General features: G+C 39.2%; 1 protein-coding gene across 5 annotated transcripts; it reads right to left on the bottom strand.

The window, feature by feature from the left end:
- Positions 1 to 30,340: 30,340 nt before the first annotated feature.
- Positions 30,341 to 67,387, bottom strand: SP3 (Sp3 transcription factor). 5 transcript variants are annotated; one of them, XM_055813132.1, is made up of 7 exons: positions 66,489 to 67,384; positions 66,040 to 66,164; positions 65,745 to 65,861; positions 54,026 to 55,388; positions 41,418 to 41,610; positions 34,387 to 34,583; positions 30,341 to 32,100 (listed from the first exon to the last, which is right to left on the bottom strand). In XM_055813132.1, exons 1-7 carry the CDS (start codon positions 66,493 to 66,495, stop codon positions 31,784 to 31,786), a joined length of 2,319 nt encoding a protein of 772 aa, XP_055669107.1. In that variant the 5' UTR covers positions 66,496 to 67,384; the 3' UTR covers positions 30,341 to 31,783. The 5 variants fall into 5 exon arrangements, with proteins under 5 accessions (XP_055669107.1, XP_055669106.1, XP_055669105.1 ...); XM_055813131.1 differs by lacking the exon at positions 66,489 to 67,384 and having other exon boundaries at positions 54,026 to 55,192; positions 55,298 to 55,388; positions 66,040 to 66,249; XM_055813130.1 differs by having other exon boundaries at positions 66,040 to 67,387.
- Positions 67,388 to 72,089: the final 4,702 nt, after the last annotated feature.

The raw sequence follows: 72,089 nt of genomic DNA, 5'->3' as shown, positions 1-72,089 counted from the left end.
TTGTAAAACTAAAAGGAATGTAGGTGGTAATGGCCCTCACTTTCTTCTGAAACTTCCTACCCAGGTTTGAAATTTTATATATCAGAAGTGAATTAGAACTTGGATCTACAACACTTACATCCTGTGTTTTGCTGTACTACTTCCTATGGGACTAGTGAGTTATTTTGCTGAACATATCTGCTGGATAAAAAAATATGTGCTGTAAAGAGTTAGCTTCTCCCTGTGCCGATTGCTTTCATCAGAATCATCTTTCTTCAACAGAGTACACGCTTCCCGTGTTCCTCAGTCAGCCATATCCTATCAATCATCTGCTTTCTTCCTCAACTACAGCACAATGTCCACTTCCTCCCATGTTTTCCTTTCCCTCCCCTTGTTCTGCCTTCTCCATTACAAGCGATATGTTTGTATGCTTATACAAACTCCTTCTCCTACCTCTTGATTATATGATGCATCTACTTTTATGGTTGTTGTACTTGTTGGGATGCATTTGTACAGCACTGATGGCAAACCTCTTCTGTCTCAGCAGGAAGCTGTTCCTCACAGCAATTATACCTGATGGCTTTCTTTCCATTTTCCTCCAGCTTCCCAAGAAATCATTATTTTCTGAAAACCTATGAATTCTCCCTTAGAGTCTTATATAACTCAATGTATTCAACCATCTCTTTTCCATCCATCTTCTGTTTTCCATCATGTTTTTCATTTTGTTAGATATTTGGCTCGTTTACTCATATATTATCTACTCTGATACTTTATATTTTTCCACACTATTTTGATTGTTATTTTCTTTAAAATTTCTGGAGTTTACATGAGAACAAGATACACAACTCCCACTGATTTTAGTAACTCACGTTGACTTTAATGTGAGTTTTGTCACCAGCTCCCTGGCAACTCTGAAAATACAGGGTCTGGTGGGTATCACTTATTTTTTTGCACCTCCTTCCAATAGGAGTTTAGAATCACTTATTTAAAAAAATAATCTTTTAAAAGCTTTTTCTGTTTTTGTGATCTCACATTATTATGACTTTTAATAGCTGTGAAACCAAAGAAGACATTTTCATGTAAGTTATAGTATTTGAGCTCTGCACATCCAGATTCAGAACAAATTAAGAAAGGTTAGTCATTTTCCCTTAAATCACAGCCGTATTTTGCCCTTGCTTTTATTGTTGCAGTCTATGGTGGTCTTCTCTTGTCTGTTGCAGATGAGCACACATCTTGAATAATGAATGAGTCTGCCATCAAAAATATGCAAATCTTGTTCTGCATTTCAGTATTTGGACATATCAATTTCCTAAATCTTCTCTTCTAACTTGAGCTATTAATGATGATAAGACAATTCTCTAACTCTACCAGACTACCTATTCTTCATCCAACAGCAACTCCTATTTTTACTAGGATGTCAATTTCTGTATTTTTTCATATATCATTTCCTTATTCTTCCACAGCGTTTGTGTATCTTAAGTAGTAGCCAGAGCGTCTACAGGTATAAGAAAAAGGTAAAAGGTAAAAGTAATGTATTCTTATAGACCATCTGAAATAACTAAGAACAGGTGAACTTTTAGGCTCATAGTCCCTTCATCTATATCTTAATCTTGTGTTCTTTCCAACAAGACTAAAACCCATTGTTACAGTTTAGTCATCTAAAAAAAATATTTTTTTCTTTTTATAAAAAAAATATTTTTTTCTTTTTATAAAAAATATTTTCTTATATACATATATATATATAAAATAATTTCTTTTATAGAAAGAAAATATTCTTTTTATCCACCTTTTTCATGAATCTCCAAAGGCAGTTTCTCCAGACCTGGGTATTTTTGTACCCATTTTTCAATCAAGCCAATTGTCTCATAGCTACAATTTCTAGTGAAATTGAAGACAGTAGGTTTTAGCTACTTGTCATATTTGCTTTTAAAGTCAATCCAGCAGTTTAAAAAAAAATTAAACTGGACATTAGGAATACCTACTGTAAATGAGAACATGAAGTCTTTATTCAAGGCCAGACTGTGATTATCCTTTATGTAATCTCAAGGGAAAAAAATAATGGAAGGGTTTTATATCATAATATACTGGCAGCCAACAGTTGCTGTGGTCCTGAACACTTCCTATGAAGACCAAGGTATGGGCAGAGCCCTGAGCCACTTTCCCAGACCATTAAGGAAGCTGGCCATGGAGAACTGAGATTCCAAAAAGGCCTGGATATCTTAATGCACAAAAGTTTTTGCATCAACTTTGTCAGAGAGGTAATACATACAGTATCACTTACTGTGAACAAAACGGGATTACATTCACAGTCTACCATTGCTTCTTAGTCAAATAAATTGTGATTGGAGTCAGGGTAACCATATGTCCCTGCATATAAAGTGACTTCCAACCACAATGACTGATAGATAGATATATATATATAGATATATATATATATATTGTCTTCAAACTAATGTAAGTTTGTGTTGTAAACAGATTTTCAGTTATTACCATTTATTTTAGTTGAGGTTGAGGAGATATACCTCATTTGTCCATATTTTTCAGATTTTCTTTCCCCATTTCTTTACTGAGAGACATTTACTGCATGTGAAAGAAAGCTTTATAAAAGTTGATAACATTTATCCAGCAACAAAAGTCTCAGGCATTGAAAAAAGAATATTTGCCAAAAATATTTATTTCCCAACGTTTTCTATTTAATTACATGAAGGCTAAATCTGCACGTGAACCAAATATAAATAAATGAAAAAAATTAAGCTATGCAAGTACAAAAATTAAAAAAGAAAAAAAATTTTTAAAAAAAGAGAGAGAAAACCCCAAACCTGTAGGTGTGCAAAACAGTCTAGCTGCAGCATGATTTATTTTCGTTCTGTCACCCTTATTCACACCATGTCAAATTTTAGCTCCAAGTCCTGAAAAATATTCAAGGCAGCTAAGTTTTCATTGGAGGTCTGCCTGGAGCATTTTTCAGGATCAGGGCCTGCTTCACCAGGTGATCATACCAACATAAATTACACTACTTAACGTACAATTCTAATATATATTAATCACAGCACATACTCAAGTATTTATCAAAATGTTTCTCAACATAGTTATTTCAGACTATAGAATTTTGAGATATGAAATAGATTAAATACTTTACCTTAGCAGCAGATTCTAATCCTTTTGACTCGTGAAACGCAGGATTTAATATTGTTCCTAAGTGGTGACCATTCATTTGCCAAGTGAATCTGACATAATGAGAGAGCTTCCTGCATTACAAATGTATGGAAAGTTCTGTCTCAGAATTCAATTACAAGTATTAATACTTGCTATTCAGAGCAACAGCTCCAAAATAAAGCTCTTTAATTTCAGATTATAATTGAAAGTGTAACCAAATTATTGTATATTCTATCGCTTTTGGCACCACTGACAAATACAGGAACTAATCCTGTACCTGCTACTCACATTAACACTAATGCAAGTAATCGCATTCAAATTAAGAATGTGTAAATAAAGATTATTCATGTAAGTAACAATTACAAGATAGGGTGGATAAATCCACTGGAATTGAATGATACAATCCATTTATTTAGTTTCTTTCTCTAAGGTATGTGTTCTCACATGCCTGGTTGAAGCTAAAAGTACAACTGAGAATACAAGACCCTAAATAACAGATACTGCACAGGGTGCAGTCAACAGCCCTGATACCAGTTGCTGAGTTTACAAAAAAAGCAGCTCCCAAGACCTCGCTGCATCCCTCAGTTCATGTTCTCCTACACGTTCATACAATCTAGGAGGCTTCTGACTCAAGCATGGGGCTCTACCTTATGAAATATTATTTAAGCAGGTATAGCCTGCTGCCATGACAGTCCCATTAGAGGGAATGAGACAGAAAAAAATGTTGGCAAGATTACACTTTAAATTTTCTACTTTAATTTTTCTGCCTCTGTTTTAGATACTCACCCCATCACTACTCAGTTACAGTACCAATGATTTACCATGAAATAGCATTATAACTCAGATAATAACATCAAAGGAGCATTTGAGTAAGAAAAAAATTTTTAAATCATATCACCGTTCTTCTTAAAAAGAACTGAATAAAAATGCTATGGATAAAAATCAGATTTAGACTACAGTTTTCCAAGGTGCCTGGTACTTCCAAACATTTGCATGCTTATAATCTTCTTATACACAGCTCCACAACCAGGACTGGACCATTCTAACCACACTTCTGCTGTATAGCTGGAAATGTAATAAGTACAGCTGAACTGGTGACGAAAGGAATTCACTTGTGTAGACCCAGAGCTTCCCAGTCAGCTTCCCATGATTTCCACTCACCATGAGCCATCAGTCATGCCTCAATCTGCCTCTGTGGCAGCTGGGCTTCTTGCTAGCCCTTACTAACAGTCCAGAGCTATGTGAAATCTTCAGTCCTTCCAACGGCCAGGTAAAGGCAAATAGTTTGTAAGTTAAAAGTAAAGTTTTGTGGATTAACTTCCTAATCTGTGTCACTCCTAGAAGGATAAGTATTTTTATACAATTTGTTTTAAAAATAAGAAAGCTGTATCTAGATTAAGCATGTGTCTTCTGTGCAAGAGTAATAATCACATTTCACCAAAAATTGAATAAGTCTATCGTGTAAATGAAGGACTCCCTAAGCACACATTATCAAGAGAGACCATAGCAATCTATCATTTCAATGATCCCTGAACAACAGGATCTGTAAGTAATTTTGATAGAACAGATTGTGACAGCTTCATAGGAATTATTACAAGTTGCATTGGCAAATATCTATAGAATAAAAGGTATCAAAAGAGGATGTAGGCCATTGTGTCAATTCACAGATGCTCAAACATTGAAAGCAGCCTTGCGAAAATCAGTAAAGGGTTCACTAGAATAAAAAGACACAGTGATGGTACAGGAGTGGCTGAAGTATCACGGATGAGATAACCATACTAAGGAAATCAAATGAAGACTTTGTTGTTAAATGAAAACATAAATAAACTAAAAAGATTTCTTTTCATCCTTCAGAAAAAACAAAACTAAGCACCATACTCATATATAAAAGCAGTATGCACATATGTATATTAACTTGACTGGCCTCCCAGTCAACCTACCAGTCCTGAGAGTTAAACGTGTAAGAACAGAAAAGTCTGGATGTTTTTTTTACAAGAAGCCCAAGTTATTAATGCATGGCATAGTCTGGTATAGGTGGAAGTAGGTGTGCTAGCATTATTTGGGTTATAAATCTTTTACCCTCAGCTCCTTCATTTGTCCTTGTATGTCATCTTACGCAGAGATAGTCACAAGAAATTCACCAAGGACAATGCGAGAAAACTGCACTAACCTTCTCCTTGAGGAACAATTGTGGGTTTAAGAAAATATTTTTCCATTTTACAGAACTCTCAAACAAGACACAATGAAATACTTCAAAGATGGTGACAGCAGATAGAAAAACATGACTCTCTCTTCTCAACTTCTCTGCGAAAGATCTAAGAAGATGCTGTTTGTGAAAGTGAATGAGTGGGATTTATCTGCCAGTCCATACCTGTGAGTAGTCAGAAAGGGAATAATTTAGAACAGTTCAGAAATGCTTGTCCACAGTAGTTTAGTCTTTCATGTCAACCCTTCCTTTACCACTGGCATTAGTGTATCTTGTCAATAGAAAGGTGTTTACATTTTGACAATTTTGCATTTGTAAAAAGAAACAATGGAACATTAGAAGGACAAGCTGAAATGAGGAGAAGTTAGCATGTCAATGCCCTAGCAAAAGGCCAGTTATGTGCTTACAATGTGCTACCTAATTTTCAGCATCTTGACGTTAAATAACTATTCCATTTATGTTCTCTCTCCTCAGGGATCACTCCATGCGTAATGAACAAAAGCAATTCAGACTGACACAGAACATTTCATCAGTACCTCATTGTGCCTGACAAAAGCTAGTAATTGAGCCTTCCTCTCCTTCCTACTACTTTCAGTGGGAGCTTTGCCACAAAGTGCATGGGAGTTAGAGGTGTCTCAGTTCCCAGCGCTATTGCGAGGTGCAAGTATGGTTCACAACTTTAATGCATTACAGGAGACACAGACCACAAGATGGTGTTCTAAATGCACATTAGAAGCCAAAAACACCAGATCCCAACACACCCTGATAATGACTTATTTACCTAAATTGTAACACCTCTTTTCCACATTTTTTTGAAACTTTGATGTTTCTCAATGTTGCTATTCACCAACTTCAAACAACTTTTGAAATTAAAGCAAACTAAAAAGGAAGACATATAACTGCCTCTACAGAAAGAGCTCTATGGAAATGTTACAACATTTATATTTACTAACCTGTTGTAATCCAGTGGGCTGTGTTTACTTTTCCACATTAGTCTTCCAATGCCCACGAAACTCTTCCTTCATGCACTGAAATTCTTCACTGAACACCTTTCCTTTCTGACTCCAATCCCTATTTTCTCCATCTGAGAGGGTCAGTAGCTGGTGTGAAAAGTGTTAGGGAGCAGCAGAAGAGTTTGAAACATCAAAGCTTCTTCTAACCTCCTCTTTCACCAATAAAATGTTTACTTTTGGTGACTTCAGCAAAACTTACTTTAGTCACTGTCAGTGGCTTCATTCACGTGCCACTAGCATTGGAAGGTATCTTTGCTTTTTATACACAAGAAATAGATTTGTTTGCTAAAAAATGCATATTGAGACAACCCAAAAATAACTGCCCACTTAGTAAACAGTTTGAGCTAGCTACAAAACTTTTACTTCAGTGCCATTTGTAAAATAGGATTAGTGTTGGCAACCTACTCCTTGTACCTTCTATCATATAAAGACTTGAGCAGTCAGCTAGGAATTTGAAGGCATTTGAAGTCACATATTTATCCCATATTTGCCCCCTTTAGAGAGTGTCCTCTCTGAGAATCTTTCTCCCACTCTTCTCCTGGGATTTCAGGTGAGCAATTTCAAGATATCAGTTGTCCTTCAATAACTTTTCTTTCATTAAGCTATCAAAATTCATTTTGCTAATTTAGGCAGTCCCCAACACATGTACAAAATTTAAATCTAATTGTAATAAATAAAAAAAGCAAAAAAGGTGAGCGCTACAGAATGCAAACCTGATAATGTAGTAACCTTATGCTGCCAAAGAAAGGATTACTTGGCACCAGGTCACAAGCTCCATGCAGACACAAAAGTGAGACTGCAACAGGGTCAGACTCAAGAATTTCAGTCCTCACTGAAACACTTTCACTAAAAATCCAACTGTTTGCTTTCCAGATACAAGTTCTTCTGCTCTCTGCTTCAGGACAGTCAGTGCAATTCAGCTTTGGTTCAAAACCCCCATATTATCACAGTGTATATTAGCTCAGGAAAAAAAGAAACACTAAAACAGCTGTGGAGCCTTTAGACTGAAGCTGACTTCTGTCCACTGCTCAGAAGACCTTGTGTCTGTTAAAATCAGTCTACACAGGCAGAGATACCTTGATTCATTTGCTTATAGTTAAATGTTCTTCTTTCCTGATAACTTTGAAATTAATTTCACTGTACTAAAGCTATTTTTTTAAAAACACACTATAGCAACAATATGATTATGGGACAATGTTGATTAATCAGAGTTTAACTGCTGCAAACAAACCATTTTCAAAAGTAGATTCCTTCTCCACAGTAATTGCTAATTACAGCCAAAACATCCTAGCTTTCCTTGTCTCAACTGAATATGCACATGGTTTTTCTGACAGTTCATGCAACATAGACTGCACTATGTTCCTAGTCCACTGCTTTTTATTAAAATATAAGACATAAAATTGTATTTAATTTTGTATTAAGTTTAAATATTAAAGTGATTACACTACCCCACTATACAGCAACATTTCAAAAACTTCATTAAACTGAGAAAATACCAGTGCAGGAGCGAAGTCCCACTGTTTAACAGCTTCGCCCTTTTCCAGAGCTCTAAGGAATTGTCATCTTTTAAGTACAAAAAATTTTATTGAAACTTCTGAATGCATACACCTTGTTGGATATTTTCAATTTTTCTTCTAGGTCTATTTTGAAAGATCTCAGCATAAGTATATTTTACTTTCTAAAAATACATATAATTATTCCCATAAGCTTGAAATCTTGCAGTTCTATGTTTCAAAATATAGAATTCTGGTTAATCATATAGCTGTGCAATATCAACCTGTGATAGTGATGACATCCCTGTAAAATAAATGAGTAAAAATTGTTTTGCTCTTCAGAGCTTAATGTATAAAAATTAATGCCCATTTTGTTCTAGAAGTGCATGAAGTACAGAGAGACATATAAACCTTGACTGAGAAACTGACCTGAAGTGTACATGCATTACTATGACAGTCTGGGTACATATTTAGTGGTATCAAGGAGATCTGTGGTAGAGTAAGTTGAATAAATGAAACAAATTTCTAGAGCAGGAAGGGAGGCAGAAGCAGCAGCATTTGGGGCTTTGAGAAGGATCTCTTGTAGAAAAACCCCATGGATTAGCATCAACCTGAAATTATTTTCTTTCATTCTGAAGATTTTTATCCTTCTCCTTTTTCCAAATAAATGAAAAATGCCATGCCAAAAAAAGAAGGAAAAACAGAAACCTTTTTGGTTTTAATTTCTCAAAACAGAGCAATTGAGCAATTCAACTTAAAAAAAAACCAAATAAAATCCACCAAAACCCCTATGATCAAATACTCAATATCAGATGTTCTGATTTTTTTTTTAAATTTACTTTCATTTTTTTCCCAGTAAAAATGTTTTCCAATGTTGAGCAAAAGTTAGGAATCATTTGAATTTTTCAAAGATCATTTTTATGATGAGTACACTATGAACAGTGAAAACATTTTCCTACCCTTAGAGCTATCTTTTCCTCAACATCGTGCAAGATTGATGACAAAACGGCATGGAGTAACTGTTCAGAGACGAATTTTGTCTTTAAGCAGCAAAGGTATTGATTTCATGCAACACTGGGGAGCTAGCCGGTTTGCACCAGACAAACTAGCTCTGAAGTTTTCAGTGAAAAGTCAGGTAATTTATACAGTTTATCTTTCCTAATTATTCAGAGTACATTTATTTCTCAACACAAACAGAGCATCACCCAAAGCATTGTACCAAACTCATCCTGATTAATCTTTTTAAGACCTTGCTCTGTGTCAAGATGTAGTAAATATTTACATCCTCATGCTTCACTCTAGTCCCCTGTATAATGATATGCTGCCATATACTGCTGCCTATACCGTCTTTACTTAAAGTCTGATTCATTAATGATTGCAAGGCACACTGAGATGCTCACTTAAAAGCATCATGTCAGGCACAGCTGAAAAAGCATCATAAATGAAGTGTCATTATAATAAAATTCAACTTTTCTATAAGAAAAAGCACAATTACATTCATATGTATTTCTGAAACACTAGAAAGAATGATATCAAAAGTTTTTAATCAACAAAAATGCACTGCTATCCACATTTAAGTACAGAAGAGATTATTCAGTAACGATTCTATTTTTAACATCTCATATTTGTGATCTGGAAGCCAAGTAAAAGAATAGGCTTAAGATGATCCTTACCAGACACAATACAACTGAGAATTAAAATCTGCATCTCTGCTTTTTTCCTGCTCTCCTATGCCAAGGTGCAACAAAGAGGCCTAGCTCCAGGTGATTTGATGTGCCATATGTGCTGCATTTCCTGCACATGCTAGGAGTTGAGAACAGCATTTCCAGGTTTACAGCTCGTCTGATTTTCTTGCTTTTTGTCAGTTTAAGCCTGCCCCCTCCTGTTGTTTATATATTTTATTTGTGTCCTTTTTGTTGTTGCTGTTGTTTTTGTGGGGTTTTTTTTAATACCAAGGACAATTTAAAACATACAACAAAAAGGCACAGGAAGGGAAAATGGAAGTGTTCCCTGAAAGACTTACAGCCAAATTCAGCCCTTCGGAGAATCTGCTCACGGAAGCATGAAATTTTCACAGATGTCCATGTACTACAAGGGTAGCATGACTGACATGTTCTGCTGCCCTTGCTATTCAGAGTATTTTTGTGGGTGGCTCTGGGTGTGGGAGAGGCTTCTCTTTCACAACGTTTCAAAACACAAATCAGCATAGCCATTTTCAAAAGGGGAAGACATATACTAAAAATGCTGACCCATATGCTGAGCTTTAGCCCCTCTGAGCGGTCCTGCTGACTTTGAAGGGGCTATTCATATGCGAAAGGTACAGCATGTGGCATGGGCTCAGTTGTATAGTGAGATTTTAGGAGGTACGCCAGCTTTGCTGATGCACCTCAGATTGATTAACTGGTTCTGAGCTCTGCCATGGAAGGGCAACAACGAACACAGGAGGCAGAGTCACTGTGGGTCATGCTGCAGCTGTGCTCTGCAGAGCTTCAACAGCAGTGATGCTGGCATGGGAAAGAAAAGAACAGGGAAACAAGACCATTCAGGACTACAGCTTAGAGGGTATTATTATAGCCACCATACATCATATCTTCTACTAGAAGAACACCCTACCTCCAAAGGGTAGTTCCTCACACACAGACTCTTCATGGAGCAAGTATATTCACCCAGGTCTGCAGAGGCAGTAAAATGGGAATCACTGGCAGTAATTGCCCTCCAGCCACAGCTTCCCGTTGGGATTTGGCATGATGGTCTAAGCACTGCCAGAAGCAACAGAACAATGAGATAAATCCAATGCTACAGACTAGTCACTTCTCAGATTAATTTAGAAACTAAGTCTACAAAAGCAGCTAGTATTGATAAACATTTCGCATTTAAGTACTGTGAACCAGATTTCCCACTCCCCAAATATCTCTATCCAAATCTCCTAAAAAAAAAGACCAAAACATTTTAAAATAAATTCCATGCATAAGCCTATTTCTAGCAACCAAATGTCTACAAGAACAGGGTTCAGGGTCAACAGTGCTAATCCAAAAAAGACCGCTCGCAACAAAACAATATAGTTAACTTCACAATCCTATTTTATTTCCACATTCTGGTCTGTAAGACTGTTTTCTGACCACATTGGTGTAATTAAATAACAATGAATCTCTTATTAAATACAAGGCCTGATTCTCGTCGCACAGGAATTGATGGCAAAGTTGCTAGCTGAAGTTTGGAACTGATCACACTCTATTTATACCTAACATATATAACATGCTATGGTTTTGCTTTGGGTTTTTTTTTTTTGGTTTGTTGGTTTTTTTCCACAGGAAAAAGATCTGGCAGCGTACATCTGTTTCACAGTAAAAACAAGATATTAATATTACCCAGTAATTCAGCTGCTTCCCAGCCTTTGGGCAAACTTTGGTGAAGTAAGCAGACCCTCTGTTTTCATACTTGTTAATTCTGCCAGCTTCCTCTTCAGGAATTTACATGAGAATATGTTCATTTTCATGCAAGTTAGAGTCTGGGTTGTTGTTGGTTTTTTTTTTCAAATAGCTTTCCAAAATAATAAATATCATCTGGTTGTAAAGTTACACCCTGCACTATGAGTTAGGTGCCGAGTGTCTGTTTAGTAAAGAAAATACAGTAAACCAGTATCATAATGCACAAAATGGATTCCAGCAGGTTACACTGAATGCAAATCACTGGGGGGGAGGTGGGGGGGGAGCAGAGCTAAAAACTTTCAGATAGTGTATTAATAACTCCCAGCAATGTTGAAAAAAATAATAAACTGTAAAATGCTTTTTCTACTGAACACATTCATCACCAAAAGAGGAGGAGGAACTTTCTTGTTATAGAAACTTACACTAGTGCAGGAAATATATCTTCTGGAATTCCAGCTGAAAAACAGAAAAAGAATTATATTTTCTATTTCTCCCGGGAGACCTCTTTAAATTATCAAGGTAGAGACTCAGTAGGAAGCTATTTAACATACAAGTTTTATTGATCATATCTGTCTTTGGAGTGAAATTGTTGTCCTCAGCTGCCTTGATTTCAGCCACTCCTGGTTCTCCTACCACTTTACCAACCATTCTTTCAGTGTATCAGCAGAGGTCAAAAGATGAACACAGGTTTACATGCACTACTCCCACAATTCCAGTCCAGAACAGGCTAAGCAAATGCAACATTTGTACTGCCAGGGCACTGGAAGAGGGCTTTTGTGTAAACAACATGCGATTCTTCAAATTAAGGCCTAGGGAAGACTTAAATAGTACTAACACCTTTGAGTTACCCTCCTGCATATCCTTAAACCATTGACTGAACTCCCAATGTCTTGTCCCAGCACACACAGGATTCAAGAGTTAACCCTGGAGCTGGCTGCCTGAGAAGACAGTTGTTTCAATCTCCTAGTCAAGTTTGGAGGTGATTGTGACACAGCAATAAATCCTGAGAGCCAAAGGTTCATTCTTTAAGTTGGAAGTCCTGTAACAGGACTACAGATAACCTAAAACATTCACCTCTTAAAGAAAAAAAAGAGTGGTGTCTCCCTTAAATGTGAGAGTGCATACAATAGGGGGGGGGGGGGGTGGAGAAAAAGAAAAAAAGTAAAGGAATGTGTGAGACAGATTCTGGGATAGACAGAGTTAATTGTTTGGTAAGAAATTCTATCACTGTTCAGAGATGATCTACATAGTTCAGCATATAATGTAATATGCTCCTCTTAAAGGAAGTTGTCAGTGTCTGATGGGTTTTTATTACAATTGCTCACTATAAAACGCACTATTTAATTACTAGCATGAAAGTGGTTCTAGCATAAAGAAGGGGAAATGAGACCTCTCCACCTTTTCAACAGTTAATGCACTTGTGCATGTAAAAATACAATGCTTTTTCATATGTATTTTTAATGATGCATTGCATTTTCTTAGATCTATGCGATGTAATTTCCCTGTTGATGCCCTTAGATATGATGCAATACCTAAATCAATATATGACCACAATATATAATTTAAATAAAACCAAAATTCTGAAGATATTGGTCAAGAAGAGATTAGTGATTTTGTCCCCAACTTCACAGTCCATTAAATGGCACATGTCTAAGTGTTCAGCTTCTAAAATATGCTGTCTTTCCCAAGACATTCAATGCTGATCTTCTAAGATAAGACAACTATTTCCAAAATGTTGAATTACCACTTCTGCAAAGCTGTGCATAATCTGGAACTTGACACTGTTTTTAACAAACCAACCAGATTTCAAAACATCCATTCTTGAAGATTATACAGTTACTGTAATAAAGTAATTGTCAAAATAAACAAACTAACACAGAACATAATGACAGAGAACACAAATATTTTTAAGTGAGTGTCAGGTTTTCAATGAAGCAGAGCACAAGTCAGAGTGTCTGACAGACTTTTTTGGTGTGCATCTTAGAATCCACAAACCATAAGTGTACATGGCCATTCAATATTTATATGCATTATCAACGAAACAACTAAACATCATGTGAATTTTCTTTACCCTGACTAAAATCTCTTGTACCAGGACAACCACATCCATTGGGAAAGCAGTATTATTTGGAAAGAGGCCAGATCAGACAGATGGCAGAGAAAAGGGGATCAGTGAAATGTTCAGAGTTGGAAAGTTTCAGTAGTAATGTAACATTTTAAAGGACAAAGAAATTGGTTGGTCTTTTTGGCTTCTGATACTCGTAAAAACAAAGAAAGGCATGTCATCAACAAAACAAAATTTTCTAAATTAAACCAAATAAATATAATCACCTGTGGTTTTGAAAAGATCTGAACTATTTAAGGAAGCAAGGTATCAAAATGCATACATTCTCTTCATATATATTCCAAAATATTTTCCTGTTTTCCAAATGAGTACACATTGTATAAAAAAAACCCATGCCTCTTAGCTTCCTTAATTTTTAAGATAAGTTTTTGAAACTAGGGTAATTTAATTCTTCTTATGTTCTGCATGAACGTCTGTAACTTTCAACTTTTCAACTGTGATAAAAATGTACCAGATTCAGTTCAGGTGTGTGATCAACAGGCTACACACTTCAAGTCACTGCTCTTTATTTGATGTAGGGCAGCTCACAAAAACCTGAAGTAAACAGACACTGTCTGTTTTCATGTTTCATGCACTGCATTTATGGATGCCCAGTGAAACCCTGAAGTAAAGATTTAACCAGATCTAATCAAGCTATCAAACAATGATTCAAGCAGACCTGTTTCTGTTGCCAACAATACATAAAACATTGATGTGGCTCCATCATCCAGCCACGTTGACTCCTCATCCAGGAGACTCTGGGAGATTGATAAAGTTGGGAATGAAGCTCTGACTCATACAACTGCATCCATAGGGCTAAGGGAGATAGGTGGCTCGTTGCATTATTAATAATGCAATGAGCATCGGCTGAAAGATTGGCAGAAATCCTGGCAAACTAAAGTTATCTTTTGCAGACCCTCTGAACAGTTCAGGGGAAATATTTTAGATAGCCACCCTATGAGGGCTCCTGCAAACATTTTCATGTTAAACCCAAGTCATGTATATGTACATATTCTTTGTATTGGCTCCTGTCCAGCTCAAACACACAGGCAATATGGATCCCACTGTGCCAGTCATCATGTTACACAATTATTTTTATTTATGCTGCCACAAATAAAGAATTAAAGATAAAAGTGGTACCTCTGGAATGAAATCTAGCTTTTGTTGTTAAGATTATTTCCTTGCCCAGTGACATAAAAGTGAGCAGTATGCCATTATGTGGATAAAACAATTAAAAAGTTTTTCAGAACTAACTCTGTCATCATGGACAGCAAAATTACTGCTGCAAGGAGCCACCAGCACATTTGTTTTCATTATAACCAAATGCACCATTCCCATCCAAATGATAATTTGACGGGGGTGGTGGGGTGGTGTTCAACTCATGACAATTTATCCACGTCAGTGTTTATTATCTTACTGTCACGAAAGCTCCTATGCAGACTGCCAGTTTGCTATCTATACATGAGTTTAAAGCAGTATTTTGCCTGATAAGAAATGTCAAGCAAGTTATTATTTTGCATTTGCCAAAATTATTTTGTAATAGGTCACAGGTTTTTTTTCTTAAAAAGCAATCTGTACGGAATTTCTTAAAATATTAGATAGCCAATCCAATGCATCTATTGGATTAGTATAGTTTCATTGGAGTACAGTGCCATAGTTTCAATGGAATGTATGTTGGAACAAAAATTTTGGCTAGTTGTAATGAAAATAAGTATAAATTCTTAACCATATTTTCTGTTAACCACTTTTATTAATTCTCAGATGACAGTTCTTTTGTCCACTTACAAGAATATAAAGCTGGAAAAAAAGCTGGTTTATTATTAGCAAAACACCAAGATTCGTAAATGCTGAGTCTCAGCACAAATCTGAACATTTTACATACTACTCTGGGAAAATAACAAAGACACAGCAAAATATAACAACAAGGATATAGCCATGTAAAGAAATACAGAAGACTTCATTAGTGATCAGTGTTTCAGTTATGAGGGAACTGGATTTCTGGCTGCAGCTTGTTCCTTCAGATTTTAAGATTTCCTGTCTTTAAAAAACCCTCTCATAATCTCTGTTGAACATTTTCCCAACTACCACCAACCCTCATCACGTTTACCTTTACATAATGTTGGTATGTGCTCTCTAAAGTTGTTTCCATCTTTTCTGCCTGAAATTTTTCTGAGGTACACCAGTCCCTGACTCACTCAGTTGGCACCAGCAGTCGGCAACGCTCTTCTTGATAACCTTGACTTTCTTGACTTGAGGTTTAACATTTTCTATTACTTCTAAAATCTGCTTGCCTTTGCATGGGATGTATGGAGAAATCCCTGTGACAGTGCCCTTCAGCTTGCCAGCTTTCTATCAGGTATTTTGTTTCTTTGCTCTCCCATGTCTGCATCTGAAGTCTCTAACCTTACACCTACACTGCAACTTCTTTGGGCCTCTGTGCTTAGTTAGTCTTCCCACCACCCACCCACCCACCCCCAACATTACCTCTTTTTACTTCAAACACAATTCCCTTTAGTGCACACATGCCAACACAAACTACTTCAGTGCCCCAACCCCTGCATCTTTCTGTACATACATTCTCATCCACTCTCTGGCAGCTCCCTCTGATCACTAGCTGATGATCAGTGTGGCTGAAATAGAGATGTTACTCTCCCCACTCCTCTCTCTCCAAGTTAACCTTGCATAAAGTCTCCTGTCACAGCCACAGTGGATAATACTGCCCATTGCTCAAACACATGATCCAGACGTCATCTTCAACTTAGACATCTCTATAGGACCTCTCCTAATAGCTGTGTATTACTATTACAGACCCTTGCTATTTAGTGCATGAGGTAAAGTTTTCCCACCCATCCATATAGATAAGTCTTCTCCAAGCTCTCATCATCTCACATGTTGGATACTCCAGTACTGTTTCTTCCAATTCTGCCAAATGCCACCTTGTTAGATTGTCAAATAAGAACACCCACATACACTCTACCCTACACTGCCCTTCACACTTGGGAGGAGCTTTTCAGAAATACCTGTGCAGGATCCTGTTATCTAAATCCTTCCTTCAAACTCTCTTTTACCACGGTGCCAATAAAATGCTGAGAAAACTGCTGTGCTATGCTCCCAGACCCACACTGTCACTGGCTCCTTCTGCTTCCCTGTCTCCATGTCCACCTGCTGTCATCTCTTATTTTACACCTACACTGCAAGGACTTTAGGCCAGGGACAGACTCTTGTGCTTTTATAGTGCCACCCAGAGCAATGGCCACTTTGTGAACAGGACCTTCTGGAGAACATAAACCAGTACTGCAAACCACAGCAAAGCATCACTGTGGTAAGAGCAACTGTCTCTGTCAGCATAGCTTTCCTTACTACAGAAGGGAGAGATACCCCAGCAGACCTTTCTTCCCACACTTGTCTGCTTGCAGCTTCTTTTGACAAAACAGTGCCTGCTTGACTTGGAAGCAGTCTGTCCAAGGGACACATCAGTGGCTCACACTTTGAAGCCTGTCTAGCAGTCAACCAGCCCTCTTTCCCTCATCAGAGAAGGAATAAGGTAAACCTTCAAGAGATACTGAAAAAAAACCCCAAACAGAACCAGTATCAAAGCAAGCAGGGGCCAGATCCAGAACCTATTATATTTAAAGGAAATGCTAAATTTACTTTAATGGGCTTTGACAAAGGTCCACTGTTACAAAGAAAAACAGGCTTTTGCTGAAATTGGTCGAGTCATCACAGTAAGAGGCAGAGCTCTCTTCCAGTCCCACCACTGAGTTATTCAGCCATTCCCAGCCACCTGCTGGCAGTTCGCACTCCCTCTACGGGCTGCCTTCCCCTAAAACTAACACGTTCCAGCTGTTCTGTGGTCCCAGACCTTAACCCTTGCCTCCCCTGACTAAGTACTTGCTGTCTTCCTCTGCATCTTCTCTTTTCCCAAGCAACTTCGTGTCACATTCTTTGTGCAACTCTGTGATGAGGCCTAAGAGAAAGGTGAACCGTTTATACTGCAGAGTAAGACAAACAAGACCCAAACTGGAATCTTCTTCCTTTGAATTCAAGCATGGGAATTCTGGAGGGGTGAAGAAGGTAAAAATAATTATCTGTTTTGGATCTGAACATTTTGCAACCACTTACCACTTGGTATTTTAATTCTAATGAGATCATAAAAATAAATGGTCTAAAAACAGCTCTTTAGCATTGCCCTTTTAAATTTATATCTTATTAAACAAAATTAGTCTTTGCCACTCAAGTTCTTTATATATACTCTCTATATACTTTTCATATATATATATCTGGATATGCACTTCCTTATTCTAGTTCTATAGGAAAATTTCTGCCTTTTCATATTTATAATACAATATTATAGCAGACACACCCTTAGTACAGTTGCCATGTATTACTGGTCATCATGAGAACAAAGTAAAGGAAAAAACTCTTACAGTTTCCTTATATTTTGATTTCACTAAACTAAACAAAAAAGTATTATGAGAATTTCATATGTGTCTTCTTGTCATCCATTTCTTTCCCCAGACACTGATAATCAGATACAGCACACAGAATGAGTACTTATTCTTCAGCTCCATCCATGGTTCCCAACTATTAGGTGAAGGGTAAGTAAGTTCTTGCTGTCATTAATTCTTCAAGATTACTTTACTTTGCTGCTTTTGAAAATACATTTTCACATCCTCAGGCACTGTGTGTGGCCAGCCATCGTAACTGTTTCAGCTGGAAGAAACATCAAGTAGAATCTGTCAATAAGTCAAACACACAGAAACAACTGAGGTTCTAAAATGTGAATCTGAGAGATGGGGGGGGGGGGGGGGCGGAGAATACTTAGACTTCTGAAAGAAACCTTTCAGCGATGAGAGGTCTACAACAACTGTACAGAGACAAAGATAACACTCCCCTTCACATTCCAGCTGTTCACATATGAAGAGTCAATTAATATTCTGTATATTCTGTCTGTTTTGTGACAGGACATACAAAGTTCATATTATTTAGTCATTAGCTGATATACCTTATTGCAGGACGAATCTACCCTGTCAAATTCCTACAGACAGAAGCATTTGGGGCTGAAAGTAAAATATCCACCAGTGATAATATTGACTTGCAGCTTATTGGAGGTATTTACATATGGAAAGCCAGCTGTTAAAAGGAGAAAGCTGATTCAGTGTTCTCTATAAGGATTTAAGACAGTTTGAGAAACAGCTTCAGTTATTAGGAACAAAGTTTTGCTGATCATCAAACATACTAACAGGAGCCTAAAGCGCACCTGGGCCTCCCCCTGAACTTTCACATACTTGAGAGTTCTTACCAGAAAAGGAAAAAAGGATTGGAATAGCATTTTTTTGCTGTAGAGAAATAGAGAAACAAATAAAATTCATTCCAATTTTGAATTTTTTACTTGTATACAGTGATACATATATATCTATATATCTACATTCTCAATCTTTAAAAACAGTTTTGAAATTACATATTACTTCTACGGGCATCAGGAACTGTACAGCATGGAAATAATTAGCACACTGTATATCCACAGGAAGTATTTCAACAGATAGATATAGAAAAACAGGGATAAAATGGATTACTCCAAAGCATTCAGGAATTGGTGCAGAGATATTTCAAAATCCTGCAGTTGAATTCTGAAAAAACCAATAAGCAAATATGGGAAATCCTCTGCAAACCACAAAAAAAAAAATCCTGTGAATGAGGACTCATCTTCTCTACTAAGCCCATATCCAGAGGCTTTTCCCTACCCCTAAGGAAGGTAAGCAATGAGATATGGAATCTAGTTTGGATATTTCTTTTTAGATCAAGTTTGAATTATTACTTGGTTCCTTTTACCTTTTGTAATTTGGAGGTTTTAGATCCCGCACTTAAGCTTTCTAAATGCAGAGCCTATTTGAAACTTTTCACCACAATATGAGTACTTTGTGAAAGAAGAGAGCCGGTAGTGTCTACCAACCAAGACTACAACTGACTTTCAAGACAGCCCAGATGGCAGTCACGTGGGTTTTGGTATATGCTTCATTTGAAGATGCTAAAATTATATGTCTGAAAACTGGGGATTTGAGAAGTGTTGATTTTAATCCTAAGTTACAAATCTCTCAAATGTATTTTTCTATTTTACTCTTGCAGGAGATTTATAGAGAAACTGAAAACACAGATTGCCTACTCAAACTTCTTTTAATGGAAATTGGTATACTAGTAAAATAGCCTTCAATTGTCACACTTACAATGGCTGCAGGAAGGCCAAGGTATGGGGACAAAGGGCAAGAGGCATAACTTTGTCTCTCTTCTCTTTACCATTTCAAGTAACTGGCACCCTTACTATCAACTAGATTAAATATGATTATTATATCCTTCTAATATACTGTACAACAGTGAAGTTTAATAGAGATGCTTTAGCAAGCTCTTGCAAAGCAATGCATCCACTCCCAAAAGCAAAAGCTGACCTGTGTTTAAAAGCATAGTGATTGCTATTACAAGTTGCTAAATAATGTGTTTAGAAGTATTTAAAAGACCTGATCTTTGAGCTAGCTGGCATTTTTCTGGAGATATTTTCTATTATTTTTTTTTCTTACTCAGATGGCTTCAAATGGTGATTTGGGCAGCTGGAACCTAGGGGCATATTTGCTTCATTACATACATTATTTTGTCAGCTGGAGCTGATTTTTTGTTAATATACAGATGGACACAGAAAACCTTCAAAGACTTTACAAATATATTTTGTTTAAAATGTAAATACACCCTGGTATCATTAATAGCCAAGCTAGCTTGTTTCTTTTAGCATTCTACGCCTTATATGCCAATAATCTCAGGGCTTTATTTTGCCTGATATAAATTTTCATTAAGCCTGAGGAGGGCTCTTTCTGTCTTTCCTGACTGATTCAGGTTTAATTGGCCTCTAAGGATAGTAAGCTGCTTGAGAGTTCTTTCAGAATCTGTGTTCCTCTGCTTCTTTGCCAAATATTTTTTTATTTAATCTAGCAATTTATTCTATCAGCTTCTTTTCCCCATTTTCCCTGCCAGAGACAAAGCTGATACATTTTTTCTCTCATCAGATTTTGTAAACATTCCCTCCCATCAGTGCTGTCAAAAGAAACACTGTCTTCCCTGTAGCTCCACCTTTTCTTTCAAAGACCATTCTGATACGTTCTAAAAAGGTTTCGTCAGAAGATTTTTGCTATTTGCCTCTACTCCAGTCTAAGTGAATCCTCATAACAGATGTGTGGGCTGACCATGCCATTTAACCTCTTTCCAGCAAGGCCAAACCAAGTGTAAGGAAGTCAGAACATAACTGAATCTAAGATATAGCGTGAAAGAAAAAAAAAAACAAAGAAAAAAAAAACCACCAAAAGAACCCACTTACATAAGGAATTCAAAATTATACAGAAGAGTACTTTCCTTTCAATTTACTTTCTCTTTCTTAATAATCATATAGAAACCTTAGAGCTTTTTTTCCTTCTTTCTATCAGGGAAGACTAGGATTCTTACATGATTTCCTTTAAAACGAATTAAAGAGTTTTGCTATCATTGTGCAGTTTCCTGTTTTTTCATTCTCTTCTGTATGGCTACAGAAGCCTCCATTTCAGCAATATATTATTTCCATAAACAGTACTGAATCTATTATTTGCTTGCCATACCTCCAATCGTGCTTTCACGGTTTCAGAAATAGCCCCATTCTGCAACAGTAATTAGCAGATTTCTAAGCTGGTAGCTTACAGTTTGCTTTTTTGGGCTGCCTTTGTAGCCAGTACTCCTCTGTGCAGCTTTATTTATTTAACAAATTTCCAACTATAAAGTCTATGGCAGTCAAAGCCATCTCTCTTCTCGTAGATGACCACAACATTCAAATTAATGGCCATTTCATACAGCTGAGTAATTGGAAAGCCAAGCTTAGCCTGAGATGGATTTTGATCTCTCACAGATAATACCTGGATTTTCAGTAGTGTGCACTGTAAGCTAGAAATTTTGAACCATGTCATTCTCAAATATGCTCTCATGTTCATGTCACATTCTAACGTACAAGAGACTTTGAAAATGGAAAAGACAATTATTCCAGAATTTGGTGAAGTTCCAGATAGTAGCAGCAGAAATTGCATCAAGAGGAGTCTAGCAAAAGGCAATAATCTACTGTACAACAGTTTTTATTTCTAGGAGCTAAAAATTGCACAGAAAGGCTAAAAATTTATATTTTGTACTTTCTATAACAGGGAGAGAGGACAGAGGAAGGACTCCAGAGAGATAAAGAGAATGTGTGATAAAGAATAGAGAGGGGATAGAGAAATAAAATGTTAAGACAGAGAAATGATTGAAAGAAGCAGTCTGCTTCTGACCCAAATGTGGCAGACGTTTCCCATTAAAGCAGCTATCTCAAATTAACACCTTGAACGAAATTTTGTGTCCACTGAACATCAAGGGGGACAAGATTCCACCCAATCTTTGAGGTAAAACCAAATAACTGGATAGATGTTTAAGACTGCCATTAAAATGCTTTCTGTAGTCTGTCTTGAAATGAAATAAAATGAGAGACGAGCACGGAAATAGTTTAAGAGTTCCATGCAAGTATTTATGCTTACCTGGCTGAAGAGAAGCAGGAAAGCATGTTCTCCTAGCTCAGATGCTTGCTTCTGACTAGTCTTGGACCCTTTCACTACCTTTGTCTTCCTCAGAACATGCAAAATTTTTATGCTCCAAAAAGTAGGAATCTTAAGATAACAATCAATAATATTTCTTTGCCTCACTAAGTTTACATATACAAAGGATTTATACAGTGAAGGATACAAAATTTCTTTCTTTTAAGAGTGAAGCCCCACATTACCCCATAAGCATCAAATACTATACCTGTATTTCAGATGTTTTTTAAGTCTTGGGATTTCAGGACCATGTTTCGCTTGTCTGCTATGCAAAAATCTTCTGCACACATTAAACTGACAGATCATAAAGTGTGCTGCCAAACATAGAAACTAAACAAGAAAAGAGCAGAAAACTTTCCATCTCTGTGATCTTTTCCAGTTATTGCTACTTCAAGTGTTCCTTCAATTAAGCACAGGTTAAAATATACTCAAATAGAGGTTGCAGACTGTTTATATTTGACATGTCAAATGCATGGGGGTTTTGGTGATATTTCTTTTTAACTTACATAACTTGATTACTTTTTTATAAAATTGTTGCAAACTTTTACAGCTGTTTATATGCTCTGGTCCTGAAATCTGCAACCTTCTTATAAGTATCTGGTAATGAATTTCAAAACCAGCCTGTTTCTAAAGTATGAAAAAAGTCATGAACATCAGGTGAAAATTTACAGCCCTTACTCAATATAAGTGTTTCACTTGACTCATTTTTTGTAGTGTAACACTGAACCAAGCTTTCCTGTGGCAATCCCTTGCTTTTGTCACAAAAGGAGATGTGAGGCTTACCAAAACAAAAGCATAAAACTTGTTTGTGAGCAATAAATTGTTTATGAATATGAATATTTGACTACATTTTTTTATAAAAGTGAGAATGAGGGGTTTTTTTCTAATTATATAGGCTTCATTGTATGGAATTATATAGATGGGATAATATGATCTTGCATAGATTTTAAACCCTATGTGATGACAGGACAAGGACATTCACAAATAGCTTTTACCTTTATATTTGCAGATATAAAGGTTCCTTGCAGTGACATCAGGCCACAGTTAACTCTCTGCTCCCTTTTTACATGTTCAATATTCAAGAACAGGGTCTTCTGTTTTTCCACACTGTCTCTCTCATAAGCAGGACGGAACAAAGTTTTGACCATTTGTACACCAAAGCTGTCTGCCTCCCACAAATAAACACACAGGAAACATCTGCTGCTCTCGCTCAAAGAGGCAGGAAGAGCAGAGGGGCTTCTAAGAAATCTGCAGAGCTGCAGAAGAGGTGTGCGTTATGTGAGGCTGAAAACTAAGGCAGTGAGAGGATTAACACTGGGAAGTGACAGTTCACCTCCATTACTCTGCTGCTGAAGTTGGAGCTCATCCATGATTGCTCTGTATTCCCATCCACTAGTGTTTGGCATTGTACATGTACTGAGAGGGAAAACTGTAAAATATGCCAGATCCTACAATCCTGCATTTGAAATATTTCTTATTTCTATTCCTTCCTCTGAGGACTGTTAAGACTTCCAGGGAAGCTAGAAAATGCCTCCCGCTCCAAATCTCAGATGAGCAAATACATAATTGGGCATATAAAAAAGCTAATTAGCACTATGGAAAATAGTGCTATTCTAATTCTTCAGGTAAATACTAATTGGGGGGGTCATTGTTTTAAGCAAATGTAAAAGAAGTTCCCAAATGACATTAAGTATTGGTATAATTTTAAAAGATGTGTTATTTACAGGAAAGACTTGAATAGTTCCTTTGGAAGTATTTCAAGCTGTTAAATAATTACGTATTTAGGATACATTACATTTAGTAAAAACATCTACAAATGTACATGGAAAAATTATGACTAAATCCCTTATCTCAGATGGCAGCTTTGGCACAAATAACCCCAAATGGAACTACGGATTTAAGCCAAGAACGTAAAACACTGACCAGTGTATGACACCCCCTCACAGCCGCAGTGACCCTCCTCACTTCTCACGGGCATGGCAGCACACTGACCAAATGTCACTTAAAAACAAAGCCCAACACTGACCAAAGGTTGCTTAAAAACAAAGCCCAAGGCCACACGCTCACACCCTTGGCCCACACCCCCACCAGACGCATGCCACCTCCAGCACCTGCTCGCCCTTTCCCTCAGCCCCACATGCCGCTTGTGCCGCCTCATAACAGCGTGGGGCCGTAGCGCCTGCCCTACCGCTAGGCCGTGGATTACCCGCTGCAAGCGGGACCTGCGCCAGCCCTTTGGACTGGTCTCCAAAATAAATAATGTTACTGAAATCGTGCTCTGTGTGTGTGTGCACACCTGCAGGGCCAGGCACAGCGGAGCAGCTGGCTGGGGAGCCACAGGGCTCTGGAGGTGTGTGGGGGTCTGTGGGTCCTCCACCAGGCAGGAGGGTCCCTGTGGGACCTGGGCCTACAGCACCCACACAGGCCGGCTGCAGCCTTCCCGCCTGGCAAGCGAGCTGTGGAGAGCGGCTCTAACCACAGCAGGCAAACACAGCTTAGTGGCTGGGGAACTGAGAAATAACCTCTTCCTCACATAGCAAATAAAGCCAACATGCCAAAGAACCGTGAAAGCAAAGAGGCAAACAAGCCTCATTTTGCCACAGGACCAAGCTCCTCTCTCATTTTCTCTTAGTTTCCAATCCAGTTCCCAAACCCTCGTGTCCCTGCATTTAAAATGAAAGGATGGGATTCAGCCAAGACACTGCCCAAACAGCAGTCCACTCTTCAATCTTCAGTGTACATCTCTTTCTCTGCACCATGAATCAGTCTCAGTAGCGCATACTGCCAGATAGATACAAGCTTTATTAGTCCTCAGGCAATAATGCATCTCCATGGCAAACCTGTCTAGCATGTGCTCTCTTGTTGGGTTTATAGTATCTGGTGACCTGGGGAGAATTATGACAGGAAAGAGGCGTACAAAGCAGTAAAGAACCAAAAGACAGTGAGGACTGCTATGAAAACACCATGAATGCCTGAAAGCTTTATGCAGCACTCAAACTTAGCCTTCTGCCCCCCTTTTCCCACTTTACCACATCTCGTCTGATCCATCTACAGCCCCCCTGAACAGCTGCATTCACTCTTGTGAACCTGGACCCAAAAAGGTTTCAGTGGGGAGACCAGCGACTAGGACCCCATACGTTATATCAACTCTTACCGTTACATGTCTCCACAGACTTCTGCAGCCCTGCCCCAGGTCAGCTGTCCAACCCATCTGTTCCTACCTTTTTCCCACCACCCTCACTTCATTCTCATGTTCACAAGTCTTCTTACCAGCCCATAAGCTGTGCCACAAGAGCACACTTTTTGTTAACTGCTTGTTTAGTGTCCGGTACTAATAAGCTGCTTGTTACCAGCTCACTTAGCTCTTCTTACCCACTCCCCAGTGCTGCTCTTAAAAAATACGGCAAAGTGCTGCTATACAGCCCTGTTATTGGCTCCAACCACACTTGAACATTAATTGTTTCTTTATGTAAGGCTGTAGCAGAGGTCCCAACAGGGATCCAAGGCTTGCACAGTAAGGGATACAGCCATGCCAGATCAGCTTGTGCTCAACACATCCGAAATGGGCAGAGCATGACCAGAAACAGCAGGAGCTCACAGAAGTAGAAGGGCTGGTGGAAGGTCCCAGAACAGGTTGCAGTCAAGCTAACAATTAAGACATAGCTTCTTCCCTTTCAGAAGCCATTGTTTTCACCACTAAACCTTCCAGCACTATGATTTGTAGTACTAGAACCAGACTCTAGTACCAGGGAAAACAATGGTCCCACAGAATACAAAAAAAAAAGGTCTCCAAAACCCACAGTGAGCAGAAGCAATAGGGTTTTTTTGTATTCATCTACCTTCCCTAGTACTGATGATGACTCATGCATTGGCCTGGACACAGAGGATAGCAATCAATTTAACCAGTAAATGTAGATCAGACCCATCAGAAACACCATCATGACCTCTCCACCATGGGGTGAACCCATGCAGAGTATCTCAGTGATTTTCCATGCAAATATCTACTATGGTGCCATTTCTTAACACAGCAGCAATGGTTGCTTACAATATAACAGAGTAGACTGTTACTCTCCTCTAAGTGTTTGTCTGTCAAATCAAAACACAACTTGATGGAGGAAAAAAATCCCAGTTAGGAAACATCTGTGATGAAGCAGCCATTTGTGGCTTTTGTGCATGAATTATTAATAAAATTCTGTGAATACCTTGCACAGGGAAGTAAGTGCTATAGAAACAGAAGGGAGAACTTAAGAATGTGGGTAGGTGGGAAGCTCAACATATGTGAAAGTCAGGAACTCCTTCGGATAACGTAAGATTTCAGTGATATTTCATCCATGCCTGGATCAACCATCTCTCTGATAATTCTCTTGTCAGGGGCCAAGAGGTCCTTACTTGAAAGACCTTTCTCGAGAAAGGTCTGTCGGACTGTATGATGCCACTTACCAACTAATCATTGGTGCTTGAAAACTACTTGCTACAGTGATCCAGCAGCATATAAACCTTACAAAGGTATTGTTCTTCAAACAGTTTTGTGAAAATGCAAATACGCTTTAAGACATATAAAGAAGTAAATCTTGCTCTATTTGTAGGCAGGCCACCAGCATGCCCAAGATTTGAGCTTTCAGAGGCAACAGGAAAGCTGTGCACAAACAACAAATAGTTCCCAGTCTTGCTTTGGAACCTTTTCCTGGTGGTGTTCATCTCATGTTGATTTCAAAATCTGTGTAATCAGACTTTTCATCTAAAGAGAAAGCATAGCAGAGGAGGGAAGGTTATTTCCTTACAGGTAATTTTCAGAGCATACTTCTGCCTACTCAGCAATGATAGGGCTTGAGAATGTGTACCAACTTGTCTGGCCAGGGGCTTGGTCAGTGTCAAGATGCAAAAGTGAGCTCTGGAGTTAGGCAGAGACTCTGGTTTGAGTCAGAAATTACTCTTCTTTCCTTACTTTCAAGGTTAAAGAAGGAAACATACGTACAAGCCCTTGTACAAAATGTTTCCTTTCAAAACTATCTTTCAGAAACTAGAGCACAGAATAACTGATGCAAACCACCACTGTGGAAAACAGATATAATTCTTGTCTAGTAGAAACACTAAGGGTAGCACAGGGTCTTTCTCTGCTGGGTGCTCAAAGCAGAGCTGTGTATTATAACTTACTACCTTTATGTTTTCCTTAATTTCAAAATATGCAAACATTAAACTTTGGGCAATTTGAGACCCCAATGACCACCAAACTATGGGATACTATACATACTTTGCAGCTAGCTATGACTGTTGGAGATAGCGGAGACTTACCACTGATGTGAAGGGTAGGTTTTCACTGGCAAGAACATTTCTGGATTCTAGGTGAAAATGAAGAATCTTCAAATAACATATTATCTCCCCATACAACAGATACAGTTTAATGTATGTAAATACTATATACATCACAGAACATCACGTATTGTGTATCTAAAAATTAAATTATGTACAAATTTTATAGTTATTTTCCAAGCACAAAGGCACACTGCAAAAAAAGGCATGCAGCACAATTCTAAGCAAAGGGACAACCTGAAACTTTGGACTGCTGCAATACCCCAAAATCACACTCAAGAATATTTTTTTTGGGGGGTGGTGGGGGGGTTTCTTTTGGGTTTTTTTGAGGGTGTTGTTGCTGCTGTTGTTGTTTTATGTCTGTGGCCTACTGGACATCTCAGGAATTGTGAAGGACCAACATACCTGGACAAGAGGGGTGGAAGGCTCCCACAGACCACTGTTTCCCTGCCAGGAAGAGGTGTGGTTGCAGGTTCTTGTGATAAATTACATTTGGAGCAATACTTGAGACTGCATAAAGCACCTACACATCTGACTAAAATTCTAGCAGACGTCCAACAGACACGGACTATAGGAACAATGTACCAGAATACACTGAAGTAGTAAGGAACAGCAATTCTGGAGCATCAAAGGGAGGTGGTCTTTTTATAGAAAATATCACCTGCCAGATAAGATCTGAGTCAGCCGCGTCAGCTTCTTCTTCCCTGTTCTACAGTGCCTGCTCCACACTTCTGGTGGTAATGGCGGTAGTAAAAAGCTAGAGGAAAGACAGCCACCTGCTCATTAGTTATTTAACTTAAAAGAACTAAGAACCACTTGACAGGCAACTATTAGCTCCATTCCCTCATTCCCCAACGCCCAGAACAACTTGTTAGAGAACATATCAGAGCTTTCCTAAAGCCTTCGGGAAGGCTTATCTTACCGATTCCAGCATCTCAAAATGCCTCAAACCAAAGCCTGATATTTCTTGTTCAGACAAGCTGAAAGAGGAGCTCTATGGAGTCTCTTCCCAGAGGAAAATCTGTATCTTCAAACCAGAAATCCTGCTCCTCACAAGTGTTTCAGTGATTGTATCATTCTCCTTAGTCATATTGCCCCTCGGCCTCCTAAGCAGCGATGATTAAAACCTCTTGTTCTCTGCAAGAATGGGTAGTAAGTAGCTTTTAACTTGCAGAGATCAAACCATTAGTTCATTCACAAATCATCCCAAGAACACTTAGATTATAGCAAGTATACATACAGGCCTTGTACTTACTGAAAATAAGTACCCTGGCTGTTAAAACTGGTAACATGGGCTGCATTGAAGCTCATGCTCTCTTGCAGAACCAGTTTTAAGGTCTTCTTAATTAGTGATTACATCAGACTGCAAGAGATGCCAACCACCCAAGGATCTAATGGCTACCACAGCACGAAACCATACAAGCAAGGAAGCCCAATGTCAAAATAAATGTGTAAAATGCTACAGATTATAACAAGCAAGAGGCACATCAAGCAACCCTTGAAGAACTGATTCCCACATAAAACTCAGAAAGCCTTCTACAGAATGCACAGTTTTGTCTTTGTATCGTATGAGCTGCTGCAGTGACCACAAAAGTAAGCCATGAAGTAGCAACAGTCCTAGATATACCAAAGATCTAATACCTGGGCTTGTGAACCTTTGCCCTGGAGGTGAACAGAGATCTTTCAAAAATCACTGTCACGCAACGTGAACACATGCAGCAGCGTTCCCAAATAACAGAAATGCTATGGCTGTGAGCCTTTAGGCAGACAGCCCTTAGACTGCAGGCTTTCCATCAGACTTTTTCCTATACATTTCCAAAGTTACTTTCTTCCAAAACTTCTACCTTCTGAAGCTTCTTAACAAAAATATCCTTTAAAAAAAAAGCCTAAACATTAATTAAAGTAACCAGTACTGAACATTAAAGTTCAAAATAATCTCATCTTCAGCAACGAGGCATCAAAACCTTTGGCACCAAAACACCTTAATCTACAGATGCACGTATTGTTCCTTTGAAAACTTTGAAAAGCAGTTTCATTAAGAAAGTAGCCCTCTTCCCTCCCTCTTAAAATAATGCGCTAATAAATATAATAAATAAATATAAATAAAAACAAATAGCTAGAGATGAGAAACAGAACCCAAGTATTAGAAATCAAAGTAATTTACACTAACACACTCTGTGAACTACCTGTCTAAAGGAAACTGATTCAAGAGTATGTTAAAATACTGACAATATCCATGGAACAGTGCAAGTCTAAGCAGTACTGTCTTCTCTCCAAGCGGCTGCTCTTGTGACTTCCCAACCAATTTCACTCTCTTATTTTAAGTAGAAGATTAATCTGATGGTGACTTAACTCCCTTTTTTCTTACCTGTCAATTCCTGGTGCTCTGGATCTCAAAAGATTTGCATTAATGTTTTTTCCATTAAACTGCAAACATGGAAAATCTTCCCTTGACTTTTTCCAGTTTTCTCTTTTCTAAGCTAAAATCTACCTGGCTTATCGTAAATTATCCTGGTCTGTCCTCTGGCCATTTGACACTCCAAGACTTTAAACTTCACAAATAAAAGCTTTTCACTTTCATTAGAATATCGTATACAACCGTCACTCTTTAATCTCAACAATTCTCACTGGTCTTTCTTACTCCATCTAAAACATCCCTTTTATCCAGTTTCCTATCAAGACCGTCTGTATTGTGGCATGCAAGTATCACAGGACTTAAATGCAACTTTATTTTCATATTCTATATGATAGGGCCTATGTTTCCTCCGTGCCCTGCTCAGCATAAGGCCAAAAAAATTACCACTACACCAACACAGTATATAGCACATGCATGCCTGTGCACATATAAATGGGGTTTTTTGAGAGCAAGGTGGGATATTACCACATATATATCTTGCCCACAGGGAAAAGAAACACAATTTCTACTTCCCACCATCCAGTGCAAAATAACAAAACATCTCAGGCAATCAAGATGTATTATGAAATTACACCTTGTTAGTTAACAAGAAGTACAGTAAACTCAAGTCAAAAGAAAAAAAAATAGTGTTTTATTAACTACCACACTGTTATAATACACTTTAAACGTACAATAAGGTAGCCTTTAAATTTGAGGTGGTTTTAAGAATAACAAATGAACAGATTTCCAAATGTTTGTAAATAGGTGAACTGCAGTAATTATTGTTGTACATTTTTTGAAAATGGTATAGCACTTACAGACTGGCTATATAACTTCATTTTGTACATTTTTCTATAATTGAAAATATAAACAGTAATTAAAAAATAAAAAGAAAATTCAGCATAATAAAAAACATATATGTTTATCAGTTAAATGTACTGGATACATACAATTTTTAAGGGAAGAAGCAAAAAAGGAAAGATGGCTGATATTTAAATGCAGATTGACTAACCAAAAACTAAACAACAAACAAATAAAAGCCTCATAAAACCCCTAGTTCACTATGACTATATCCATATGTTTGGGAGTACTGTCAATATGGAAGTGATTTTTCTGTTGTATTTGCATATGTTATATTTTACTGGTAATTTACACGATGGCTTTTAAGGCCCTGGCAGACAGATGTTTTTGGAAAAAGATCTGATAAAAATCACTGCTGAGACGCAATACACCTTATTTTTGGTCCTCCAATGTTCAAAAGAAGGGATATACTTCACTATAACATTTGCCTTACCACCCAAATGCCTCAACCTATACATACTTATTTTTTTTAACATTTTAAGCTTTTTAAACATTGGTTATATTGCCCACCTTGGTTATTGAAAGAATATTAACAAGACATCGTTTTGGCAAATTAAATCTTAAACATGGCTTTTCAATAGGATTTAAAAGGTGACTATCCCTAGAGTTCCATGTTAAAATGTAGTTTTCAAAATCTTACAAGAGTAATGCTTAAAATATTGTACATAGTTAACCTAATTAAAATAATTAGCTTCAAAATGACAAGTTGATGAGCTAAGTAAAGCCTACACTATGTAACATTTGCTTGGAAACTTGATTTGTCAGTTATGCATAATAAAAATTCCAGTCATCAAGAAAATTACAAAATTTCTTTTATCATAACATGATTTCTTTTCACCCATCAACTTCTTTTATCTTACAATAGATAAATACCAACATGTTCTCATTTTTTTACACTAAACCACACAGGATTGATGCATTTGGTTAGACTACCATTTCCATCATTAAATTCTTTTTTTTTTTAATATAACTTGGTAAAATTTCATCTCTTCTAGATTCCAAAAGTACCTACAAAACCCATGCAATTTTACCATTTTAATATACTATGGAATATCATACAAAGTAAGGCATTTCAGTGTCATGTATAACCAAGTTACTGTCAATCCAAAAATTTTTGCACATCAATAAAAAGATATCTAAGAACTTAGGAACAATATTCTTCTCACTACTGTATAAAAATAACCACAATTAATAGGTATCTTGTGTAATATTTACTCCATTGTCTCGTTTCCCGAAACTGTGACAAGCTGTAAAGGTATTTCAGTGTTGGTAAGAATATCCTGATTGCTGGTGCCAGATGTATTAACAGTTCCTATTCCTGAAACAGAACCTTGTTGAATATTTGCAAGGATAAGTGTTGTTCCTCCTGCAGTAATCAAAGTATCATCAGGTGTTGCTTCTACTGATGCCAGCACTGTACTGCTAGAGTGAATACCTTTTTTATTCTGATGTGTTTTAATGTGTTTGGCAAGGTGGTCACTTCTCATAAAGCGTTTTGAACATTCTGGACAGACAAATTTCTTCTCACCTGTCACAGAAGATAAGAAAAAAAAGTTTTCAAGAAGGTTAAAAATACCACATGCACACAAAAAACTGGGATAACTTACTGCCTTTAAGAGGCAGAATTCTAACATCTATACTGAAGAAAAAAGCAATCCAACACGATAAACATGTGTGTTACATTTCTACACACTCCTATAAATCTATAAACTATACACTATATATAAATTTCTATACACTCCTATAAATCCTTTAAGAGAACTGATTTATTTTTCTGTGTCCCACAATGTTTGGGGAGATCTTTCAGGCAAGCTAAAGAATATTGCCATCTCATATCCTCAGGCTGCTAATTTTCACTGCAATTATTACCAATAAATAACTCTTAAGAGGAAAACAAAAGTTGCAAATGCTGGACAGGGAAGACTACATGAGCTCCTGCAGGACCACACTTGAGACTGACGGGCAAGATCATAGGGTAATTCACGTCTGAAGTCCCCCTGGAGGACTCTAGTCTGATGTCTCTCTAAGCAGGGTCAGCTATGAGGTCAGACCTAGTTCCTCAGGAATTTATCCAGTTTGGTCTTGAAAAACTTCAAGTATGGAGACTGCAGAAACTCTCTGGGAATCCTGTTCCAGTGTCTGGCTGTCCTCACAATGAAAAAAGTTTTTATTTGGATCTGTCTGAACCTCTCGTCTGTTGTCTCTCATCATCCCACCAATGCACCACCATGGAAAGTCTGGTTTTGTCTTCTCAATGGTGGTCTTGCAGGTACTAGAGGGTTGCTGTTAAGCTCCCTCCTGCCCTTAACTGTTCTCTTCGTGCAGCTTTTGAATAAGCTCAGTTCCTACAGCTTGTCCTCATACAGCTCCAGCTTCCTGATCATCTTGGTCACCCTTCAGTGAACTTATCCCTGTTGATCAATGTCTTTGTTATACTGGGGGCTGAAAAGTAGATGCAATATTCTAGATGCAGTCTAACCAGTGCTGAGAAGAAGGGGATAATCATTTCCCTCGAAACAGCGTCTCTGCTTCTGTTGATACCACCCTGGCCATATTTGCCTGCTGGCTTCTGCTCATGGTTCTGGACGTCTATCAAGACTCCCAGGTACTTTTCAGTAGAGCTGCTTCCTGACTCTCAGTGCTTAGTCTGTGTTGCTGCAAGGGTTCATACTCCATGCCAGGTGCAGTACTTAAGTGTTTATCCTTGCTGAATTTCATAAGGTTCCTGTCAGCCCGTTCCTTCAGCCTCAGTCCCTCTGAATAGCAGCCTTGCCCTCAAATGCACTGACTGGTTACCCCAGTTTGGTGCCATCTGCAAACCCAAGAAGAGTGCACTCTGTTGCCTCCTCCAGGTCAGTGATAAACATGTTAAAACAGGTCAAACAGTAGATGCCTGCAATTCTCTACTTTTTATTACTACACAGGCAGACTAGGAGTCACTAGTAATACCCTCTGAGCTGGATCATTCAACTGGCCTCTTTTTTTTTTTTTAACCCATCTGGCTGTCCATCCAGACAGACTGTAACATCCCAGCCTGGGTTCAAGTATCCAACACATCTAACAAAGACACACCATTAGGTACAAAACAAGATATTTTTCACAGGCGTTGCAAAGACATTTTTCTAAGTAATGTAAATACTGATAAGCATATAAATTAATCTATTGTCACTGGGTTTTTCAAATAGTCTAATTTTAAAAGTTAAGCATCCTGTAGAATGTAATTAAGGGTTTAGTTTGTAAGAAGATAGGTAATATAGACAACAGATTTGAAACAAAACGCTCCTTGGAAAGGTGGAAGGTCTAGACTACTTTCTTTTCTTTGTATTACACAAAAGGAGAGACGTGAACCTGGACTCCCAAACAGGTGGTCTAACCATGAAACTAGAAGATGCAGAACAATGCACCATCACATGCTCTTCCTTGATTTTGTGAATGACTTCTGATCTCTTGGCTATTTAGCCCCCTATTTTTCTTTTTTAAAATGAGAGAAAACTATTGAAGTTTTAAGCTGGAACAACAGTTCTAATCTGGTTCAAACAAATTAAATGCATTCCTGAATCGAAGTATTCTACTTAAGCTATATTAATTATTAGCTTAAATGTCAGTTCTGAATCAAAAAAGGTGGCTATTTTTCCTCCACTGACCTGCCAAAGAAACCAAAGTGTATTACACAGCTCTAAGTATCAGCCAATTTTAGAAAAGTCACACAATATTGAAATCAATCCAAGACCTGTTGTCCTCTTAAAAGTTATTTATTGAAGCCCTCTCTGTGACATGTCTTTAGTTAAATGCACCAGAATCAAAGACTGAAAACCTGTGTGTGTTCTTCGGTGTCGCTGAAGCTCATCACTGCGAGTGAACCTTTTGCCACAGAACATCCAAGTACAAACAAATGGACGCTCTCCAGAGTGCCAGCGGAGATGAGCTCTCAAATGTGAAGTTTTCCCATATACTTTGCCACATCCTGGTATGTGACAAATGTGTTGCTTCTTTTTTCCCAAGTTGGAGCCTCTGTTAAAAAAAAAAAAAAAAAAAAGAGAGAGAGAGAGAAAGTTTTTCCTTTTAATATATTCCTCCTAAATACGGGTCATACATATAAGTGGGGTTACATATACCAACAGATCTGCAAACAAACCTCAGCAGCTTCCCATTTTTGTTTCAAATACAATCAGAATCCAGTACACTCCATAAGAAGCTGGAACTAAATTGTATAATGCTATCCTGATTCTGCAACAACCTATAAATTCAACAGCATATGAAATTTAAAAGACAGAAGTGTACTCTTTAGCAAGCATACACATATATGAAGCTGGAAATAACAGTCATTACAGCAGCTTGTATTACTTTGATGCTGAAGTGCCCATATTTTAAACTTCTCTCAGTTCCAGTTTCCACCATACCAAAGACAGTTTTGGCAAAGAAAACCACAAATGACTACAACTGCCAAAACGGAAACTGGGGGTTTTGGCAACTAGGAAGAGAACAGATGGGAATTCTGGCATCTTGGGGAAACCTAAGAAAACATTTGGGGTTGGAGGACAAGAATACTAACCTGATATTTCCCCTAAAAGAGTGGCAATGAAACAACCGATTTTGCTGACATTTAAATTAATTCCTTGGTATTTCAGGGAATAAAAAAATCCATCAAAATGAACACATAGATCACAGACAGTATAATCCAGACTACTGAGCCTGATGCCTGTTTTAAGATGCTGCCTCACCAAAATGGCAGGTGCTGATTCAGGGGAAGCATCCAACAAAAAAAGCCTAACCTTTTTTTTTTTTCTTTTTCTTTTTTTTTTTTCTTTAAATAAAATCACCAGAGGTAAGAGCCTCTGAAGACCCAGAGAAAGAGATCAGTCTGGCCAGCACAGGGCATCATGATTGATTTTAGCCAATTTAAGTGTTTGCTGCTGCTGAAAGGGGCACCCCAGGGAACAGATCCGGCTGACAACGCAGCTGTATGAGTGGCAAATGCTGGTACAAGGGAGGAGATGGGAAAATGCAGCCAAGCATCAGGCCACCTTATTCATCAGCAATGTTAACTTAGAACAGCTTAAGTGGATTCTGAAATCACAGTCTTGGGCACTCCATCCTCCATGACTGATTATACAATTTCCAGTTGCCTCCCCAGGGCAATTATTTTCCTTAAATTGGGTGCTCAACTTCTGCTTAATTGTCCAGTTGCTGAAGGATTTGCCAAGCAGCTATTAAACCTAGATTCTCATTCCTGTGTTCAGAACAATTCTGGTTTACCTCTAACGAGTGTTCAGGGGAAAATGCACGTATACTTTAAGGAGCTAGCCCTTGGAGCAAGCATTTCTAAACAGGCACAGAAATTAACTCGCTCTAAAAACTCAGAGCACCTAAAGGGAATTCCAACCTAAGTACATATGCACCTAAAACATTCTGGACAGTCCAGAAAAGGAAGGAGATAAAATTCAGTTAAGTCCTAAAAAATGTTTCTGAAAAGTCTCAATATAGAGTGATCTTCTTAGTGCTTCATTAGTCATTTTGTCTTGGAAGAAAAAACTATCACACACTCTAATTGGTTTGTCCTGACAATGGGGTTTTTACTTCAGAACAAATTCAACAGCAGTAGTAGAGTCCAGAAGTTTTTTGACCCTGCTGTGGCAGCAGTAGACTCATATGAGCCTATGGATATAGTGACAGAAGAGATCTTCTGTCTGATCCATCTAATTTTTTTGGTTTTATTGCCACCACTCAGTCCTTAGCCTCACAGAAAGTTCACCTGTTTTACCCAACTTGTTTATAAATTACATGCAAAAAATTCTCTGACATCTGACCTGACATCTAGAGCTCTCTCATCACAATTAATCTTGGCAAGAGTACTTCTGACTTAATTTTCCTTTTTCAAATGTCCCAAAAGAGTATTACTACTTTGGACCAAGACAAACATTGCCTTTTTTACATCTCCTACCTCAGCCAAAACATCCATTTTTGGTAACCTTTACTACACACATAAATTATCTAAACTGTCAGGTTCACACTCTTCCATGGCCTTCCCTCAAGCCAAGATTAAAAGCAAAATTAACTGTAATGTCAGGCATTTAACATCATACTATACCACCTACACAAAAGCCCAATACTCTGCAAGTTTTTGAACATTCAGCCAATCTCAACAGCATTTAGCAAAATGCGTTTAGCTTGCCCCCTTCCTTCTCTAGTTTCTCAGCCTCTGCAGATGTCTTGGCCACCACAGAAAACTCACTGTACCTGTAACAGTTCCAGTAGCATTCATCTATCAGCACAAAACACACAGCTCCCCAGATTCCAAGGAAGAAATTTTCTGTGTTCCTCCTTTTCCCTTACTGCAACCAGTTCCACAGTTCTCAGGCTCTGCTTTCACCTTCATCTAATGACTCAGTTGTAGACAGCTCTTCCTCAGGTCCTCTTGTTTGGTAGCTCAAGGCATCCAGCAATTGCAGTGCAAGGTAAAGGAACACCCATGGCTCTTCTCCGTTACACAGTCTTGGGAACTGAAAGAATTCTCCACAGGATCCCACTACCCTATGTCTTTAATTGCCTGTCCAACTCCATGTAACCCTAAGATGTGCTCAGCCTGTGCTTATTATAACAAAATGTATTTCTGTATTTGAGAATACATTTCTGTATATAGAGTATTTTTATGTATTTGGTATTTCATCCTCACATCTTCTCCAAACATATTATAGCCTTCCCCTCCACAATAACCAGCACAAATATTTTGTAACTTTGCATGATACAGTACATAGTTGTGACACAAGTGACATGAAATCACATAAAAATTCCCTTAGAATAATTTTAAGATTCTGAAGTCTATCACTTGAAGTTGCTTAATTGCACCTTTAGTCTAGACTGAAAGAAACCAAGGTTCAACTCTTGGTCAGCTTACTGTGCATAGGTGGTGTAGCACATAATTCTAAGCACCTCATCTAACTGGTGACAAAATTTCTTAACAGACTCCGAAGTTCAAAGTGAGATGAAAGTGAAGAGATTCACCGAATGAAATCCGCAAGACTTCTGTGAATGAGTAACTATGTGTATTTATTCTACACAGCTTCATATAGGCATCTGCATGTTTGCTTCATGTGTGCTCTAAACAGACTGGATGCGAGCCAAATTCTGTCTGGATGCTTTGCATCTGTGACACGCTGGCACCATGCCCTAACACATCATGCTGAGAGGCCTTTCTTGCTGCACTGGCCAATAACCATCATCACTGAGTAAAGGATATGACTCAGGCCTACTCCTTGACTGGAGTCTTCCAATTAATATTTAAGTATTTTCACAGTACATTTTAGCTTTATAAAGACTGGAAACCATGTTTCTCAGTAACCATGCAGAATGCAATGATTTAAGCAGGAGACACCATCTACTGAGAAACTGGACTTCCAGTCCAGCAGTACTTCCAGGGGGAACATCAAGTATTTCAAGGGCAAAACATACACTTATTAGTCACTTTAAGAACATGTATTTTAGAGTTAAGTACCTGAAATGGTACTCGGAAGCACTGTTCCTCTACAGATCCAGACAGTAGTAGTTACATCTCAATGTCATTTCAGATGTAACTGAGAGAAGGGTGAAACCTCCAGATATAACTGAGAGAAGGATGAACTTTCCACCTAACTTCAGACACCCTAGCCAGGAACCTAATACAGTCTGTTTGGGATCAGAGTCATCCTTTGAGGTCCACCTCTCTCCCCCACTCCCCTTCCCCACATACACACACTTGCTTATCCTCCATTTGCTATATAAGCTTGAGGCTACAAATTTTTAATTTACATATCTAATAAATCATCCTCTTCCTTTCCTACCTTCCTCCCTGCCAAGTAAGGTAAAGATAACAGTGGTTCATAGGACTGGTGCAAATAGAAATCCTTTAAAGACTGCGATGTAGTCTAATTCTGTATCTAGAGTCAAAAAACCCCAATAAAACCCAGCAAGAACACCTCATCCTCCTTTGCATCCAGAAAACAGAAAAGAAATGCCAAAACTAAGGCTACACAAAATATGAAATTATGAGGAAGCTTGCATATGTGAAACCATGAATTTACCTCTTCCTACCCCCTTCAGTGCATAGAAGGGATAGTATTCACTGAGTGAAATGTTACTCAGCTTTTTCATACTGATTTAATGTGCTTTTCTTGTCCTACTAGTTACATATTATTTAAGTACTCTCTTAAATACAGAATTATTCATTTCCCCAGGGTTTTTTTGTCCTCGTCATGGGTACTCACAATACTCAGTGTCTAAGCGATGCACAAACATTACTGAATTTATCATCTTGCAACACTCCTGTGTAGTCAACTTGAACTAGTACAATCATTTCATACATCCAAATATAAGGTAGAAACAGATTAAGGCCAAAATTGTCAAACATCCACCAGCTTGAGGTGTGAAGTTCATCATAGCAGAAGCATTCTTTTCTTAGAGTACTGTAGATGTAAACGATTCAGCTCAATTGACTTGTTTACAGGAAAGAACTTGATACTTCTGCAGTGGAAAAGATGAGGTGAACAGACAAACACCTCTAAAACTTCAGAGCCTTGTTGCTGCAGTCCCATATCTTGCTCCCTAAATGCTTTCCAGTTTCTGCAGTAGGTGAAATAGATGCCAGTCATTACACAGCACCGATTCGAACCCTGTGCATCATCCACCCCATCCACTGAATGGCACTGGGGTTGTACGAAAAAAGTAGTATGCAGTCATGTAATTAGAAACCGAATGATAATGCATATACACAAGGGATTAAATTAAAGTTGCCCAGTGTATCTTAACTGCAGCATTTGACAACTTCCAAGTTTTTAATTTTGGAACCGTAACATCATTTTAAGAATTGTGAACGTTATCTGAAAAAATTTATAAAAGCAAATGTCCTATTATCTGAAACTCCGCAAGACATCGGCAGACTTGAAAGACAAATCAAAACTCAGATTTACAGCACTAAAGATAAACAAGTAACTGTAGCAGCTATGGAACATGACCAATGTGTATCAGAGGAGAAGAGAAGTATTCCTCCAAGTAGGCTTACTGCTTTTTGTTAAGGCTCTGAAGGAATTCTGCATTCTGGTGGGAAAGTTGCTCTAGCAACTGTAGGCACTTTCACACTCTTTCCGTTTCCCCACCATTGTCTCCCTCATTATCCTGTTTCTATTCCAGTTCTAATTCTTCTCACATCCTGACTTCCTGTCCTACTTTCCCTACTTACTCTGCACATTTGATGTGTCCAGTCCTTCCTCTACAGTGCATTTCAGATTCTCACCTATCTAAACTGTTCTAGCTCATTATCTGAACTGCTTTATAAATTCCCATATCTGAGTTTCCATCAGACCACACCCTTCTCCTGACTTGATCAAAACCACCTCTCAAGAAGTTTCTCTCTTGGGCTTTGACTTTAAGATCTGGTCTCCTCTTAGAAAGAGGAGGATTTTAAAGTAAAGATGTCTCTAAATTAAAGCCACTGTAGTTTGGAATAAAGCACAAGAAGATGGAATGTATGAAATCTCTGTGTTTCCTAAGAGTACAGCCACAGTGCAAATCACATTTTCAGTTTTCTCCCAGATTGAAGCAAATCTCAATCCAGGGTGTACTTTGGGCAGATCTTCATGGCAGAGCCAGGGTTCACCAAGAACTCAGAAACATCTGTGCCAGGTTTCAGTGAAATACACATAGGAATGAGGAAGATGATGGACCAAGATGCTGTATAATCTTAACTGAAGATATTATCACTAGCTTCATTTATGACATAAATGTATGAGTTTTTGTCTTAACCACTTAACATGTACTTGGCATAGCTGCCTATGGTATTACCTCTCCACGTTTGCAAAGAAGATATCTAGAACATACAGCAAAATCCCACAAGAGACTTTACAGTAGACATGTTGAGTCTGTAGTATTAGCAGTCTTAGAGCCATAGCACACTGACAGGCTCTTTAAAGAGAATTTGGCAATTTACACTATAGCTCTCACATAAATAAAGACTTCCATTTTAGAAAAGCAGCTACTATCAAAATAGATAAATTTTAGTGTACTGGGAAGAAGCCCCTGCACAATTATACCAAACACAAACACACCTAAATATTTTCATTGTAAAAGGCAGCCTATCATCCCTATTTCCTCTCATATCCATAACAGAGATGTTTAAAATGTAGTGTTTTGTAATAGAATAAAATCTTTATAATAACAAAAAGCTGAAGAATACTTTCATGAGATGTAGAATAATAAAACATGGCTTCCTATGCAGCCCTGAAATTTTATAAGAATTGGGACTTAGTGTACCTCTTTGTTAGCTAAACCTCCTCTAACTTTGACTGAAAACAATCAACCAGTTCAAAATTCAGTATTTAGAGTTATGATACAAACCTTGGTTTTCTTAGGAAGCCAGCAAATAAGAAAACTAGGATAACTGTATTTTCGTAACACTGTAAAGCAATCAAATCGTGGAAAAAAATGCTCAATCAGTGAGGAAGTGCAGGAACACAGGATTTAATCACGTCCTCGACATATGATAGGAAGCCAATCACAAATGTGCATATTCTAAAATATTTCATTTTCGCATTATTTAGGGCAATGTTCTATCTCCCTCACTTGTATTAGGTGACATCTAACTCCAGATTTTTCCAATTAATCTCAATGAAGTAACTCCCAGAGGATGAAATAATCTGCCCGTCCATCTGCAAACCCAGAAGTAAAGGTGGCAGTCCTTTACTGCATAAGCTTTTTTGCATAAGCATCTAGTTTTCTCTCACTGCAGACAACTGCTGTTAACTAAGGCTCCTTTTTTCCGCAGTCGTTATTTGTTTTCATCATTTCACGCATTATAAGACACTGAACATTACATACCTTCCACCACCTTCTTTGCAGTTGGGACATGTACAAGCTACTCGTCGCAGCCTTTTTCCCTCTTGATGTGGTTGGTCCCCTTCCTCATCTACAACCTGTACTCTCAAATGCGTTAGATCATTGGTATTCAGTGTAGAATCACCACTGAGCTGCCACTCTTCTGGATCAGGCTCCTCTTCTTTAATCCTAATATCTGAGGAAAAGAACAAACACAGATCCATAAGTAGCCCATTAAATAGAGAGAAGGAAACCAGAATGATCAAATCTTTTTACTGTTGAGAGCACTATGTCAGTCAAAAGTCAACATCCTTTATTGCATACTGACGTTGCTTCTGTGCCCTTGTAACCTGTAACGTATTTAAAAAGTTTACGTTACTATACATTTCAAAGTTGAAGACAAGCTATAACAAAGTATTAAAGTTTAAGTCTGAACTTGTCTTGGTAGAGAATGCTGTCACCAGGAGAATACAGCTTGCTTGAAACTTGGGAAAAACTGAGGAACAAGAGGTTGGGCAGACATTGAAAAAGACGTAAGCGCACGTTTCAAATGATCCTGAGTAGCCATTTATGTTCCCAAGGGATTTCTCAATTAGTATGACATGTAGCAGAAACAGCCATTCTCAATGGGTTCAGTACACAGTGATATATAAAGTACTATGAGAAATAAATTAAATAAAAGGTTTTGACCTAAGAAAGACCAAAATACCCAAGGAAAACAAACAAAAAAAAAAAATCATGTCTTTGTTCCAATTTCTCCTTCCCACCTCAAATGTATGCCTTTTCCACTACACACAGAAGAAAACATTTAGGGAAGAATGTTACTCAGCATTAGAGAGAGGTAAGCACTGCATGAACCACTTTAACACTTTGATGAGCCAGTAGTCAAAATAGGTCTTTGCAGTTTCATGGATGCAAAAATGCCTCTTAAGTTACCATCCTAGGACAGACATTTGCAAGACGTGTACCCTCTCCCTACAGAGCATCCATTCTATCTAATCCAAGAACTAATTACAGCATCATAGCACACTGTGATTTAAACTATTTAAACAGCTATTTAAACAAATTTACATTTTAATAACATTTTTCCCCTCAGACACTATTCTGGATTCCCAAGGATCTGAAAGTCTGTAAGTCTGGATTTCAAAAAAAGACAAGTTTCTATTTATCATTTTAGAAAGCTTAACCCCAGCCCCTTCTTTGGTTCAGCAGAGTAGTTTACTTTGGTTTTTTTCAGTGAAAATTATTAGCCACTAACAGAAACTAATAAGCAAACCATCAACTTCTCATTTTTTTATTTTATTGAAGCTTTGAACTAAAAGCTGTGTCCCTTTCTGGATGTATTTAAGACACTGCTTTCTCTGCAGAACAAACTCAGTTATGTAGATTTTTACCCTTAACTCAAACACTGAAACCCTAACTGAGCACTGTGGTGACCCTAAATTCTTTCTGGGAGTTAATGCATCAGCCATCATCCATATAATGAAGACAAAGCTGCACAGATTGCATGATAAAATATAAGAAAAACTGTGCTGGATCAAATCATAAACAGCATCCTGTCCCAGTAGAGATCAGGAAAGAAATTAAGATAAAACATGCAAAGACTAATAGTTACCTGGTCTCCCTTCCAAATAATCTCCAGCATTCATCTACTGGATAACAAGGATGTAGTTACACACAAAATTTACTTGGTGCTAGTGAAGTCTCAGACCAGTCTTTCCCAACACCACAGTTTGTCTTCCTTTTACTTGCATGTGCGTAACCATTTGTGGGACTGTGCTGTAAACTACATCAATTTAAGTCAATTTAACTTAGGTTAAAATAATTCTCTAGGAAACCACTGCATTGGGAAGAGAATTCTAGGTCAGAAACAGGGAAGTCTAGAATATTTTTCTGGTTTGGCTGCAAAAGTGAACGCTAGAAATTTAGGTTTGTATCTCTATGACAGACTCTGAGCTATGGGAATCCAGGAGCTAACATACATGCTTTTGCTGACTCTTTATGCATATGGTAACACCTAGCAGAACTGCTGTGGGAAGCTTGTCCAAAGTCACCTGCACACTGAGTTCACTGCCACCATAAGAAGCTCACAATTTCAGACAGCAACATAAAAATATCTTTCATGTGAAACCTAGAAAACCTGTGGCAACTTCTAGTCTTCTGCATTAGCCACTATCTTTCCTACCATATTAAGTCATTTGCTGAAACTCACCTATGAAATAATTTTATTAACCATGATAATTTGTATATACATGTTTTATATAAAACTCATTTTACATAAGCAAATATTAAAACACTACACAGCATACAAAGAGTTTACAGAATTAATCTTTCAAACTGGATAATATTAAGTGTACTAATACATTCACTCATTCACTAATACATTCACAGTGACTTTAGAAAAAGGCAAAAGCCTGATTTACACAACAGGGCACGTAACAGGAATTTAAATACAGCAAAGTGGCAAGGCTGCCAGCACAAGCCAATTCAAGCCTCCAAGCAGTTCTTTAGGACTGGCTATGTTACACACCATACTCAAAATTCTTTTACCAATCACGTTCCACAAAATGTAATTGTATAAATTCTGATTTTATTTAAAATAAGGTTTAGAGTAATGTTAAAAAAAATAAAACACTGTAGTAAGATGCTAATTTCATTATGATCTTACTAACATTAGACAACAGCTTACAGTGAGTTTGTAAAGACAATAGCTGAATCCAGTCAGCACTGCATACACATACTTCAAAAGAGGTATCAACATGTCCTAGCAAAGATGAATGGATCAAATTAAAGTATGGATCTGTGCTCCCAAGACCCAACTCCACTACTGAAGTCAAACATTCCATGTAACATATGCTTTCTCCTGTTACACTGACACCCCAAAGTCACACTCTAATAACAGAGATACATCTAACAATAGAAACATGTCCGGAATATCTATTACTGCATGCCAGTATCCAGGACTTCCTACCTTCAACTCCTGCAATGTTTGTTCCACCTCACAAACTTTCATTGTGAGTTCCTTAAACTTTTTTCATCAGCATCTCTGTATTCCCAGTCCCTCCCAATCACCATCATTATCGCAGCAGCACAAAGGCCCATAATAGTTCTATAATGGTGAAGGCACAAATAAGCAAATTACTTGGACAAAAAAAAAAAAAAAAAAAAAAAAAAAAAGAGGGCCAGAAAAAATGCTAAGAGTTGAGGATACTGGAGAAAATAACAATTTGCATGGACATACAATAGTTTATAGTGTTATTTTAAAAAGTGCAAAACTGAAATGAAGTCAAAGTAGTACTGTCTGTGCTGTGCTTCCTGGTTATCTTGGTAAGGCATAAAGTGCAGCTATTACTTTAGGTATTCTTCAGAAGGACTATCCTCTACTTCAGGCACACAGAAAAGTACAATGCAAACTGGCAATTTACAGACAGGACTTGTTAATGCTTAATTACATAGATTATACTTTAAATAAAACAAAATCTAAAATATCAAAGCCAAAGTGTTTATCTAGCCTTTCAGGGATGTAGTATAGCGGAGAGTGGATTGTGTGAAATCCCATAGTGAATCTGATTGTCTTAACAAGGTCCTCAGCAGCAATGACCCTGTTGCCCTCCAAGTTGGTTTTACATTAGTGCAAAAGATGAGAGAAAATTCCATCACTATTTTTGGAGGGAGGAGGGGGCACCACTGTAATTTAGACAACAATAAGAAAATGAAGGAACAGAAGAGGTAAACCATGGAGAAGAGAAAAAGATAAGTCTTCTCCAATGCAATGGAACTGGAGATTATGCAAATTCATGCAGATAGCAATGACTCCACTCTTCTCCCTTGGTGTTCCTCTGGGCATGCTCTGTTCTAATTCAGTCTCAACTGACAGAATACTAGGTTTCATACATACTCTGCAAAAAATTGGGCCTAAAAAAATTTTACATAATCCCTAAAATCATTACAAGCTGATGCAAACACTGGAAAATCTGAGGCAGTATTTGTTTTCTACCAACTAAACACAGGCTAAATGAAGGTTACGTTGTTTTTACTACTCTTTTATTTCCACACTTCCAAATTATATACACCCTTACTTCTTAATTAAGTTCAAGACAGTACTAGGTAAGTATGAAGGGGAAAATTCAGACTAAGATACTCTTTCAAACTACCTACAGATTCTGAAAACCATACACTCTCTTCAAGTTCTTGGTGTCTAGCGAGCTAGATTTGTTTTAGGTTTTGCATTCCTCTAAAGGATAGAAACTGGGATCTTGGTGTACAATTTTGTTCCAAAGGTAGTATTTCACAGTGACAGAAATCCCAGATCTGGCTACAATATGAAGCAAGTTTAAGTGTATTTGGCAAATAAAAACAACTAAAATAGTTGTTTAAAGCACTTCAGACAAGAATAACTAAACTGACAGGATGAAACTATACAGATGCAAATGCAGCTTAAACTATTTTTGAGTACTCTTCAACTATAATCTGGTGTGGAGAGAATTCCTGCTGCCCATTGATACAGCCAGGTCATTTACCTACTCCACCATGTATCAGACGAATGCATCAGTTAAGCTCTACATTCTACCTTTATTTGTTTCAACTAGGACTTTTAAGAAAACGCTGTTTTCTTCAACTATGACAAAAGTTATTAGTTTACCCAACAGCCATAGAAACAGGGATAAATTGAGAAGGAAGATGCAGTGCGAAAATGCTTCATTTGAGGACTACACCACTACCAATTTTTTTTATGTCTGCCTCTGCAGAATGTCACCTAAAGGCACTCACAGCATTACCTGTAACTGTCTCCAAACTGCAGGCTTCTAGTTTAGCGGCTTTTCCTAGATGTTGAAAGCTACCCTGCCTTTTTACTCAGCTAAGTTTTACAAGTTCCTGATCTGAAAAGCAGAAATATGGTCTTTCAACTGAAAACAGATTTGCAGCATTGCACATACTTGCACACCAGTTTCCTCACAGCATCACAAATTGACTGTCTATAGTTTCCACATCTTGTTATCAGCCATACCTATTAATTTATTTTTGCAAGTACATGCTTCCCTTCCCACCCCTCCCAAGAAAACAGATGTGAATTCCCATCTCCCTTCCATCTTCTCTTGTTAATTTTGCTTTCAGTTTTCTCTACAGTGCAACCCACATTTCCTCAGTATCTTGACTCATCTTGCCTTAGTCTCTGGATATGAGGAAGATGTCCAAATAAAGATGTTCACATTTCTTAAGACACTGTCCTTGTTCATTCCTATCTAACTAAACTTCCTCAACTAAACTATCTAAATTAAACTCTCCCTACTAGCTGGCCACCTGTGCAGGTCCAGCAGACAGGAAACTCAAAAAGGTTAACGATTTCCACTCTGATTTGCCCCCCAAAACGTGAATGTGAATTTAGGCATTTTTATTATGTCATAAAATACAAGGCAACAGAAGATACACTACAGAATGTCATCTTGGAATACCTGTGAACCTCAACTCAGAAGAAACACTGTAATCTAGTTTCAACAGCTCTAAATCAGACTTTAAGTTTCTGACGAAAACAGTTGTGTACAAGTCTAAGAGCAGGACCTCACAGTACTGAATATTTAAAGCAGAACAAGAAAAATGATTAAAAATAGAGCTATAGGTATTTTTTTCTTGCAAGAAATGCCACATACTCTATTTCTAAGATAAATCCTATGCGTTATTGTAAGCCAATTATTTAAAAATTTGAATCACTGAAGTACTTAAGGCAGTGCTACCACAACACATATTATGTATCAAAAAAGTTATTTACCCTACAGGAACTGCAGTTCTTTGAGATGTGTTGTCTGTGGATTCTCGAGGTTTTGTATTCTCATGGACAGTAATGCCACAGCATGCCCTTAGATTTTCCTTTTTTCTACTACAGCTGAAAATATAAGAGGGGATAACTAGAAAGGGAGAAGAAGATGGATCACGATCAATACAGAAGAAGCCAGGAACTGCAGAAATAAGTAAGGAAAGCCAGAGGACACAGAATTCTGTGACCAGCAGGGTTAAGTATTCCTACATAAAAGAGTATTAGACTGCTACTAGGGTCAAACAACAGAATTGTCAGCAGTAATTCAGGAAGGCAGAACTGTTAAACAAGTATTTCTGCTCTGTTTATTTAGGTAAAAGCCAAATAATGGTCCTATCACTAGATGAGAATGAAAAGCTTCCCACTGTCAGTAAGTCAGGAAGATGTAAAAACAGCTACTGAAATAAACACTTAATAAATCAACAGATTAGGGTAATTTCCATTCAGTAATTTTAAGAGAAGGCTGAAGAGCTCTCTGCAGTTTTAATGCTGCAAGCCTTTGACCATGTGAATGCTCAGTGAAAACTAGCACTGTGATAATACTGAAAAAGCGTAAACAAAGACTCAAAGAAGTAGGGAAAGAATTAAAGCCACTCAAAATGGGATTATGGGAACAATTAGATTCAAAAGTATTTTTTTTTAATCAATTACAACATCATTGTTGATATAATATACTTGAAAGTTCTGCACAGCAAGTGACTTCTTAGGATACAGTAAAACATTTTGATTAAGAAAAGTGAAGTACAAACATACGCGGAATACATGGATTAAGAACTAGCACGAAGTTTGAATGCAGATTGAGAACCATCATTTCTGCCTGATAAATAATGAGGACATGTCACTGATACCTATTTTTCCCCCTTTTGTCCTTAAAATTTACTACCTTCTGAAAAAAACATCTTCTACAAGCCGTGAAAGACAACCCATCTACAACACAGCCTTATCTTCAAGAGGGCAATCAACAGCTAGGATCCTGGTGAGCATTCCTGGCATTATGAAAAGACTGCCCTGTCCTTCATAGAAACTTCAGATACTTTTTATGAGCGAGATACACTGAGAAGTTAGCTTGAGAGATCAGAACCAAAGTACCTGATCCTGCCAGGAGGTTCAAAAGGCAAAAAAACTGCACAGAACCTGAAACAATGGACCTAAAGTGCTGAGACTGCAGAAAGACAGAAGATGAGTTTCCAGCCTTCTTTTTAAGTTGAAGCTGTACTGGAAATAAAATCCCTTGATTCTTTCACTTCATGGATACTTGCCATACATCCCCACAGGTGTGAGAGTCTTCCTTTTGCTTCAGGAGTATCTTGTAAGAAGGGTATTTGAAAAATTGAAAAAGGAATGAGTACCTGAAACTGGATAATGTATTCTTTTGTGAACATACCGAGGATATCTGAGCCCAAGATAACTCAGGTTAACCTCCTTAACCTTGAGAATCTAAGTTGCATCACCAGACACTAACCATATCTGACAGAATATTCACTGAAGAATGACATACATACAACAAAGTTTCTGCTCATCACCATGGGCTGTAAGAAAATGAGCTGTTTCTAAACACAGAGCAGAAAAGCACATGAAGTACAGACACAGAGGGAGGATGCAACAGCTCAACCTTGTCAAGAATTTGAAGAAAAAAATGCAATTCTATTCCACAGCAGTAGATACTGCATTAAAAAAAAAAACCAACCAGAGTAGGTAACTAAAGTTATGCAAACTTTTTTACACTTGAAGTAAAACAGTTTACTATATACTGTTCTAAGCAAGATTGCAAAATGCATACAAGCATGATCGTCTAATTCTTCCACAATTTAACTTCCTTTGAAAATTATGAGAAGAGAAGGAATGCAATTTAAGCATGAGCAAACTGTTTACACAAGATTAGTACATAAATAGCTCTAATCTCTGCATTCACTTAAAATTTGCCAGTTTCCAACTTAACTTTTTGTATCAAAAATAAAACACTGGGGAAGTTTTTAACTATTATTACTTTACAACATGCAAACTAAACCTCAGGTGTAAATGGGACAGTGCAAGACAGATGTTCTCAAATGAAAATATTTACTTAACATCATTGCTTCAGTTTACTTCATGCATTTCCTAAGACTTTATTTATAAACGATCAGATTCAATTTCATAATACCATGCCCTTCTCTCAAAAGTTTGGTATAAAGAATGCCTTAGAAGGGAGAGCTGCATACCTGAAATTAAAATCAACAAGATTAAAAACTGGAACTCAGAAAGAAAGAGAAAAAACTAAGTTGTCTAATACTGAAAACCAGCCAAAACTTTTATAAAGTTCTAGATGGCAGAAGAAAGCTATGCTTTAAGTAGCATTCTGCACTACTTTCCCAGAAGCATTAAAACATTGAAAAAACCAGCCCTGCAAGTAGAACTGTAAATGTTCCATTTTTAATTTTGTTTGTTTGGGGGTTTAGACTTTTACCTAACAGATGTCAGGCCAAAGCCCCACAAGATGCCAGCAGATGAAAGACAAGCTGTCACTTGAGCAACTATTTACCTTGAAAATTGTCAGCCAATTTTTTGGCCAAATTTAGAATAGCTGAATTACTTCAGCATGACAAAGACTTCAGGTTATGGCAGGAATGGTATGAAGTCCCCACCACAACCAACCACTCCCACTGTCCATAAGCTGGTATAAGTTGATCAGCAGGCGTGATTGTAAACTTCAGTGGTAGCAGGCCCATGAGTCCATTAAGTAGCTGTGAATACTCCTGCAGAGGAGGAGCTGGGAATAAAGATTTAGGAATTAAACCTCGATTTTGCAGTGGCACATCGCGTCAACTCTTGAAAGGAATCCCTTTGACTTTATTCCAACTGCAGACCAACCTGTAAAAGTGTTTGTAGGGTTTTTTATTTTTAAGTAAATGAATCTTCCAGCTGAGTGTTTCCAGGTTGATAAGCAGCAAAGCCCCTTCTTGAGCCAATGCTACCTTCTTTCAGTTCACTCGCTAGTTTCTTCAGATGCTACTGGAATAGCCAAAAGTAGTATTAAAAAAAAATAATAATGTATCCGGCATCTTATAAAAAGTTAAGCAACCTAGATAAGACCTGGTAAAATTGCCTTTTTTTCAAGAAATAATCAATCCAAAATTATGATTCAGTACAGTAATAAATTAGCTGAGACACTATTACAATTAGGTTTTGATTAACACTGTTAAGTCTCTTTTGTCTGGACAATGAGTTTAGGGGAAAAAAATAATCCAGTAACTTAATAGTTCTTTCAAATTGACAAAACTTACAGAATCCACCTGAAAACCAAGTCAATACATTTCAGTACCCTGTATTTCTCCAAAAGGAATGCTATTTTACATGAAATGTTTGAAGAAGAAATCTATAAACTTGCTAATAAAATTAAATACCTTTCTTGAACAGTTAAGCTGCTAAAAAGTGATGTGAGCCATGTGTGTAATGGCTCTTTTTGTAACACACACAATGCAGTATTTTATTACAAAATGCCAACAAGAGGAGTAGATTACTAGAGAGCTTTCTCAGGTTTAATTTCCTCTCAAGAACAGATGACTGAAGCCAGAACACAGGTGAGAAAGATACATCTTTGCCCATGTTTAACACCTAGATACTATTTGATCTAGCTTTTCGTTTTGAAAAACAATGCTGAAGAAAGTTTTGGCTATGACTAACCAATACCCTTCCCTGCACCACAAGACAACACTAAGCACAATGAGGAATATGAAGTCTAATAAACATTCTATGGTAAGCTCAGCCAATGCTTTTCAGAACAAACTCAGTGCAGTGGAAGTCTGCGTATGTCCACCTCGTAAAGCGGACAATTTGGTAGAAGCACAATTACTGGACATTTTTCAAAGAAAACTGTACAGTTACTGGACAAAGCTATTAGCTTTGTATTAGGGTTATGATGACTTTCCATTATGTAAACAAAATGTAGGACCTAGGTAAAGAAATTTTTTCCTCTCACATACTCACAAGAACAGTAAAGATATCCTCTGCTGCTTACTTCAGAAGTGAGGTTTGGAAGAACACCTCTCACACAATGGGCTGTAGCTACCAAAATCTAAAACCTAACACACAGTCATCACAGCTACACAGCTAACACAGCAATCTATGTATTTGGACCCATCTCTGACCCAAGACTAGGAATATGTTATTTTTATTTTTGCCTCAGGTAGAAAAGTTTTGCTAAATGAAAACAGGAAATACAACCCAACTGTATTTGTTATGAAGTGCATTATCTGGGTTGGGGCGAGAAAATACAGGGAAACCCTTCTTACCTTGCCTACCTCTCAGCCTTTAGCTTTTAACTTCTCTCATTCTGCTGTCCCTTCCGCATACCTTCCTCTTTCAGTTTAAGACTAAACTGTTTTTCCTCATTTGCAGATCAGAAGAGCAATGTACCTTTGACTGCAAAAGATTTTCCTATAATTTCATTATCTGCTTCCAACTGCATAATTATTGTTCAACCTGAAGAAAGGGTGCCATACCATATTGTAAGCGGTTATAAATAAAAAGGGGAGGAACATCACTGAAAAAGATTCTTTCAGACAACTTCTATATAGACAAAATAGGAGATGCATATGGAAAAGACACTGAAGGTCAATCAAGAAAATTCAGTCTGATTCTGTTACTTAGAAGCAGTTTCACATTGATCATTACTTTGGAAAAGTGAGGTTTTTTGTAACATAAAGGAGGGACCTATTAAATTCTCCCCAAATCTAGGGGATGGCAGTTTTAATACCTTCCAGTCCATTTACTACTCCTAGACAAGTAGGAAAAATGTCACTATAAATCTCCACCCTATCTTTAATACAACCAGGTGTTTATAGCTATTCATTTCAGGCAATAGTTTCTGATATTAATCTACTGCTTCTGCCTATTTAATCACACTTCATATATTCCATTTACTCTCTTCCCTTCCCATGTGAAACTCCTCACAGGAAAATACAGTTAAGGAATGCCTGATGGAACTCCCTTGCATTTTATTATGAACCACCATTAAAATACTCTCAAGGACCATCAGACAAACTAATACACACAACAAGCTCAACTTCTTTTTCATGCATCTTATCTTTTGGTTCTTCTCTCCTTTTCCCTTCCTTCTTTCTTCTTAAGTTTCTGCTATGCTACTCCACAAGCAATAAAATCAGTTACATGATCCTACACCAAATATAAATCTCAGAAATAAGAAGCTCTCAATCTCTTATTTCACATTAGCCGCAGGGCCCTTTTTCCAGGAGTTAGATTCTGTATCTGAGTTTAGCTGTATTATCATGTACAATACATGCTTTTTGTTACTGATGTCTATGCCTACCTAATGATGTCCTCACGGGTAACAACACGTGATGGAAACAAACCCAGATGTTCTGTGGTCACTGGAAATAAAAAAATTAAAAATCCAGACTACTCAGCAGAGCAAATGCTGTGAGCAGCAACTCATCTGTTTGGTGCGCATGTTGCCTACAAGCCAATGAAGAACAGGCTTATCTAGATCTAGGTCTGGGTAACTTTGCCTTGGTAAGTCCTAATACAGAAGTAACTTTCAAAACAAGATTAACTAAAAAAACATCCCAGATTATTTTAAATTCAAAAGGGAAAGCAAGCTTCCTGACATAGAATATACCAGTATCAATATCTATGTAAGTATCATAATCAGTAGGCTTTTGAAACAAACCCAATTCAGCAGCTCCTCTAGGCATTTTCACTTAACATTGCATTCCTCTTACATGCTTAAATAGGCACACAATACAAAACATTTATGTTTTACTTAAACATTTATGCTTCAGTATCTTAATGAACCAGAACCTTGGATCACATGATTATAGTAAAGCAGTCAGTCCCAAGCTAATTTTTTCAACAGATCCTTCCCAAATCACCTCTACCGCTCACTCAGCCTCTTCTAACTAGCCTGGGCACAACCCAACAATGATGAGATTAAATGGCTTCTGGTACAGCAAAACGTCCTGAACCTCAATCACCCCTTACTCTTTCTTTTAGGTAGCTACACCCTGAAATTTAGAATGCATTGTATCAAATTTACCAAAAATAAACAGGCACATTTATTTTTTCTTACACTAAGAAACACCTACTTTAAGAAAACTGCTTTTCTTCTCTGCTTACAGAGATAAAACACACTGTGAAGTTTATCATTAACAGCAGTACATTCTGAAACGCAATGTAATTAAGTAGTACTGGAAATTCACATATGTTCTTAAGCACAGCCTCCATTTTGATATTTACATGCTCGTTTCACTTATGCATTTTGTACATTGTAGTTACACTGATATTAATTCAGTCGGAAACAAATTTAACAAAACAGCAGATGAATACCACCTCAGGGGGCCTGAACATCTTCAGAGGGAAAAAAATGGTATCAACAGAAATATTTGTATTTTCCATGAAAACTTCATCTATTCAGAACTGGGAACAATGAGGTAATGCTAATGATACTGCTGCCTTAGAAGACTGGTAGTTGATAGATTTCCCCCTTCTCTATTTAGTATGCAGATCTTCTGCATGGTAAGACTTATAAGTGCTGATAAACCCTGTACTAGAAGTGCTGTTAACTAATATGACCAGTTGGGAGTTACAGGAGCTTACACTAAAAGAAGTGAGGTGGGACTATGTTTTACCATTACAGTGGTTTCTAATGCAATAGTAGTTCAAAATAAAATCTATCATCACTATGTTTAACCCCCTGTATTTTGTAGGCTTCCACAGCAAGACAATAATGTTACAATTATCACTAAACCAACTACATGCAATAATGAAACAAAATTTTCTGCAAAAAAATGAATAAAATAAATACCTGCAGGACTGCCAGCATTTTCTCCTTGATGCAGCTGAATACCAGCAGAATCTATAGAGTTTACTGTAACTGTCTGTAGATTTGGCAATTGAGCAGTGCTTAGACTAACTGGAGTTGACGTCAACGCCCCACCTGCTGCAACTTGACCAAGAGTGAGAGTCTGCACAGGGGTTAGAGTTATTTGTTGACCAGGTGCATTCTGAATTTGCAAGTTCTGCAAGTTCTGAACTCCTTGCACTTGAAATGTCTGCCAGGTTATCTGCCCAGAAGGGGTCACTGTTTGTGCCTGAATTAAAAAAGTTCCAGGATTCAGCTGCAGTTGAAGGTTTTGAAGAGCCTGATGAGATACGCTTTGACTTGCTTGCACACCATGGATTGTCTGTTGCGCAATACCTTGTACAATCTGGGCTTGACTGGTTGGCTGCTGAGACTCTTGAAGCTGTATGTGTTGTACAATTGGCTGTGCTGTGGAGACCTGAATATTCTGAGCCTGTGTGTCATCAGAGACTGATGTCTGGATGTAATTTCCCTGAAGATCAGAACTATGAACTTGACCACTAGTTGTGGTCAAGTTGTTTGCATTTTGTTCCAATATACTTGAACTGTCTATGGTAACGGGCAATTGTGATGAAGATGATGTTGGCACAAATAAGTCATTATCAGTGGCGGTTTCTGTAATTTCAGGAGAAACTTGCTCACCAGTCCTTTCAGAAGTATCTGAACTATCCATGGCCTGTCCAGTATTTATCAAGTGCCCATCTGCATTAATGCCTGCTGTCATGGTTTGAGAACCACTGCCAAGTCCCAGAGAATCTAGATCAACACTATTGATGGGTACAAAAGTAATATTTCCTGGCAGTCCAAGAGGGACATTAGCAACAACTTGTGCTTGGCCAGGGAAAGATGAACCACCAATTGCGACTCCCTGAACCTGGACTTGACCAGATTGTGATAAGATATTCTGAATATTAGCTGAAGGTGTTCCAGAGGCAATGATGGCTTGATTAGAGCCAGGAATGATCTGAATTTGACCAGTTTCTTGATTTATACTGCTATTATCAGAAGAGGCTGCAAAGCCAAGTTGAACCTGTTGACCATCCGCTGTCTGGATCTGGGGTATTACTTGGTATTGTACGTTAGACACTGTACCATTCGACGAATCTGATCCTGGTGCAACAGAAAAGATTTGTTGATTTTGCAAACTCTGAATAGGAAGGACATACTGCCCACTTGAAGTTACTGTGGCAGCACCTGGAATCTGTACTATATTACCAGCTTCATCCTTTATAGTGGCAGGAGCTGCAGACAAGACCTCCCATCTATTTGGAGTTGCTGTTAATTGCACAGAAGCCAAATCCCCTGTCTGAATAAAAAGAAAAAAGACAAGAGAAAATTAAAATGAGACATACAGACTATATGCTAGAACAGTCATGCAATTCAACGCTAGAGATTGATGTACTACTGGAAAACATGCAGTGGAGCCCATATGAACAGCAGCAACTGGATTAGAAATATGAAATACGGATTTTGTAAGCGAGCTAACGCCTAAGTCAGGGTAACCAACCTGTGGGTTGAGAGCTGCATGTTGCTCACAAGCAGGTCAAATGCAGCTCCTGTGCCATGGCTACGTCAGGTGACCAGCAGCAGGGTTATTCTGGTGTGGGGGCTGCTGGGTAATCCAAATCCCTGGTAGTGGGAAGAAGGGAGCTGGCAGAGGCTGCTGGAGCTCTCATTACCAGGTTACCCTGAAACTCAGTTATGCTCTTTACCTAGCCTGGCACCTATTGCACAGAAGTGGAGGAATCGCCATGAAGTTAGTGTCACCTGTATCTCCTGGAGCTCCACTGCCTTTTGACTCATATATGCTATAGATATGTAGTGACTCTCAGCAGTACAGAGAGTGTTAAGAGGTCACTTAGTCACACAGTTGGGAAGACTGGATACCTCAGTTTAAGTTACGCATAATACAAAGTCCTAGTATTTATAAGCTTATATGAGTTACTGTTTCACTACAGAAGATGACCTCTAAACGAAGGATTTTTACACAGTTGTATTAGTCATACGTACCTGGGGGGTGGGGGGGGTGGGGGGTCAGGAATCTATCTTCATTAAGTTGGAACAATAGAAAAGGTCAATGTTTCAGAATAGACCCCCCAGACGGTTAAAGATTAAAGAATCTAAGGACTGATGTAGTATGCTTGTTTCTTATTCAGTAAAGAAAAGGTAAATTGCACTTACCTTTCTTTACCAAAGCAAGCTTTTTCAGAATAGAGTGTTAAGAATTAGATTTAACATCTTCCAATGCTTAGCACAGATTTGTGTAGTCAGCCAACCTCGTACTGTAAATAACCATCAATCTAAAAAAGATGTAGTTAAGTTTCTCCTTATCTGTTTAACGGCACTACAGTAAACCAATGGAATATTTGATATACTTGATATAAACTTGATATTTAGCAACAATTAAGTAACTTGTCTTACAACTCATTCAGCTCTGTGAAACAGATTTGGCTCTTTGGCAGAGTCCACAGGACACACGAAAAAGCTCTAGTTTGTCCTTCTGCACTGATCCTGTGATCACTCCTGGCAGGGAAGTTACAGGAGCATATCGCAGCCTCCTTCTGATGCTGCACTCCGCACTCTGACTTCCTTTAGAATAAAACCTGGATATGCAAAATACAGCACACAGCTTATTCTTCCCTAACATGGCATTGAGACGTAACCAGCCTGAATGAATCCATCCTGAGGCATGCATCTGAGTGAATTCAGTTCACAGTGTAGGCTGGGACTTTGCTAGTTTCACTTTCCTTTTAGGAACTGTGACATGAAAATGTTTACACGTACAAGAAAAATACTCTTTTTAAGTCTGAGTACTTAATTAGAGAAAGTTTTACTGTGCTTGGCAAGCTTCATTTCCAATAAGGAAACACATATCTTGGTTCTAAATTCCTCTCAAAAGCTGTACAAATAAAAATTGCAAATAAAAAAAGCATGCTAGCCTTCTTTTGCCCTCAAAGATATAATCTTTCAGCTAGAGTTTATTAGTGAATAGATACAGCATCACCAGAACAAAACAAATTGTATGGCCTTAATGCTTCAAGGATCAGAAAGATAAAAAGGAGTAACAGTAATTCCATTTTATTATTTTCTTTTCCTCTTTAGCCTTTCGATTTAAATAACATATTTAAATCCTTCAGTCTTTCAATCTTATAATTTATGAGATTAGAAAATATGCAATATTCCATATCATACCATCTTACCTAGTAAAAGGCAAAAAATTCCATTCTCCTCTGCTACCACATTAGCTTTAGACACTTGTGTTTAATGTTGTTTACACATAAGTACTGGTTGCTGAAATGCTGCTAAGAAAGTTCGTTAAGTACTCAATTCACTAGTATATAAATACTTATTAACTGAAGGTTTTATAAAGTATCAAAAGACCCATAAAAGTCATGGGTAAACATCAATCAGAAAATACCAAAAGCAAAAATGTGATTGTTGTATGCTTAATGTGTGTCATTATAAATGTATAATATAATTTGCTGATAGTATCTGTTAGAACAAGAGAGAAATTGAAAGTAATGGGAACCATTACAAGTCTGATGTAATTTCTCACTGATTTAAGACTATGTACAAGCAAATGCTGAATGTTTAGGTTATACCTGGACTGACCTAATACGCAATAGTATGTCTACTCATACATACATGAGTATCCTCCACAGAAATAGTTCAAAGGCAACCTGTCTCCTTCATGATAGACCTACATGATTATTGTCCTCCCTCCCCAAACACATGTTGATTTCCATATTGCCACTCAATGGCTTTTGCCCTTTTCATGTCAGACACCCATCTCTCCTCACCTTTTTATGATCTAATGACATCTTCCCTCAAATCATGCTTTGTAAGGGTTTTAGCTCAACAGACCATTCTTTTAGTACATGCACTTGCCAGTCCATGGAGAAGTTCAGGGTAGTCATGCATGTGGATATGAAGCTATTGCTACACATGGTACGTGAAATGCCTGTTACTCACATGTTGCTCTTACAGCTGGCTGTATCAGACACTACCAGATGAATCATGAGAAGGGAGGGGCAAAAAGAGGGTGAGTCTTCCAAGAAGCTATCTGGCAGCTATCAAAATTACTAGTATTAAAGCATGAAAACCCCTGTATGGTAATGAATATTTGAAGATGGTCTCAACCTAAACTGCTCATCAACCTGTCATAACAAGCTTGACTGTTACACTCTTTCTCAAAGTCTGCTGAGCTAGTAGGACATTTCTTAGACTCCTTTTCCTACTAAAACAAGCAGTAACCTTTCGCTGTGTCCTCAAGCTATTAAGCATTGCTGTAGCAACTCGAAGTTCTACCACTGATGTACAAGCAGCAACATCTACAGTCCACTCACTTACTGATCTTTAAAGCACAGTTGTAGTAGACCAGAGTTTGTTTGCTGTCTCCCAGCCATCTGTGAAAAATACTTAAGAGGTCAGAGATAAAGCAACAGCTATTTTCCTTATCAACTGATACTCAGACAACAGTTAGTTGGAAACTGCTCCTTTAAGAAAAGGCTTAACGGTTGCAATCCAAAGGCTCTGTGTCAAGAGGAGGGGACAAAGATCTGAGGAAAGTTCAGCTTTAGCAGTACTCAGCCAAGGAGGACAGAACAGGAAGCAATGAGGAATTCACTGGAAGCAGTATCAGGAAACAAGAGAGACGGGAGCAAAGCAAAGAGAGTAGCTGGCACAAGGCATGGGAAGAATTAAAATCAAATGATACCACCACCTGAAGAACAGTTAAGTACCACCAAAGAGTGGAAACAACCACCTCCCTTCAGCCTGTCTTTTGATTCTTTAGCAGGCTTTGTATAATTTCCAGTGGGTAAAATAAGAAGATCTCTCTAAGCCAAAATTCCCATCCCTGAAGAATAAGGGGTCATGATAAATAAAAAAATCTAGTAATTGTCTTTTTCACTTTATTCAGAGAAAATTAAAGCAACATTAAGTCAAATGTGGAAGGATATAAGAGGAATGCATACAGAAGACAAAATACCTTTAAAAAGTGATCTAAACCATATTGAGGGATGAGACTTGGGTTGAAAAAAATAAAACATCCTTCACCAAAGCAAAACAGGAAAGGGGAGAAACACCCCTGTAAGAACTGGTATATGTTGTAGGCACCTACATTTCAACATGCCAGATGTGATCAACTGGACACATGCCATTACCCATCAGTATTTTATTGCTAAAGAACCACCACACGTTTATCTGTGCTGGTCTATTGTGGACTGCTTTTTGCTGCACTTTTCAGAAAGTCACTTTTGCCCCATTTAGTCCTGGAGCAAAAGCATCAGCAAAACAAGCAGAGGTGGCCAGATAATGAGTCACGAGCTCCTAAACATTTAAAAATCACATACCTAATGAAGAAGATTGGCCAGTGTCTCATCCAAATTGTTGTTTTATGAAAGAGTTAGGGCTCTAATGCATGAGTTTAATACCATGTGTTTACTAAGCTACAGTAAACTATCTGTGCATTCTTAGGTCATTACAGATGTAAGATAAAATGCACTTGCTTCAACTCTCTCATTAAGGTATGAGCTAATACATTCTATCTTGTATTTGCCACAAGTTAAAAACATGTTCAAGATCAGTCACTGTGGTTCAGATGACACAAAGCTGCTTGTTAAGGCAAATTAACTCTGTTGCATGTTTCAGTCCTCTGCCAATGAAGCCACTTAATTCAGAGAAATACACTTGCCCAAATCAAAAGTTTAGAGAGAATCAAAGAATGTTTCAGGTAAAAAGTATTACCTGGGGCTGCTTAAAATGTTATTTTACAAGACAATTCCAATCCAGTGAAATATATTTAAAATTTAGTTGTGTCTCATTTAAGGAATGTCTGCATCTTTTTGCTTGAGATGGACAACTGGACCCAAAACTTTAATAGCTTGTTTTTAATCAGAAGTTCAGAACATGTCTATAAATTAAGACTATAAAACATCCCTGACATTAGTAGAAACAAGAAAGATGCAATATTAAGGAATGAGACATGAAAACAAGGGGGCACTTTTAACTGTATTGTAAGTAACTTCATTTATTAATTATTAATCTATATATGTGTATTAATCCCCATATAACTGCATACCAAACTATAATTCTGCATAGAGTTTTGTGTGAAATGGTTCATTTTCCTTGTGCCTTCAAGTCAGATGCAGAAGGCTCTACCAAATCATCAAGAAGAACAAGAAAGAGAACCTGGGGCCAGTCAGCCTCAACTTGATCTTTGAGAAGGCAATGGAACAAATAACCTTGAAAATAACTTCCAAATACTCTTGGGGAAAAAAAAAAAAAAAAAAGAAAAAAAAGATGGTGATCAGAAGCAGTCAGCCTAGACTTGGGAAGGAGAAATAATGCTTATTCAACTAACCTGACAACCTTCTACGATGAGATGACTGACTTGGTAGATGGGGTTAGACAGGGGATATTATTTACTACTACTTTAGTCAGGCTTTTGAACCTGCCCCCATAACATAAGAAGAAATTTTTTTTTTATTTTTTTTTACAGTAAGGGTGATCAAACACTGGAACAGGCTGCCCAGAGAGGCTGTGGAATTCTCCGTCCTTGGAGATACTCAAAACCCACAAGACAAAGTCCTGAGCAACCTGCTCTTGTTGATCGTGCTTTGAGCAAGGGGGTTAGACCAGACAATCTCCAGAGATTCTTACTAGCCTCAACTGTTCCATGGTATCTTACACTTACTAGTGTTTAAATATCAGAAAGAGAACTTTTTGGTTTATGCTGTCTTTACATACGTAAGTGTTTTAAAACATATATTTTCTTACTTTCTCTAAAACTGTAACAAGAAATGAAACAGAAATTTTTAAGGACATTCTTAAAGCACCTGTAAAAGAACTTCTACACTTGGTTCTGATCCAGCCCTAGGAAGACATAATTGGAATGCAAAAATCAAAGAACATTTTAAAAGGTGAGCTTCTGGACAGCAGCAGGAAAAATATACTTAGGCACTACATTCAACCTGAAACTTCTCTGTTCTGCAAAAGTATAAAACAGAGAAGCAAGACAATACCAGGCAGACTTTTCTATGGTGGCTGAACACACTCTGGTGCATCTGTTCACATCCAGAAATGTAGCATCAGGAAGCTGTATTATCATCCATAAAGGAGAAAAAAGATGTCAGAGTAACTTTGAGCTTCCTCAAAACCATCATACAGGCCAGAGAACTGAGAAGTATGGACAACCCTGACACATGGCATTCATCCATATTTTTGCCTAGCAGAAAACATGGAATTTAAAATGCCTTCATACTTCTCTGTCCTATCAGCACTATTACCATTTCCACCTAAACTGAGGTTAAGCTACTTGCATCTCAGATGGTTGAAGCACTGTTCTGAAGCATAAACAAACTGGAATCCCACATTTTCATTAAGTTCCGTGAAGCACTGAAACTAAATTCTAAAGCTCCAGATATGCCAAAGCAGTTTTACAACACTCAACCTTTATTTGTAAAAGATACAAATGCTTTGTCTACAGCAGAGAAACGATACTCATCTTCCCCGCGCATTGCTAGTTATTAACCTCTCCAAATGTTTTCCACATATAGTTGGTAAGCAATATTCATTCCCCCCTGCTTTTTTTGCACTTTTTTTTTTTTTTTAAGACTAAAGAATCAGTGCAGCCTGCAGTGCACTAGATGCAACTACATACTACAACTGGGGCAGTCACTTCTGACAGTTCCCATTCTTCGACTTTCTCAGCCAGCCTGCCACTTTTCACAATTCACCCGCCTTCCAGCCCTCCCACCCCATCCTCACATCAGTCTTGCACTGTATCCTCACCTATGCAAGTCATGCCCAGCACAAGAATGGCCCCTGGAGCATGATAGTTAAGACAGTGTCTTTAGCTTTGCGTTGCAATGAAGAGAACATAAATAACTGATTATCATCTCAACTTTGTAGCTTCTTAAACAGTCATCTGACCATGAGACAACCGTATAACTGACCATCAAGACTCTGACCTAAATTTCAGACTCCTCCTCTTCTGTCTTCTCCCCTACGCACAGCTCTGCCATCTTCTGCTTTGCTTGTTTTTACCAAATGCTAAAATCTTTGCTGATGTTTAAACTGGAATGAAACTATAGAATATTTATAACTAGACGAAAAAGAATCCTAAACATGAAACTTTAAAGTAGAATTATTAGTCAATGGCAAACAATGAAAAAGCAAGACCCAAACTAAAACTTCTCAGACTTTAAATTCCCAAGAGAAAGAAAGCCATCCAGAGAAGTCAAAACATACGAGCAGTCATTCTAGGTCATATCATCCCAGCAAGGCTTTAACACATACCATCTGGCAGCAATATTCAAGGGGAAGTTTCCATGGCAAGTGTTTGAACCAACCATGGATGCAGCAGTATGGCAACTGAGGAAAAGATTCTCAGCTAAGGAAGCCATAAACTCAAGGCCACCTACATTAAAACCAAACACCAGCAGGCAAAACACAAAGCACCTGTCAGATAATTGTAGGCAAATAAATCACTGTGTCAAAGCCTAAGCTAAAAGACTGCAATCTCCATCAACATACATAGATGACATCAGCAGTAATGGCTGCTAGTACTTTGTCATCCAAAAGTAAATACAGCTCTAACTAGAATCCACAGCCAAGCTGAAAACCTTGTGGACTACAGGCAGCCCGCCCAGTTCATTGACAGGATGGAAGGAAGGAGAGGGCTGAGTTTAGTTGTCAACAGCCTTTTTCACTTGCTTTCCATACCAAGCAGTTGCCACTTTCATTACTCTTTTTATTTTCACACTAATACTTTCACTGGCATAGAGTGGCATCCACTTCAACAGCAGGCTTGCATTCAGATACCAACACAGAATCATAGAATAATTTCAGTTGGGAAGGACCTCTGAAGGTCATTTGACCCAACCCCTGGGCTAAAAGTAGGGCCAACTAGATTGCAGCAAACACAATCAGATTTGCTCCAGCTCTTCCCCAAATCCCAGACATGCAATATTCCCTGTGTTCCTATGGGAGTTTTGTTGTTGCTGTTGCTTTTAAATCATACTGCTGGTCCTTGGGGAGCAGCTGCAGCATACCATTTCAGCCAGGAGAGCAATATGCAATAACTGGCTAGCCTAGTATACTGGCTCCAGCCCTGCCAGTTCCTACCAAGCAAATGTCAGTAAAGCATTAACAAAATAACCCGAAAAACACAGCATCACTACCCCTATACATGCAAGCTCTTCAAACGCTTCTAAAAGGAAATGCCTAGTTTAACTTCTACTATCCATTTATATGGATTGAGAGTTCTACCAGACGTTCAGCAGTCAGAACTGCAATCTGGGTATAGAAGATACTGGGATAGGGCCGCCTCCCCATCACTGCATTAGGCACCATCACCCATACACAAATATCACACTGATTCAGCTATACTCCTGAGAAAGGGATGAGCATCACAAACCCCAGGAAGACAACATGCCTGTGTCCAGGCATATAGATTTCATTTTCCATATGAGTTATGAGGTACTTCCAATTTAAACCTTTTTAGTTCTTCCTTCTTCCACCCCCCGATAAGATACACTAACAGGACCAGAAAAAAAAATATCTTTATTGCACTAAATCCCTTTTGGCATTCTGTTTTTCACAAGGAATATATTTCAGGGACTTAAGTCCTTTCCCTCCCTTTATTAAGGTCATCTTAACTCCAGTGTCTAGTTCAGCTACTGTAAGTATCTTCTAAAATTTATATTTAGTTTCCACCCTAAATACTCTGAATCATTCAAGAGCTATGTTGTAAGAGTGTAAAAATTACCAGAATGCTATAAGCTAACTCACAGCAGATATGTAGGAGGGGCCTAGCTGTATGTATGAAAAGTAGTGAGTTTATATTCATATTCTGTTTTAACTAAGATTTTGGCTTCTCTTGAATTGCTTCCGCCTTGCCCTGAAAAGCCCCTTATAAATAAACATTACAACAGATGAATTTAACAGTAATAAAGAAGTTCTATTTCAAAATCACTTTGTCCATTTTGAACTATCAAGAACCATTTGTCCTGTACTAGCACCCAAGTACCCTGTCAGACCTAGCAATGCTCATGCTCGGTGACCAACCCATCCAACAAGATGCACAATTCCAGCTTTAAAACAAGAAGAACCTTAAGGCAGAAATAGGAAAGCAAGCTATCATTTAAGCATTGTTCATTTCTCAGTATGTATGTTTATGCAAGAGACAGATCCAACATTCCAATTTTCAGCACTGTATGTATCTGGTATTACCAGTGAAATCTTAGAGGTATCAGGCATTTAACGTCTGGAAAGATTTTTAAAAACATACTGCTTAATAAATGTGTTCCGCAAAAAAGACACTTGAAAGGGGGTCAGAATCTTAATATATTTTCGAGCTCTGTCATTAGTCTGCAACCTGCTGCGTGACCTTAGACAACTATTTCGCTTCAGCTTCCCTTTATGTAAAGTAAGATGAAATGTACAGACGCAAAGTATTTTAAAGTTTAGCAGTCAAGTATTTAGTGAACTTAACATTAACATTAACCTTTTGACACTTGTTAAAAAGCTTGCCAAAGCCACTTTGTCCACCAGTGCAATGCTTTGCATTTTTTCCTTCTATTTGCAGAATCCTAAAAGCATACAAGGTGGTTGTATAGGAAATTTAAAAACCAAGATTTACAAACAAACAAACAAACAAGAAACAGGGTGGTTTTGCTCATTTTAAAACTTTTTTGCAAAAATACATAAATAAATAGAATTGTAGATGTAATATATGTGCTCTCCCGAGGACCAAGGCCAAAAAAGACTTCATCTAAGACTAAGGCCAAAAAAAGACTTCATCATGTCATTTTAAAACACATTTTGGAACTCCCTTTTAAAATACCGATATTTTTAGGTATCAGTTATTTAGAAACGCACCATCTCTTATTTTTATGAGCATATGTCAACAAGAGAGTTTAGCTAGACCGATTAAGGAACATGTGAGCTTCCATTAGGCTTTTGTTATGGAGATTGTTAAACTCGCTTCAACAAGAATACATTTCTAGTCTGCAAGATCCATCTCATCACACAAGGTCACAAGGTCATCAAGGCTCCTTTCAGAGCCGACAGCACATGAGAGAGGACAGAAATTAGGTTTGCAATACGAGGGACTGCACGATAACTGCACCTAGAAAAAACAGCGTCGACAGAGGAAGCAGCTTTCCACCACCGCGTTCGCTCCTAAACAGCCATTTTACTTCTAACTACATCCTTCCCTACAGCCAGCCTTCATTTTGTGTTCCTGCCTGGGTGCGCAGCTCCAGGCTGGGAGCTAAGGAGAGGATACCGGGGGTGTGCTCAGGTGGAGGTGAGATGCCTCCCAGCCTCGCCGGGTGCCGAGCGAGCCGCTCCGGTGCCAGAGCCGGGGGAGGGAGGTTTCCCGCCTCCCCCCCGTTTTTGAAAGTAAATGAAGGCGCCGCTCCCAATGGCGGGGGAGGGGGGAGCTAGGCTCCCTCCTCCTCCCGGGAGCCCGGCTCCTCCTGGAGAGGCAGGGGAGCCCGGGGACCCCTCTCCTGGCAGGTCGGCCCTGCTATCGTCCCTCCCCCCGGGCGGGCAGTGCCGCGTGTCCCGTCCCTCCCCCCGGGCGGGCGGGCTGGCTGGCTGTGCTGTCTCTCCCCCCGGCAGGCCGTGCGAGAGCGGCGGGGCGGGCACTCACCGCTCCGGCAGAGTGAGAGGCAGCGGCGGCGGCGGCGGCCTCATCCTCCTCCGGCGACGGCGGGCCGATCTTGCTGCAGGTGGCCGCCAGCAGAGCGAGCGGTGACGGCTGAGCGTCCTACCCACAATGGGCGGGTTCAGGGAGAGAAAGTGGGTGGCGGTTAGTGCGGGACAGCGACCGGGCTCCTCGCAGACGCGCACACAGGAAGCGGCGGCGGCGGCACCGGCTCCCGCACCCGCTCACAACGTGTCACCCGGGGGAGGGGGGGAAGGGGCCCGGCCGGGCCTGCGCTTACCTGGGGGGCGGCCGCCCCGGCGGAGGCCGAGGCGGCGCCGTTGCCGTGCTGGAGATATTCGCTGTGGCTGCTGCTGTCCACGTCTAAGGCAGCCATTTCCTCTTGTTTCACGGGCTTCTCGGGAGCTGCGGGCACAGCGGGGAGGGGGAGGGGAGAGTCACTGACGGGAGCGATCACCCCCCTCCCTCTCCCTCCCTCCCTCCCCCCCCCCCCTAACCCCAGCGCTCCCCCCGCCCTCCCGCACGGAGCCCTCCTCCTCCTCCTCCTCCTCCTCCCCGTGCTGCTGCCCCTGCCCCTCTTCTCCCTCCTCCCCCTGCTCCTCCTGCTGCTGCTCTCAGTGCCGCTCTCGCCTCGCTCGCACACGGACGCTCCGGGGCCGGAGCGGGGACGCGCAGGGCCGGAGCAGGAGCAGGGAGCCCCGCGGGGCGGTTCGGTCGGTGCGTACGTACCGGTCATGGTGTGAGTGCGAGCGGCCGGCTGGCTGGCTGGGCGGGAGGCAGGCAGGCAGGCTGGCTGGCTCGCACACAGGCCCTGCTGGCTGGGGCTAGGCGGCTGCCGCCGGGGACATGCTTATTGTGCTCACGGGCTGAAGCGGCGGCGGCGGCCCGAGCCTACTCCGGGGTTTTTTTTCCTATTTTGATTGACGGTGCGGGAAAGCCGAAAGGTGGGGCTTGCAGCGGGAGAGGGGGCCCGGCCGACACCGCCGCCCGCCCGCCCGCCTGCCAGCCCGGAACTCCCGCCTACGCCCGCGCGCGCGCGCGCTCATTGGCTGCGCTTCGCCGCCGCCGTCGCTCGCACTGGCCGCCGGGCCTGCCAGTCACCCGCCAGGGGCGGTGGGGGCGCCCCATGCCGAGGCGGCTTCCTGTTTGCCAGGGCTTGTGCGAGGAACAATGAGCGGGACCCGCCGAGAGCCCGCGGCCTGCTCCGGCCCGGGCCCGCGCGGCCCCCGCGCCGCGGGGAGGCGGCCCAGCCGCCGCGCTACCCCGCCGCCGCCACTGCGCCGGGGCGACGCGGTCGCCGGGGCCTGGCCGCCCGCCCGCGCCGCAGGGGTCAGCGCAGAGGCACAGCTGCGCGGCGGCGCGCTCCCCCCGCCCCCCCCCCGTTCCCCCGCCGCGCAGGCGGCGCGGTGCGCCTGTGCCCGGGAGGCGCCGGGCTGGAGCCGCGCTCGTTTGAAATCTCCCTGACTGGGGTATCACTCACGAGTGGCGACAGCCGCGGCTCCGGGGGGGAGGCCGCGCAGAGCCCTGCCCGCCGCCAGCGCTGCCGCCGCGCTTTGTCCCCGCCGGCGCTAAAATGTCGGCGCGCCTGCCCCAGGGGAGCCGGCCGCCCGGGCAGGCCGTGGCTGGCGGCCGCCCCCCGGTGCGGGACGGGGGCTGGGGTCAGCGGCGGCCCCTGGCTGGCGGCGCGTCCCGGCCCGGCGCCACGCCTCGGTGGCCGGCCCGCGGCCGTTGCGTAACGTGCTGGCTGCGGCGGGCTCGCACCTGGCTGCCCCGGCGGGCCGAGGCTGAAAAGCGCCATTGCCTCCTCTCTGAAACAAAACCCCTGGAGAGTCAGGCCGCAAGTGAGATTTTAAGGCGACCCGGCCTTCCGACGGGAGTGTCGGTGGTGACAACGTGCTGTGCTCGGGGCCGGGGAGCCAAGCATTGGCACGGATCGAGCGTTTATGCCAGCAGGTTTTATTTTAGCCCTCTTGAGGGGAGCTACTGAGATTCCCCTCACCACCGGCTTGCTGCCCTGGCCCTCGCATTATGCAACACAAAGGAAAGCTGGAGCCCTGGGGTTGCTAAACGAAGACAGGAAATACGTTTAAAACATTATATACAAGATACAGAAACGGTTATTGGTGGGACCTGCTTCTTTGTTACACCACGGGGCCTGCGGAGGGTTCCGGTGAAGGGGAACGGCCGCCTGTCCTTGCATCCAAAGGCATGTGCAGGGCGGCAGGACCGGTATGCGTAGGGTGAGGTGGCGATTTTGGCCCTTAGCTTGTAAAGCCCCCAGATGAATGAATTTTTCTGAGTTACCTTCTGTTTGGTGTTCCAGCGAGTTTGTGAATGAGGCTGAAAAGTGTTGGACTGAAGAACTCAAACCTACTTTCCAGTAACTGTAATGTGATTGTCACTGAGAATTACCTAGGAGGTACGGGGAGCCTAGTCTCGTATGTCCATAGCTGTCCTAAGTAGTTGAGGGCACAGGCTGCCCAGATAAACCCCAGGAGAAGTTAGTAACTAGGAAACCTAGAAACACGGTCAGGATTTTCAAGAGCCTCTCTGAGCAGAGGATAAATAGCGCTTTTTAATCAGTCCAGGACTATGACCTTGCAGTAAGTGCCCAGGCTTAGCCTAGAAACTATTACAGAACAGGAAAAAAATGGACTGAGAAAATGTGAATTTAGTATCAGGAAGTTATGAGGAAGACTGCAATATCTTCTACTGTCCATAGAAGACTGCTCTTACTGTGTGAGGTATAGTCTTATTTTAAGCCCATTTACTTTTGCTGGTGTGTTGAGAGTGCCTTCAGGTGACTTTTAATAATAAATAGTAAATTAATCCCAGAGCTGTTTATCACAACTCATTTTTTCAAGGGTAGTTTTTTTTAAAACAAAACAAAAAACCAAAAAACAACCAAAACCCAAACCTCACTTCCATAGTCTCTTGTGATTCTACTTTAGAATCAGTTGTTGGGAAATTAAATCTTAAAAGAAAATACTTTTTTGCAATTCTTTTCTTATTTTAATAACAGAACACTCAGAGAAGCAGAACTTGTAACTAGGGACAGAATTTCTATTTATTTTGACATAATATAATAATGCCAGAAATAATTTTTAGCCAGTAAAACCTTTAAAATGAGTCAGTTTATATACATAAGCAAATTTCAGGAGAAAAATGAAAATGCAAATCACAATCCATAAGACTACTATAGTATCTAAAAAAAACCAATCCTGGTATAAAGTCTGTGATTTATTTTTCAAATATCACAGGTTGTTAGTGAAATATATGATAGCCTGTCATCCTGGAACCAGAGCTATTACAGATGACTTTGGGCTTCGGATAACCTAGAAATGGTTCGTATAAAGATTGATGCATAAGAGAAATATTTCCTGTTCGTATGCTGGGAAGGTGCGAATTACATTAAAAACTTGGCCCTTGCTGATTAGCATGGTATTGCCAATTATCATCAATGGCGTTTTGCTTTAGGAAGATAATGTCTAGGACTTGAACCAAATATGAAAGATGGTCTTTCTTTTGTAATTAAATATATGTTGAGAGCTCTGTGACTTCAGTGAGATGATGTCAATGGAGTAGTTTACCTGTATGGATCTGATTGCAGGCTTGGGACATAACTGCAATGCTTTAGGACAGAAGGATTTGAAATATCAATAATGAGATTGGTTTTAAACATTAAGGAGTTTTTCAGTGCAGTAAAGCTTGGATGTAAATAGGCTTCGCAACACTAGTTGGGGAGCACTTTTTCTAGTCATGTACCTAAAATTAGGGGGACACTGTGATGGTAATTCTAAATTCAGATAAAAAAGCAAACCATAATAGAATATTAATAGACTATTAAAAATAACTCTGAAAAATAGATAAATTACAAGAAAGTTGCAAAAAAGTTACGCTGTTATGAAAAAGGGGTGTAAAGAAGAGACTCAGTCAGAAATGTTAAATTTAAACTGATCAATAATAATAAAATGTGTTTATTTACCATGTCCCAGTGGAGATCAAGAACACGTGAACAGCAAAATTCAATAGAAAAGTCCTGGATATCTCGGGAACATCGTTGTATCCATACTGGATGGAAGTTCTGCTAGGTGTTGGTCTTCCTGCTGAATTAGCACTGTGTTGATTTCCCCTTTGAGATTGAGCTCCATGCCCAATTAGAGGAGCCATTGTTTCCTCTTTCTTGAGATTACCCACCAGATGTACTGTATCAGTATGTAATCTGAATAAACTAACCATGACCAGTTCGTTATTAAAGAGCTTTGCCTCTTCTAGGCTGCTTGTGGTAAACTGCAGGTCCCAGGATGAGTTCTCAATCCATCTGCTGAAAATTATGTGTTGTAATTTGAGCTATGTAGATGCAGAGAAAGCAACACTCGTCTATACATAATGAGACTACTTCCACCAGATAGAAAAACACAGCTATTTTGCCTTTGCAGTAAGTAGCAGTAGAGTTCAGGAGAGGCAGTGACACCTAACAGCTTCAGACGAAGCTTCAGGGAAGGTTTTGAAAGATCAAGTAAAATGTAAAGAACGCTAGAACTTAACATCGACCCTGTAGTTCAGTTGTAAGCTTAATGCTGCATTTGGTCACTGTAACTTTTATCTCCTTGGTTTAAGTCTTGGAGCTCAGTATCTGTGAGGATATGGGTTCAGTACAAATTCGGAAGGAAATGCACCACCTGACACAACTTCCATCCAGTACAGTGCCTGCTACACTTGGAAATGTCTTTTCTGTGTATATACTCCTTTGAAACTTCTAACTTAAAAACATATTATTTCTGTCTTTTGTAGCCCTTTCTGTTGCTGACCCTGTGTTTATTTAAAGGAACATATTATTTAAGGGTCGTTGGTATGTGGTCCGGTTCAGTTTTCACATCCATGTTACTCTATTCCTCTGTAGAGTGGTGGTGTTGCCATGCCAAGCCCAGAATGCAACTGGACAAGACGGGCAGGAACACATTCTGCGGTGGTGTGTTCCATACCACTGGGAAAACGCAGATTCAGGTTACTTTAATTTGAAAGGCTGGGTATTAAATGTCATTGAAGAATCAGTAGGGATTCGATTCAACCTTAAAATGCAGTCTTTACTGAAGGGGCAACAAACAGAATTATTTGTAAATCTCATGGTTGAAAAAGCAACTAGGACAACAATTCAGAGGAGGTATTCTTTTAAATTTGAGGTACCTTTTAATTTAGTCATCTGTTCAAAATTTCAGTAGAACCTGGAGGGCCATATGTTTTGGTTTCTAGGTGCCAAACATTTACTTGGTAGTACAAAAGCCAAGATAATTACAAGTTTCTGAATGAGACCTATTCAACTTACAAGAATTCAACTTCATTATGAATTTCTGTCTTCCTTAACAATTTGTTAAGTCTCAGGAAACAGGAAAAATAAACTAGCTGCTAGCCCTGGCCATTGCACTCTTCATTTCTGCATCACCTATGTGCCTATTTGCCCAAGGATACTGGGAGACCTTTACATAGGGCAGGACTGACAGGAGTTTGATCTGTGAGGTTTCTTGCATCAGCCCACAGCAGTTGGAGATGGTTGCATGACTTGAGTTCATCCTTTTAGAAATAACAGAAATTAGTCCTTACCTGGTGTAAAATCAGCAAGGAAGCAGCAGTGGTCAGAGAAAGGTGTGGGCAGGCATCATGTTGTCATCCCCCAGAAAGCACTTCCCTATTCCGAGATGAGTGGCTATGAGAGCACAAATTTTGCAAGGCGGGAGCAGGCTTGAGCAGTGGGTGTGGTTTGACCAGAAGCAGCTGAGCCAACCTAATAGCTCATTGACCTCACCATAATTTAATCAACTTACTCAACTGCCGGAAAACAAACCCCGCAAAAGTACTGTTCCCCACATTGCAAGCTAAATTGAGTCAAACTAGACACAGCGGGGGACCGGGCTCCATGGGTGGGAGCAGATGAGGAGAGGTAAGACTCCCTTCAGCAGCAGCAAGTAGATTAATTCAGGGTGTCAAGCTTGCTAGACTGCACTGGAACTTGCTTTTGGCTATGTTTGTGTAAAGTGCCTGGCACTAGCCTGGGATTTCTAGCCTCTAGAGCACAAACAGTACTCGAGAGCATCTGAAATACGAAGGCATTTGTATAGTCTGCTGCACAAATACGATGCTATCCAAGTGTAATGATATAAAAGGCAATATGTATTATAAGTGAAACTGGGTTGTAGAAGAGCAATTTTTCTGTTTTAAATGGAAAAGCAATTCTAAAAATACTAGTTTCTGCCTGAAACAGCTCCACTAAAGGAAGTCAAAGAAATCTCTGGTACCTGGATCCAGCTGTTAGCAGGGAGACATTTGATTCCA

Source organism: Falco peregrinus, chromosome 8, assembly GCF_023634155.1.
Source record: "Falco peregrinus isolate bFalPer1 chromosome 8, bFalPer1.pri, whole genome shotgun sequence".
NCBI lineage: Eukaryota > Metazoa > Chordata > Aves > Falconiformes > Falconidae > Falco > Falco peregrinus.
Note: the sequence above shows the minus strand (reverse complement) of the source record. Positions and strands in the feature narration are given on the sequence as shown.

What these genes read in the sequence shown, in the direction of transcription:
- SP3 (XM_055813130.1), bottom strand. Translation starts at nt 66,495, where the DNA reads ATGACCGGTACGTACGCACCGACCGAACCGCCCCGCGGGGCTCCCTGC. An exon ending in CCGGGGCGGCCGCCCCCCAG is followed by an intron (nt 65,862 to 66,039) that starts GTAAGCGCAGGC and finishes CATTGTGGGTAG; the next exon opens with GACGCTCAGCCGTCACCGCT. An exon ending in TGCAAAGAAGGTGGTGGAAG is followed by an intron (nt 34,584 to 41,417) that starts GTATGTAATGTT and finishes TTTTTTTAACAG; the next exon opens with AGGCTCCAACTTGGGAAAAA.